Here is a 72,089-nt window from a genome sequence, read left to right on the forward strand (position 1 = left end):
ATCCCGCCCCCCATCGCCCCCGATCCCGCCCCCCATCGCCCCCGATCCCACCCCAATCTTTTTCCAATTTTTCTGGCGACATCTGTTGGTAAAGTTGCAAATTGAACCAACCGAGCTACCGACAGGGGACACTTTATGACTTTGCACCGCTGATTCCATTTCCTGTTTCCAGCAGCGTCTGAAAATTCAACATGAACGCGACGTATTCTGGACGTTTAGTTCAACAACTGTATTCAACACGACGTAGAAACATGGAGACTCACACGGAGGTCGGTCCACCTCATGGAACTATATTTAACTCTTATATGAACACATGGTTATGGACAATATATTCAACTTCTGTGAATGAGTTTCTTGTAAATATTACACACTGTAGCTTTAGACCTGGCTGCTGTTCACTGGACACGTGACTCAGTTAGTGACGTGGAAACACAATTGGGGTAAGAAAAAAAAGAAGAAAAAAGAATGACAAGGAACATGTGTTCTCCCGGAGTACGTGAGCGCACGGCAGCAGGGAAGGAAAAGCGTCCAGTCAGGAATCAAACACGAGAGTCACCGACCACACAAAAACACCTGGTTGGTGGCGAGTTGTGAACAAAAGCAATTGTGAGGAGGGGTCAGAGGTCACGTCTCTCGGCACACTCCTGCGCCGCAGGAAGCAGCTGCTCATCGGGCCGATCGTCCGCCCGCTGTCAGTGATCAGGTTCATCAGAGACGGTTCCTCTCAACAGCTGCTCGATCGGCTCGAGGGGCCGTTTGAAACCCAAATTGCAAATATGTATATTTTCTTTAAAAAATAAAGAAAACACGAGGAACGACAACACTTTCCCACGCCGACTGCTTCAAAACTTCAGAGACGACGAACGCTCTCTTCGCGTCCTCCTCAGCTGCTCCGCGGGATAATTAAAAGGCTCGTCGGCGTGGATCTGCGGCGCAGCTGGAGGGTGGAGCAGCTGAGTCGAGGGAGAGACAGAGGCGTTGGACGACATTCAGAACCGCCCGACAGCAACGAGCAGGCGGCTGCGCGAGTCGTGAGGGAACAGAAGTGATGTCACGTTTCTCTACATGTCACATAACGTTTCTGTGACGGGCCCTGTTCTACCTGACGACAGCATCCGCAGCTACAACCTTCACATCCCAGCGAGGGAGCTGGACGATCCTCCGTCACACTCACTTTTCTCCGTCCCGAGACAAAAGGACAGAAGTGTAAACCTGCAATTTGTGTCAGATCCACTCAGAGGAAGATTACTGCCGGTCGACTGTCACTCGACCAAGATCGGTCCGCAGACAAACTTTCACAATGAGAGACATTTGTAAACGCCTCATTTATCAACACCTTTTTTTTTCTTTTTTGCGTAATTGCTCTTTCATCCATGTTTTGTATTTCGCTCGGGGCCTTTTCTGAGTCTGAACACGTCCGACTCCGACTCTGGAGGATTTGCGACTGACTCAGTCAGGGCATGTGGGAGGTTTCGCCATCGTCCACGACCGGCCGACTTCCGTAACCTCGTGGTTACCGAAACCAGGAAATCCCCCTGGAGATCATTGTGACTGTGATGAGCCTTTTTATCTTAATTACAAGTCTTGTGAGTGTCAGGTAACTGAGGCCAAAGGACTTACATGTTCCTGGAACATTTTAAACGTCGCTTTGCCGACGCTTTGAATACTTTGTGAGGTGAAGTTGTGAATATTCACTCTGCTATTGACCAATGACTAATACCGTATGTGTCATCAAAGCCTGACCTGTGACTCACCTCAGACACTCTACTACAACAAAATACATATTCATATTTTCATCAGTCATGTCAACTTTGTTTGTTTGTTGATCAGCAGAACTACTGGATCGATCTCCAATAAGAAAGATCGAGGTGGAAGGACGGAACACGGACCAAGAAAGAGTCCATTAAATTTGGGGGCGGGTCCAGGAACTTTTTATTTCTAGATAGTGTTTTTTTTTATATGTTCAATAAACTTGATGAAAAAAAACTTACATCATATTCACTGATATTCACCAGCATGAGACCAAATTAAAACATGGATCATGTAGCAGATTTGAATGTGGTTTCATAAAGAGACTTTGTTCATAAGGAGTCGAAAGTGGTTGAAATCCGTCGTCCGCCGTGTGGACAGGAAGACACAACGGTGTCTCCGTCAACGAAACCTGGTATATTTATTTTACGAGAAGCTGCTGATGAGTTCACCTGACGACGGCAAACATTTGTTTGGCTGAACTTCCTGTTTGACTCATTAACTATTCAGCAGCTCTCATTGTGTCCTTCTGGTAACCGACTGTTGATTCACGCCGTACGCTGATGACACTGGTTTCATAACGAGGCCCGTGTTCGTGACTCAGATGTTTGTTCAGTATTCAGTGATGCAAGTAAACCGCAGAACAAAAGGTACGATCGAGTACTTGAGTGGCGTCAGATGAGCGTGAAATGACGAGCATAAATACGCGTGAATGCAATTTCAATGCACAGCAACGTTATATATGAGCAACCTCAACTCAACCTGACCGACTTGCAGCGACCCTACAGAACTGCCTGGACTGGGAGACTGAGCGCAAACTTATTGGATATCGTGTTATATTGTCAATGCTGCATAATCATCTTGGGTTGTTTGGTGATCATGTGGAAGCCATTAAAGCAGGGCTCCTCGCCCGATGACCTCCTCTCATCTCCTTTTAATAAGCTGAACAACCAACCAGAGAGTCGACGTGACATTCAAGACAAGAAGGGGGAGAAACGACAGCACACCAAAAACATTTGCATTAACCAAATCTGCGTCTCCCCACGAGACAAGAAGTGGTTAAGGTTTCAATGCGCCCGGTGCCAGTGCAGACACCTGCACACTGGGACCTTTTGTCACTTTTCTTTTTCATTCAGCTGAGCGAGTCTTTGTTGTCTTTGAATTGACTCGTGATTTAAACCTCGGTGCCAGCACCTGGTCGCTGGCCCGGCCACAGGCGGCGGAGACCGTGTCTTCTGGCTCTCTGCGTCACTACGGACGGCCACATGAAACAACGAGAGGAACAACAAACTCCAGCTCTGAGGTGTTCCCAACCCCCCGACCAGAACATAAACACGTCCATCCTGCGCTCGCAAGAAAGACGAACAAGTTCAAAAGAGATTTTTGAAGAAGCCCTTTGAAAACAAGCAGCTTTGAAGTGGAAATCCTAACTTGCCTTTCCTGTCCGGACCCGTGTCTTTTGTCAAACGCCTTCCTGCCTTTCACTGGCAACTTTTTTTTTTAATGCAGGCAGCGGCCATTTTGGTTCAGTCTCATTCCTGGTCTGAGGAGGTCATAAGTTCGCCGGTGTGGAGACTAAACCACACAAAGTGATGCGGGGAGAAGAAGAAAAAAGGGACCAATAAAAAGTCTTGTCAATCAAAAAAAAAGGTTGAGGTGGTTTGTGAGAAGTTATTCGTCAACTTGGCCCGTGGAGCTTTGTGAGGGTCCAGAGCAGTGTTGCTACTTTGTTCCTAGATTTGGCAACTGTTGGACTGCTATAGTTTTTCTTTCACCCCCCCCCAAAAAAAAACCCAGCAACTAGCAACAAGTGTATCAAGTGTTTTAAATTTATTTAGCAACTTGTGAAACCTAACTGAAACGGTAAAATGCTCCCACTTTCCTCTAAATGACCCAAAATGATCTTCTCTGTCCGTGATTCTTGTGCAGCACTTCAGGGTTTGTTTCTGTAATATGGGGTCAACGGGTTATTTTTACCGTATTGTTTAGCTGCTGGAACTCAGCTAACCTCACATAAGAAAACGTTACTAAAGCAGGACGGGAGACGAACTGTTCTGAGGTGGAATCTGTTTTGCAAAAGTTTATTAGCCAGACACAAAACATGCAGCAGCGGTTTGACGAGATGAAGTGAAAATATTTGATAATTAACAAACTTGAAATCCAGTCCACGTGAGTCGGGCCATGACTTCCCCTCATTCGACCCGCCAATGGCAACTTACGTAGGTTTGTCTGAGCAGCTCGCAGGTGTGATGCCGCTTTCACAACGGCCGCGACGCAAACGTCAGCGTCGCTTTACTTGCGCGAGTATCTGACTTTGTTCGCTGGATCGTTTGTGCTTATTGGCGCAAATATTTGGCCGATTGGGAAGGCCGATTGGGAGAGGCGGCTGGCGTGAATTTCATGTTGCTGACGTCAGATTACCCAAATGGCGCGGAATTCGCGCAAGTCGATTCAGCGTCATATTGGCGTGTGGCGTTGACGCGTTAGCCAGCTGGTGTTGAGATCCTCCCTCGGTCAACGTGGTCGGAAATCAGAAATGGAGGATAGAACTATCGTCTCTGTGCGTGGGCAGCCCGAGCTTTGTATTTGTACCGTGACCGGGCGATGAAGGAGAGGAGCTTGACAGGAAGCGAAGACGTTGGACGCTAGCTTTAGCCCCAGTTAGCACGACCGCTTTGTGGTTGCGTCTTTGCATTGACTCTGTATGTGATCTACTCGCGTGGACGCAGTAATTCCGCGCCCGGTGTATCAGCGGAGCGCAGCTGTCAACGGCCTGCGTGACGAGAAGTAGAAGAAAATAGAAGATCTTTTTGTTTCCTCTGAACGAGGAGGCGCTCCGAGCTCGGTGATACGCTCGCTGGGCCGCTTCCTTGTTTTTCTACTCGCAGAGTCAAACATGCAACATCCACAGAAAAAAAGGCAAAGGGGTTTTGTCTGCTATTTCTGGTTAGGCATTTTTCATTGTGTGTGTGTGGGGGGGGGGGGGGGGGGGGGGGGGGGCCTCTGTGGCCTAGAAAGAATGAGAGTGGGTTTTTTTTGTTTCGGTCATGTTTGAATGTTCTATTTCACCTTCCACTTCGTCTCAAATCAAGAACTTTTGGTTTGTTAAGGTGCATCTTTAACTGTGATTGTTTTTTAGCCCAAATCATTAAAACAGTACCAGATGGAGGGTTAAGGTTCTAACCCCCTTACCCTAACACAAACTTCACTGTCCAATCACACGGTACCCGCAGGACGCTCCCCCCACCCCCATTACTGCGTCCATCCCCATCGCAAAACTCCGAACACCACGGCATGTTCGAGTATCGTCTGCGGCTGCTCGTCGCCACACAGATTACACTTTCCACATTTCACGAGGCCAGGCCACAGGAAAACCCAGCTCTTGATTAAATAAAGCCGCGTTTGTTTTCCCGTCCAAGATCCATTAAGTCAGAGGAGGACGGATGCTGGATCTCCATTTCTTTATTAAAGGGTAAGATCGGTCGATAAGGGAGACGGAGAATCGGACTGAACACAGACCAACAGCATCACAACAGCAACGAAAAAGGGAAACTGTGCAGAAAACATGCAGTTTCTGAATTAATCAAATGTCCCGTCTGTGACTCATTAGCGACCACAACGATGCGCGAGGGGCGACTCGTCTCCGCCACCGTCTGAACGCGCAAACGAGCCAAACCAAACTCAAGTGAGGAGGAGGAGGAATTCTGACGCTCCACGTTTAAAAATTGAAAAAACAAAAACCTTTGTGGAGAATCTACAGCCCGGGGGTCGGTCGGCGACGACCCGGTGCTGAACTGAACCGAGCCGAAGACCACATGGGCCCATAAAAGGAGGGGGGGGGGGGGCCTCAAGCCCACCTGACCTACTTTCGCCTGCTCCACGTGTGAGTCACAGTGTGCACGAGAGAATGTGAGTCCAAGACGTTGTCTGTGTGTGTGTGTGTGTGTGTGTGTGTGTGTGTTTGTGTGTGTGTGTGTGTGTGTGTGTGTGTGTGTGTGTGTGTGTGTGTGTGTGTGTGTGTGTGTGTGTAGTGGGGACCTGAATCTGTAACCAGTACCTGTCTTCCTCATGAGGACAACAAGAAAGTTAGATCAAGGATACGTTTAGTGGCGCTTTAGTTTGGGTCAAGTCAATGTAATGTCCTCTGAAGTCGTGTGTGTGTTCGTGTGTGTGTGTACACTTGTACTTGTGAGGAGCTTTGTGAGTATAGAAGGACATTTTGGCCGGTTCTCACTTTTTCCAAGTACTGTTTGAGGTATAAAGTGTGTGCGTGTGCGTGTACTTGTACTTATTTACTTTTGAGAGGACCACACTTGAGTTTAGACCTCACGCAGTGGGGACATGTTCTACAAGTGCTGTAGAAAAAGTTTAAAACTTGTTTTAGGGTTCGAATGAGGTTTAGGTTTAGGTCAGGGTTAGGGTTGGGGCTGGGGTTTGGGTTATGCAGTTAGTTGTGATGGTTAAGGTGGGGGGGGGGGGTTGGGCATGTGTTATGTCAATGTGTGTGGTCACCAAGAACAAGTACAAGACTGTGGAGTTCAGATCAAAGTTAGGCAAAGGGTTAGAATCAGGAAAAGTTGTAGCTATGGTTACAACGTCAAGAGTCAATGTAGTGTGTGTGTGTGTGTGTGTGTGTGTGTGTGTGTGTGTGTGTGCTACAGGCTGGCAGCTGAGGCCCGAGCTGCCATGTGTTGCCCAGCTGTGGTCGCCTGGCGCTGGTTGTGCAGCTCCGCAGCGGAGTGAACGAGCAGAATATAAATACAGTCCTCACTTCTCTGCTTTGCCTTTTCTTCTGGGACAAACAACGAACAAACGAGACCTTGTTGTACCCTGACAAACACACTGTGTGTGTGTGTGTGTGTGTGTGTTAGTTCACTGTGACCTGAGAGTATCTGCAGTCATGTAAAGTCAGACGTTTACTGAATCAAACCAAACAACTCCTGCTGCTGCTGCTGCTCCACATTCAAACTCTTCCACTGGGGGAAACACGGGGAGACTTTTATTGTGAAGTCGTCACAGGAAAACTTGATGAAAAAACACGATGGGACACATTCAGGGATTGATTGAAACGGAGGAAACCATCGCTCTGTCAATCTAAAGAACGAGCTCTGCTCCGCCATGTTGGCAACACCAATGGAAACGTATCACTCCACCGCTCCAGTCTCCTGCAGCATAAGCCACATCCCCCCATCCCACTGTACTCTAGACCCCCCCGTCCCACTGTACTGTACGCTAGACCCCCCGTCCCACTGTACTGTACTCTAGACACCCCCGTCCCACTGTACTGTACTCTAGACCCCCCCGTCCCACTGTACTGTACGCTAGACCCCCGTCCCACTGTACTCTAGACCCCCCCGTCCCACTGTACTGTACTCTAGACCCCCCCGTCCCACTGTACTGTACGCTAGACCCCCGTCCCACTGTACGCTAGACCCCCCGTCCCACTGTACTGTACTCTAGACACCCCCGTCCCACTGTACTGTACTCTAGACCCCCCCAGTCCCACTGTACTGTACGCTAGACCCCCCCGTCCCACTGTACTCTAGACCCCCCCGTCCCACTGTACTGTACGCTAGACCCCCCGTCCCACTGTACTGTACTCTAGACCCCCCCAGTCCCACTGTACTGTACTCTAGACCCCCCCAGTCCCACTGTACTGTACTCTAGACCCCCCCAGTCCCACTGTACTGTACGCTAGACCCCCCGTCCCACTGTACTGTACTCTAGACACCCCCGTCCCACTGTACTGTACTCTAGACCCCCCCGTCCCACTGTACTGTACTCTAGACCCCCCCAGTCCCACTGTACTGTACTCTAGACCCCCCCAGTCCCACTGTACTGTACTCTAGACCCCCCCGTCCCACTGTACTGTACGCTAGACCCCCCCGTCCCACTGTAAAGTACTCTAGACCCCCCCAGTCCCACTGTACTGTACTCTAGACCCCCCCAGTCCCACTGTACTGTACTCTAGACCCCCCCAGTCCCACTGTACTGTACTCTAGACCCCCCCGTCCCACTGTACTGTACTCTAGACCCCCCCCGTCCCACTGTCCTGTACTCTAGACCCCCCCTCAACCTTGGCTCGACTAATGCCGTTCCAACTCGAGACAATCCAGCACGCCACTCTGTGAAAACAAGATTTCCCCTCGCTGACCCACACGGTCACGTTCTGCCTTTAATTTCTCTGAATCGCCTCCGACTCAGAAAAAAATCCCTTTGAAGCTGTTTGACTCGGTGAACCGCGGAGATAGATAACCGCGTTTGTTCCGTCTGAGGCTGTTTGCTCAGTGGAGTGTGAGAACGGCCTGATCCTGGATCCTGGGACACGCCTCAAACCCAAGAGCTTCGTGGGGAATGCGTCAAGTCACTGAGTGCACTGGCAGAGAACCAATCTAATAAGTCTGGTGGCTTGGCCGGTTTCAGGAACTGGGTTAAAGTGGTGAGGCGAGGGTGGAGTTGGATAAGAACTACGGAGTGTGTAAACAAAATGAAAGGGGTCTGTTTCACGCGTTGGGCCTCAAAAGTGTCTTCACTTCGCCACGTTTCACACAGTGTGAAGAGAAAGTCGCACCCTGGGACGCTCGTGGCTCGAGAGGAACGTCGATGGACTTTGCAGCTACTGCAATGACCACAGGTCGGTGTCGACGCCGTTTATGAAAACTTAAAATCCATTTTTATGCTTCGGCAGGATTCACTCGAGCTCAAAGTTAAACTTTAAACCAAAGAAGACGAGGTTTCAATTAGTGGATACTAAAATGAATACTTGATCAAATCTACTGAAGTTGAAAGAGGGGGGAAAAAAAACAGGTCATTGAATTATATTATATTTTAATTTTCAGACTGCGGCTCAGTGTTGAGAAGACGCTTCTGTGTCCATGTTCACCTCAAAGGATCATGTGAAAGAGAGTCACGCGAAAGAAATCCAGAGCTCAGTCCCGACAAACACAAATCGTTTGTCCGTCGGCCAACGTTCCTCGCACCAGAGCATCGGGCCGCTGGTCGCCGGACAAGTCGGATTTATAATGACATCGTTGACCGAGACACCGCGAAGTTTGCCGAAATTACCACGTTCCGTTTTCTTCATCGTCTGCCCGACTCCAGAGGTCTCACGAGACGTTCTCCTCCAGTCCGTCCAGTCGCAGCAAACACAGTGTTTAAAGAAAACATCTAGGTCCAACTGCCGACTTGCCAAGAAAAGAATTGGGTCGAAAACGTCTATGGCATTGTAGATCATCCATCATCGTTGATAGTTGGGTTTACCAGCGATAGTTATTTGTGATGACTTTTTCAATGAATGACCTTGTTCTTGACTGGTAATCACGAGTGGTGGAGGAAGTCAATGGAAAGGTACTGAAAATCTGCAGGTCGAAATGAGATTTCTCTACTTTCATGTCAGAGAGATGATGGAAACAATGATGGAATGAATAAAAGAAGAGAAAAAGGTGACAAAACAAGATGGCAACGTGGAAAGTTTCAACTGCTGATGAAGACTGTGCGATAGGATCAAAAGCTCGAACAGACTATTTGATCAACTGCCGTTTCAAACGTCAAGAATAAGTTTCTAATCTACCGTAGAGTAGAGTAGGTTCAAATTTAAAGTTTTATACTAATGCTGAGGTACTTCCCGCCTCCAAACCCCTTCAGCCAAAGACGCAAAACATTAATTAGCCATTCCCAAAAGATATTGATCTTCCAAACTGCAGGTAACTCTTAACGGGCTTCAGGAACCTGCAGAGAAAACTGGGACGTCTGAAGAGACGGAGGCTCGATTGCCACGAGGGGGAAAATCAATCAGCCGCATCAAAACAGATCCTTAATGACTCAACTTTTCAGCTTTCTCCCTAAGAGCCGGAGTAGGAACAGTCTGATGCACCACTAAGTGCTCTGTGGGAGCCAAGGTAAGAGGATCGCATGAGAGGGAGCTCATTAGTGGAAATGGGATGTTTGGTTTTTTTCGGGTTGTGCCCATATCCTCCACTTGTGTTGTGTGTGTTTGTGTTTGTATGGACGGGAGTTTCCAGGAAGCTGCTGTCAACACAGATCCAGGATCAGATAACCTCCCCTTCCACTTCTCTCCCAGATCTGCCCGGGAACAGAACTGAAAGAGTCCGTAAGAGATGGAACAAACACGCCTTTCGAGTTGCAACAAAAACATTCAAAAGGGTCAAAATCTCTCAAAGAGTTGTTTTGATCGTAGACAGTTTAATTATTATTATGTTTTTTGGGGGGCAGAATCTGGTTTTAAGTTCGGGTAACTAACAGGACAGAGCGGGCTCCACTGGGCCAGTCGGAGGTTGACGCACACGCTCGGATAAAGCACCAAGAGAGCGGCTGGTACTGGAGCATGATTACCAAAAGTTTCTTAGATGTAACCACGCAGAGAGTTGGGTCGTGCTAGAAAAGAACTAGGGCGCAAGGCGTAGCCGTCCGACCACATCAGATGGATGAGGTACCCTTGCGCCGTAAGTTTCAGAGCAAAATGCACAACATCGACCGCAGTCAAATGATTCCGATCGGTAAAAAAGGTCTCGAGTCATTACGGATTCTGGCATTCGTGGAAAACCCACCGTGACGTCACCCACTGGTCCGTCAACTGGACTTTTGAAGTCTAGAGTTTAGCATTTTGTTTTTGGTTCTTTAAAGCAGAAGTCATTTGGAGGAGCGTGGTCATCGACCAGGTCCAGACTGTACGGCGCATTTCACAGACGTTTTTATTGAAGCCAGAAACAAGACGCAGTCAAAGTTGCACCACGTTTGCGGACGAGACGAAACCCACAGCCGGGGAAGAGTCGAGGCAACGGACAAGCTGTGAATGATTCCAAGTCAGACTAACACGGAACACTGACACGTATGTCGACCACCCACCCGCCGCCAGACATGTGTTCGCCCGTAAAACTGTTTTATTCTGACGCTCTAGGGAACGGAGAGACGAAGAAGAAGAAGATGAAGATGGCTTCCTTCCTGCAGGTGATTCCATTAAATTATTACAGCAGTTTGTCAGCCAGGTGAATTTCTGGACAGTTATTTTGTGGACCAGGTGTGTATGTGTGTGTGTGTGTGTGTGTGTTTCACACAATGCTTTGTCCATAAAGTAAACTGCCTGTAGGGATATGCTTCTCATAAATTACAACACAAACACTGAGGGCCAAACCGCCTGGGTGTGTGAGAACACACACATCATGACCGACTCAACTTTTATTTTATCTTTCACTTCAACCAAAACAAAATCTTGTTAGACTTTTTACATCGTACCGACTCTTTAACTGATGAATCGTGGGGGAAACAAATTAGACTAAATGAATTATAAACAAACATTAAAAAACGTGTTTTTTAAATTATTCTAATCTAATTATTCGAACAAACATATTGAAATATGACAATCGTGACACAGTCGCACTCAAAGCTTCAAGCGTTAAACAAAGTTCTTCAGGTTCTCCTGAGGGTTGTTTGCCGATGACGCCTTGTTCTCCGTGGAACTGCCGCTTTAGCAATATTTGCTAATCAACAGTTGAGGGAGATTTGGTGATGATGATAGTCATGATTATTTGGCCACGTATTGGTGGCGGCTAATGAGGATCCAACAAAGAATATCATGCGGATAAGAAATTACAAATAAAGTGTCAAGAAACAAACACACACGCTCAGTATTTGAAACACTCCGGTCAAATCGCTCTTCTTCCTCCGGCCGACCGACGCAGCGGAGCCAAACCTCGTCAGCGGAGATAAATCAAACGGGATCTGATCCAGAAAACATCCGTTCCTGCTTTTTAATTGACCGTTTCAACAGCGGGGAACCACATCGCGGCGGGACACCGCGCGGATTAGTGTCAGGGGCGCACCTCGGGATTAAAACCCCACTCCACTGGAGGTTTGACATACAGTATTCTGGGAAGAGGTTTCCTAGGCTGGGAACTGTATGTACAGTACATACGGGAGGAGTGACGGTTCTTAACATTTACTTAATGCAGTTTCTGCTTTGGTGCACAACAGTGACACGGAGGTCATCGGTCAGGTCATGTGAGGGCGAAGGTCACGAGCTCACACACCTTGGACCTTCGTGAACACCTGAACATTCGAACGCCACCGAGTCGTTTTAAAAAAACTGTCCCGGTACAAGCTTGTTGGAAGTTTTAGGAAAAAAACGTGAGAGCGCAAACAATGACATTAATGTACTCGGGAGACGACACATGGCCAACATTCTTTTTAATTTTTGTCAGATAAAGGCTCATCAGCTGACCGTTCACGTGCCTCGGTCATGTGGCGTAAACAGGAAGCAGATTGTTTACGGACGCTCAGTTGCGGAAAAATACTACGAACGAGCGACGGGGAAAACGTAAGAGCAGCGATTTATTTTCTCGGCGCGACGACGAGGTGGAACCGTTACTGACGGGAAGCGTTTGAGACGCTTTGCCGATGAGAACCAATCAGGAAGTAGAACGCTGGGGCGTCGTCTGCATCGCGTTTACCAAACATCTCCGTCTCTGTCCGTCCGGACCAAAACGCAACTAACGATTATTTTCATAATTGATTAATCGATCAGTTGTTTGGTCCATAAAATGGTGAAAAATGCCGATCGCGTTTCCCCAAAACTGCAAAATGATGTTTTGTTTTGTCCACACACCAAAGATCTTCAGTTCACTGTCACGGAGGAGCAAAGAAACCAGAACATATTCACATGTAAGAAGCTGAATCTTGATTATTAATTTAATTGAGTAGTCGTGTACTTATCCATTAATTGATTAACTGTTGAAGCTCTAAACGCAAACACTCCCGAAAACGGGACCAGCGGCGTTTCCAAACTTCTCCACGTTTAACGGGACGCAACGTGTAACCATAGCAACGGCGATGCGTTTTAAAACTCCAAACTCATTCACGTGGACGTAAAGCCTCTGCGGACGCTTCAACCTTCCCAGATCCGGCAGGAAATCGTTCTGCCGGATACGCTGGATCCACTGTACATGTAAATATTTCAGAGCGCCGTGTTAACGGACAGACGGAAAAGGCAATAGCCTTGTTCTGCATGAACACACGTGTGCAGCGGAGCCGGAGAGAGCGAGAGGTCAGGAAGCGTTCGGGATCCAGAGGAATGTCGGAGGCCATCCGACAGGAAGACGGGGAGAGAACAGAGGGAGAGGAAGGTGGTGAAGAAGAAGAAGAAGAAAGAAAAGAGTTATGGACGGAGGAAGAGAAGTGAGGAAAGTGACTGGAAACAGATTTACTGTCCCAGCTGAGGCCTGGTGAGTTCACTCGTGCAGCATTAAAAATGATTCCTCCGTCTCGTAACGGACGAGAGGAAGAAGACTCTTCATGTCAAGAAGTCGTGCCGAGCGTCCAGTGGTGCATTCCACACTGGATTTGGACTTTCTGGTCTTTTCGTTATTTTAATTTCAGTCTGGATTTTTTTTTGGCAAAAGAAAATAAATATCTTATTTTTCCAGCTCGACACTTTTATGAACAGTTTCAAAATCCTTGATGTGTGATTAGTTTAGGGCTGCAACTCATGATTAGCTTCATAATCCTTTAATCCGTCGGTTAGTTTCTCGATGAATCGATCAGTTGTTCGGTCCATAAATGTCATAAAATGGTTAACATGTCGATCGTGTTTCTCAAAACCACCAACACAATGTTTTGTTTTGTTCACACACCAAAGATCTTCAGTTCACTGTCAGAGGAGCAAAGAAACCAGAGAATATTCACATATTCGTCCAGTAGAATTTTGTGCACATAGAGGAAAAACAGCAGTGAGTAAGATCCTTAAGGAGATTAAACATTTTATGAAATGAAAAAAGAAAAAAGAAAAGACAATTTTAACGCTAATCCCAGGATCCTATAATCCTTAAAAAACTCATGCGTCCGCAGTCAAATCGTGTTTGAGATGGTCTGGACCACGACAACGCACCAGGAACATGAATCACGGATTAACCCACAAACCGTGACGCCGACCTGGACGACCGCGGTCAGGAGGAACACCTCGGTATGTGACTGACGCGGCGGCGGCCATGTCGCTGCCTGCAGCGTGTCAAGACGGTTCAAGGTTCATGACTCCGTCTCAGGACGACGTCGAGAGAGAGATCTGTTGGACCCGATCGCCACAGGCGCCGGGTTTAGTTCTCGTGGCTCCGAGGTTCCTTGAACTCTTTGCTTTTCGTGAAAGAGTCGTTTAAGCAATCGATTATCAATTGATGGTTCATCTCTTCATTCGTTATTCGTCTGACCCATCGCGATGGTCTTGCTCCGCCCCTCGCGATGGTCTTGCTCCGCCCCTCGCGATGGTCTTGCTCCGCCCCTCGCGATGGTCTTGCTCCGCCCCTCGCGATGGTCTTGCTCCGCCCCGATGCGTCTCACCTGTGTCCTGTGATCTCCGCCTCCCTCGTGTATCTACTCTCTGTGCTCCCAGAAACTTCCCGCTCAGTTGAGTTTCCCTCGATCCTGCACTTGCCGCCTCATCTGCATCACGTTAGCTCGGTTTTCTTTCCTCATCAGAGTCTCTGAACTGCATCTTCCAGCCGGGAAATTAGGACACGGTCCCAACATCTCACCACCTGTTCCACCGTCTCTCTGCTGAGCTGATAGATACAGTAGATTGAATATGAGACTGTTATTGGAACGCGTCCGCTGCTGCATTCAACGGAGGAAAATATAATAAATAAACATGTTTCCTCGTCTGGAACCGACGGGCCTGAGAGACTTTGTTTGGTTGCCAACACTCACAGTTGCCCGTCTGCCCGACATGCAGCCAGGTGACAGCGGTGGAACCGGTCTGAGGCGGCGTGCAGGCGGCGCTGGCTCACATCCAGAGGGTCCGCCCCCTCGAGGGAGTGCGTTTTCTCTTTTGATGCAGCGGCGGGAGAAGGCTTGTCGCAGCCCGGCTCCACTTTTAAAACTTATAGTGACTCTGGAAAATAATATTTTAGTCCGAATTTCATTAAGATAAAAAACTGTGAAACGCATGCGGACGCTGCTGTTTTCCCTCGTTGTGTTTGGGCCTCTTCGTTCTGACAAAGAGGCATTTTTTGGAATCACGATATAATGATATCGTTCGTTCCTGTTTCGACGTCAGCACAAAGAAATGGTTCCCGTGGTTTCAGTAATTGCACGTGGCGAGAGCGTTCGAGTGTCCGCAGACCCGTCATCACATGAAGACATTCCCAGTCCGCTCGGGCCACGTGGTGACAACTGAACTAGGGATGCACCGAAAAGGCCGTTTCGTAGTTCGGCAGAATTAGTGAAAAGAAGTTTTTCTAGCGAACAATGTTTTTGATGACGCCAGCGTGGAACAACGTGTCTGCAGCACGGAAGCACTGAACGTGTCAGAATATCTTATGATCTGCCCGCCACATGAATTTTCAATATTTTTATTTAACAAAAAAAGGTTTTTATTTTAATTTTGTTCTAATTTATTTAGAATTTTTTTTTTTTATTGGTTTAATGTCTGCTGGAATATAAAAAATATATTAATAAATTGTAGTTTTATAATTGATTTTTTTCCTTGAAAAACGAGAAAAAAAAGTGAAATGCACATTGAAAATATTTTCATTCATGCAATGGTGAAAAATGTGGCTAAATAAATGAAAACCTAAAAATTTTTGTGCTTCCCCGAAAAAAACTCACTGGAGGAAGGTCACGAGATGTGACAGTCACAGGAAGTAAGTGGAGCCATTTTTTGTGTCGCTTGCTTTTCTGAGCTCAAGAAACGAACGGCGAGCTCTTTGTCCTGGCGACTCGCGGCACAGCGACCGGCGACGGGACGGTTATTTGCTTGTTTTGAATTCCTCAGTCTCTGATTGGCCGCTCGCGGGAAAAATCCTGCAGACTTCAGCTGCACGTTCGACACAGTTGTTCTGAGAGCAGGCAGGGGTGTGTGTGTGTGTGTGTGTGTGTGTGTGTGTGTGTGTGTGTGGGGGGGGGGGGGGGGGGGGGGGGTGTCTGCACGAAACGACAAATCTGCAAGCCGTTTAAATTCCTCGCAGCTCCACAGGCGTCGGGTTTCAGCCTCCAACAGGCCTGAGAGAAGCCGAGCCGAGACACTGACGCGGCCGAGTGAACCATTGTCGACGTGAAGCTCTTCACAATCTGCTTCTTCATCACTTTTCTTCAATCACAAACTGACGATTATTTTCATTATCGATTCATCCGCCGATTATTTTGTCAACGAATCCGCTCGGGTCATAAAACAACGTTTAGTTTTGTCCACAAAGATCTTCAGGTCACCGTCACAGAGGAGCAAAGAAACCAGAGAACACTCGAGTTCAAGAAGCTGAAATCTGAGAATTGTGATTAATTTGATTAGTAAAATAGTTGGCGATTCATTTAGATTCATACGATTCGTATGAGTTGTAAAACGCTCTGTTTGGTTTGTTGTTTGATTCGCCAACAGGCGGGAATCCAGACAGATACAAAACAGAAGCACATGTCTGGTCGAGAGCTGCAACAGTTAATCGATTTAGTCCAAAAAGTCTTAATTCTCTGGTAGATTTCAGCTTCTTAAATGTGAATACGTTCTGGTTTCTTTGCTCCTCTGGGACAGTAACTGAAGATCTTTGGTGCGTGGACGAAACAGAACATGTTGAGGTTTAAGAAACAGGATCGACATTTTTCACCATTTCATGGCTCAAACAACTCATCGATCAATCGAGAAAATAATCAACGGATTAATCGATGACGAAAATAATGGTTAGTTGCAGCCACAGTTTGTTCAGTCGCTTCACGAACGACTTGAAACATTCATCAGTTGCAGGATCCGGAGGACGTGTTGGAAAACGTTCTGTGTGGTTTGCTACTTCTCCATCATCACCAGTCAAATTGTTCGACCGCGTTCGCTGCGGCCTGTTGCCGTCGACGACCGGGCTCTTCATGAGAAACGCAGGTGGAAGGAAAACGGAGGAGACGCCAAGGAACAAAAAAATTAAACAGCAGTAGGACGTCAGGAACGTCAAAAAACACCCAGGTGAACGAGTGAATTTGAAATCATAATGTGACCCAGCAGAGCTCCGACCGGCACCGAGGCCCGACAGTCTCCGCGTGAAGCCACATTCACATCGCGCCAATCTGCGTCAGTCCACTAAATATGACCTTCATCAAGATCCGTGAATTATTTCACGATGACTCACAATGTTTAAAGAAAGAGATTGAAAACAATAATAGTAATAATAATAACGCCGGTCCGTCTCCAAGTTTGGTGCCGATACGTTCAGTAGTTTTTACATAAGGGACGTTCTAAAACGTTGACCGTGAAAATGCTCAACGTGACTTCATGTTGCCATGGCAGCGATAACCCAAATTTCTCTCCGATATGCTTCGTCATAAACACGTACACCTGTGAAAAAAATCGAAACCGAAATAGCTATGGACCTTATCTTCCACGTTAGGCCTTTTCCTTATGACGGGCTTCTGTTGGGGAAAACTCTTAATGTAAGACTACGTCCATGATTGTAGGATGTCGGGTAGGATTTGACAGGTGGACGTATTTATGACCAAGCATATGGGAGAGAATGATTGATTATCGCTGCCATGGCAACATTAAGTTAAGTTAAGCGTTTTGGAACATCCACAAACGGCGGCGGTTGCAGGTGCTCGGTCACAGTTGTGGGTTTTTTTTCCATTATTCAATCAATTAAATGTCTGGAGATGGTTTTTGTTCCGGAGCCGAAGGTCAGAGAGAAGAGACGCGTCGTGGACCAGGACGGTTTGGACAACATGCTACAAGAGGCGCGACGGGATGCGTCCTGGAAGTTTGGCTTTTGAAACATTTATATATAATAATATATATTTTATGAATCAGTTAATAAACCTGTCTGTGTCTTAATAAACGTAGGACCTGTCGATGATTCGCCTCTGGTTTCAAAACGCCTCCCTGATCTCGGGTCTGGTTCTTTCTAATCCAACGGTCCGACGACATTGTGAAACGTTGCGTGTTGCCGAACACACACACACACACACACACACACACACACACACACACACACACACACACACACACACACACACACACACACACACACACACACACACACACACACACAGTTTGACTGGAGGACGGGTGGAACCTGCCGCTCCACCAGATCAAATAAAAACAAACCCTGTAACCTAGAGAAGAGCTCAGGTGACTGACGACACACACACACACACACACACACACACACACACACACATTAAACAGAGCTGGATATTAGCCAATCAGAGATGCCCGCCGGCCCTGGAGGGGGGCGTGTCCATCTCTGAAACCCGAGTGAAGCCGCCTCCTCCTCCTGCAGCAGCTGCTGCTCGTGGTTTCAGCGGAGAGTCGTCGTGTTTCAGACACAAACAATATTTATATTCATGTGGAATCTACGGGAAATCACAACACAACAGGTTCAGGGTTCAGTTTTCAATATGATTATCCGGTTAGAGGCCGAGCGACTCATCAGTTAGATGAGATGATTTTAAATAAATCGTCCGTACGTCAGCGTGTCGGCACACGTTCGTGTGTTTGGAAGCTTTTCCCTGCGTCCGACTGTCGAGTCGCGATCGTTCCCTGGACAGAACCCCCCCCCCCCAAGTGATGAGAAGTCTGGACTCTCTTCGTATCCCGAGGTCCGACTCTCTGCTGCTTCAGTCATCAGAGAAGAGAAAACTCCTGCGTCATGTCGACACGTTCACGCCTCGGTGGTTTGGGACGATGTGGCCTTCGCAGCATCACGTCGGTGACCTCTGACCTCATGAGACACTGAACTCCCTCGTGAGGCTACGTTACGCTTCTGTAAAGTTCAGTCAAAGTAGCTTTGTCCTGGTTTCACCGACAGCAGGTGAGAATCACCGGTTCTGGAAGGGACCAGACATTTTGCTGACGAGGGAGGTACAGTGGCGTTCGAACCCCCGGACCTTCTGTACCACAGTCAGCGGTGTAGCCCCCCGAGCTGGGCCACGAGCCAAACATCGACTTCTATCTCTAAGAGAATAAGAAACACCTCGGTGCTAAAGCAGCTGAGAGCTGGTTTTTTTAGATTGAAAGAATAATATGAAATCCAGATGCAGGGTCTAAATTCCAGATGTTCCCATGATGCACTGCGAGCGACACTTCGCAGGGGGCGACGTGCACAAACCACGTCCGGGTTCTACTCGGTGCTGCTCAACTGTTGCCGGTTCCGGTTCAACAACGGCGGCGTTTCTCGTCAGCTGATCGGTGAAAAGGAAGCGTCTGCTGCAGAACCCTGGAGGGAGAAGGCGACGAGCAGCGTTATCACGAGGCCTCGCGGCTCTTCAGGAGGTTCGTGGGCCTGACGCCCTTTAATCACCACAGTGTCTTTGTGTCTGTCGGTTCCTCCTCTTCAGAATAAACATGAAACACAGTTTCCTCCCTGTTTTTTTTTACTTCCCTGTCAAATGCCCTTTCCCTTAAAGACTGTGGGCTCTTTGTTTCAGCTGCGATTCGCAGGCAGATATTAAAAAAAAAAAGCAGGCGTCACAATCGTCTCAAATATCGTCCCGCCTGCTTCAGGAATACTCTCTCTCTCTCTCTCTCTCTCTCTCTGTCTCTCTCTCTCTCTCTCTCTCTCTCTGTCTCTCTCTCTCTCTCTCTCTCTCTCTCTCTCTGTCTCTCTCTCTCTCTCTCTCTCTCTCTCTCTGTCTCTCTCTGTCTCTCTCTCTCTCTCTCTCTCTCTCTCTCTCTCTCTGTCTCTCTCTCTCTCTCTCTCTCTCTCTCTCTCTCTCTCTCTCTCTGTCTCTCTCTGTCTCTCTCTCTCTCTCTCTCTCTCTCTCTCTCTCCCCCCGGACTGTTTGTCTTTCTCACACCGGCACCTCGGAGCTCAGAGGCGCCGGTGACCTTTGGCCCCTTCGTCCGGCTGGAGAACGCTCACGACGGATTCTTTGAAAACAAATTTTTAAAAATGCACGAGCACCAATGAGAGAGCAGGCGGTTGGTTTTCGTCGTCACGGTGACCCAGGTGTCGCTGCCGTTACCTGGCCGACGTCATGGCACACGGAGGTGTGGACGCCGCTGAGTCACCACACACACACACACACACACACACACACACACACACACACACACACACACACACACACACACACACACACACACACACACACACACACACACACACACACACACACACACACACACACACACACGACGACACTATGAGAGAACAACAGGAAGCAGATGACCATATTTCATTTCCTATAGAAACAAGTGAGGACCTTTTGCCTGATTGATCGATCGATTGATGAATCACTTGTTTAAGCCGTGAAAAGAGAAAACGTGTCACGTGGACACAGATGAGATGGAATAATGATTGATCAGTTGCTGCTCCACTTTCTGTCCTTGACGGGATCATTGGACAGACAGATTAATAACTGGTCGTCTTCAGAAATGACAACAGCAGATAAGAAAGGAGGAGAACTGAATCGATCACAGAGATGAAGATCCTCGACTGAAGGACCTGGACGATGAACAAAGTGGAGAAACTGCCTCATCATCAATAATCCAAACAAGATGAAAATGAAGGGATGGATCGTGAAGAACCTGCTGCGCCAATCAGGTCCAGAGGTCTATTATTAGCTTCACTGGACTTTATTCTTTTTTTTCTCTTTCAGGAGGAAACGAGAGGAGCGGAAATACCACAGATCCACAGGGACACGTTCAAACCCCCCAACACACACACACACACACACACGTCACCTGCAGGCAGCATGTGCGCGTGCGCGTCTTGCTCTGTATGTTCCAAGTTTGTGTCACAACTCAGCATGTCCATCCAGTCCTGTAGTATGTGTGCGCGCGCGCGCGTCTTTCTGCGTGCGCGTGCGTGCGGTGGTGTCTAAAGTGTGCGTCTTTCTCTGTATGTTAAAGTTTGTGTCACAGCTCCGTGTCTACCAGTGAGTCCTTTAGAGTGCGTGTGTGCGCGCGTGCGCGTCATTCTCTAATGATAGTTCGGAGAACTCTATGGCACATTGACCCACGTCTCGTTCTTTGTGCCATATGGAGTTCATCTCGGTACAGTTTGCAGAATCGTACAATAACTACTGTATAATAATTCATAACTCAAGTTCCACAGGAGTCCCGAGCAGTGAGAGTTCTCCTGCTCAGACACATCAGGCCACAGTTTCTCCAACAAGGCGCACGACCGACGAGGTTCCTCTTACCTCCGTGAAGAAGTTATCCATGGTCCCGGGGGATTCTAATCCCTGAGGATGGACCGTGCGCACTGTGCGTGGAGGAGCGCGCTCATGTGTCGGTCGTGTGATTCCACCGGGGAGGAGGAGAAGTTAAACCCGCTTCAGTCCATGATGGATCCGCAGCTCCTGAGGTGAAGTCTCCTCTTTGTTTCTGCTGCAGACACCGGCAGGAGTTCTTCTGGACCACAACCAACAGAAAAACAAGAAGGAACCGTCCTCCGCGCGGAGCCCGGACTCCTCCGTGCGTCACCCCGGTGCTCCGCTCCTCCGGTGCGCGGTCCGGTCTGTTCGGTCAACAGCAGCCTCACGACGGGCCGGGGGATCCGGAGTGGATCGTTCAGTCACTCACTCTGTGGGACCGCTGGAGTCATCACGAGGCTCCTCCCCCTCCCCTCCTCCCCCCCTCTTCATCCTCCTCCCCCTCTTCATCCTCCTCCCCCTCTTCATCCTCCCCCTCCTCCCCCTCCTCTCGGACGCCTCCTGCCGACACGAGGAGCAGGACGAAAGAATGAAAGTGCAGGTAAAAGTGTTTTGCAGGAGAAAAGCAGATGGATGGAAAATCCCAATTTATGTAATAACGAAATTCCTCATAAGGAAAATAATAAGGAAATTTAATTCTTAAAAAAAAGGATTAAACAATTAAAGACGCAATTTGGAGTTAAAAAAAGATTCCAGAAAAAAATGAGAGATTGAACTTAAAAAAAATTCAGAGAAAGATTAGAACATTTGGGATTCAACACGTCAATGTTTTGTAAAAACATGGATTTTATTTCTTTTCTTAAAAGTGAAAATTATGCATCAAACCACAAAATGGAGATTTTGAGAGATTAAAAAAAAAACATCAGAAAGTGGAGCCAAATGTCTGGATCGCCCCCTGGTGGCTGGCTGCAGCAGAGGTTTATAAGCCCCGCCCCCTCCATGTTAACTTTGCTGACAAACCTCTAGTTGGCGTGTTGAGTGAAGCACAGTTAACGATTACAAGTTACATAATTAATACTTTTGGATTACTTAATAATTAGTTTGGATTACTTCAAAATCAAACATTGAAAAATGTGCACCTAATACGGAAAAAAATGGACGCAACAAAAAAATATTTGAGTTCCACAAATTTAATTTTAAACTGTTCAAACCTCAAAACCATTTCCTGACGCAAATAAAATGCATTTTGCGTATTCAGCATTTACAAGACCAGACCAAAAAAAAAGCATCATTATCATTATATCTATGAATCAGAAAAGTTAAATGAAACAAACAGAACTGGCAACGTGAGAATGTAAAGTAATGTACATCTGATATACTGTTGAGTATTGTTATTCAATTTTTATTTATTTTTTAGCCATTTTTATTTGAAACAATCCAAAGAATATCTAATCTTTGGAGTTAAGTCAGTCAAATTATTACGGAAGAGTATTATGGCCAGCCATGAGAGAAAAAAATAACAGGGTTTTCTTTCTTATTAATGAGGGGGAAGATTTTTTTTATTTATTTAACATTTCGACAATAAAGTCGAAAGTCGACGATAAAGTATGAATGTCGAGATTAAGGTTGAAATAGTCCTAAACGTCCGTGTTGTGGTTCCAGTTCAGCTGTCACACATCCACGTTAGCTAACGTTAGCAAAGCTCCGCTAGCTTCGCTAACTGCACGCTTCAGGACACACGTTGACGTTCACATGCAAACACGCGTTGTCTCCGCGTCACTTCTTCCAGATTCAGCCTGTCAATATTAATATTGCAACTTTGCAACTTGGTTAGCAGCTAGCGTTAGCTTAGCAAACTGGCTAACAGAACATCAACATCCGGTTGTTTGGTGCTGAAAAGTGCTTCCGGGTCACGATGGTCCACTTTATTCTCAAAGTAGTATTTCGACTTTGTTGTCAACATTTCGACTTTGTTCTCGAAATTTAAGAGAAAAACAAACTTCCCCCACATTTTTTCAGCATACCCCCAAATTTCACTTAATCTCACAATAATGTGTCTCCACATTCTCTGTGGATTCACCTCTGTTGACCCTTCACCTCTGTTGACCCTTCACCTCTGTTGACCCTCCACCTCTGTTGACCCTTCAGCTCTGTTGACCCTCCACCTCTGTTGACCCTTCACCTCTGTTGACCCTCCACCTCTGTTGACCCTTCACCTCTGTTGACCCTCCACCTCTGTTGACCCTCCACCTCTGTTGACCCTCCACCTCTGTTGACCCTTCACCTCTGTTGACCCTCCACCTCTGTTGACTCCCCCGGTGTCTGAAGCCCCTGAGGATTCCTCCGCCGGAGGGTCAACCTGTAGGAGCTCAGCTCACTTTCACACATTGCCGTCTTTTCTCCGGGCGTTGACACGAAGGTGTCGAGCGAAGGGACCGACCCGTCTCCTGAGCGACGAGGAGCCGTGAGGGTCACGCCGGCGAGTGACAGCCGAGCTCCACGTCACATGATGCCGGGGACGCAATTTACTTCTCTACTATTTCACACACACTCCTGAATCAACTTTTACACGTCGGAGAATATTTTGTTGTTCCTCGTTTTCAATTTTCTTCCGAACCTTCGTGGATTCATTGACGTATATTTTGTTTGAATGTCTGTCTCCATAGAAACTAGAGCTGCAACAGTTAACCGATTAATAATCGACTACAATCACCAACTATTTTGAAAATCAATTCAAGAAGTTTTTTTAGAAGAAAAAATTCCCAATTCTCTGATTTCAGCTTCCTCAATGTGAATATGTTCTGGTTTCTTTGCTCCTCTGTCACAATAAACTGAAAAAAAAAAACATTGTCTTGGAAATTTTGGGAAACACGATCCACATTTTTCACCCTTTTATGACATTTCACTGAACAAACAAATATTAGATGATTGATCGATTATTAGAATAGTCGTTAGTTGCAGCCCGAATATAAAACGCTCCGTCTCCGCACATTCAGGACAAAGGACCAACTAACCTCGCGACGAGACTAAACATTCTGAGAGTCGGGAGAGAAGTTTCCCCGACAATCATGAGGTCGACTACTGTATAAAAACAATAATCACGAGGAGACAATTACAGTGCATCTCACATCCAAACACAGGATAAGAACACAAACATTTCCTGTGGCTGTTTCAGACTCTTCGTCTAAAGATGAGCGATACCGGGAATCTTTCTCCTGATAAGTGTCGGTGGCGAAGCCACAACAAACATCCTCCCCCGACATCGTGCAGAGGGGACGACAGAGAGCGCCGGGGACGGTGAAATGTTATGACATGACATTAATCATAAACATGAACATACATCAGTGTGATAAAAACTTTTTTGGAATCATTTATTTAAAGCCAGTGTGTAATATTTAGAAGAACTTATTCACAAAAATGTAATATATTGTCCATAACTATGTGTTCATATAGGAGTTAAATATAGTAACATGAAGTTGTGTGGAATACGGTTGTTGAACTAAACGGGTCCAGAGTATGTTGCGTTCACGTTGAATTTTCAGATGCTGCTGGAGAGCGAAAATGGAATCAGTGGTGCGCCACCATAAAGTGTCCCCTGTCGGTCGCAACTTTACCACCAGATAAAAATTACAAAATTACACACTGGGGCTTTAAGAAGATGAAGTGATGGACGACATGACAGCCCCCAATAGAGAAGCAGAATCATCCTGATCGCCCCCTGGTGTCTGACTGCGGTATAGGTCATAAGCCCCGCCCCCTCCATGTTAGCAGATGGTACATGTAGACGTTAAAGCCCCAGGGTGTAATTTTTTGTAAATTTCTGGCAGCAGAAATTAGCAAGTTCTTCTAAATATTACACACTAGCTTTAACTTGAACTCCTCCAGTGAGAGGATTTAAAGATTATCTATCTACTTGTGCCACAGGCTTCTAAAGAATTCCGACTATAGGGATTATTTTTCAGCCCTATTCTTGGAAACGGGACAGATCATGCTTCATAATTAATGGTTAAACAACAGCGCTGGACGGTGGTCTGTCGTCACCACGTCAGCAGAACCAAACCCTTCAAAGCTGCTTTTGAACCTCGTCCCTCTGATCTGCAGCGTTTCCTCCTCCGGCCTCGTCCTCACGTCAGGACGTCTCTGTTCGACTCTTCGTCCCGACATGATAATGACAGATTCAACGGGATGATTCAAGGGTAAATGTTGTTTTTTTTTTAAAAACATGGGCAGGAAGCAGAACGCTGTCAAAGTGCTGTCTTCATCACACACACCCTCATCTATCACAGGCTGTTTTCTCTGTGTAAACATCTTATGAATTGTTAGATAAAAACTTATACTGACAGATTCATGAATGAAAAAATTAATAGTTTGAGCTGGAGACAAAAAACTTTTATAAAATCTCGCAGGGCAAAGAATTCTGTGTATAGTTTCACGGAAAGTGGCCCATGTGTTTATTTCTGCCGTTTTTGCTTTTTTAAATTTTTTAAATTTTTGATATAAATATTAAATAGGATCTCCACATTGCTGCCAAATTTTCAAATTAGCAAACACCAGAGGCAGGTAAACAAAAAACAAACAATCAAGATAAAACTGTAAAGATAAAGTATTACACTGCAAAATAATGTTTATATATATGATATATGTGTGTGTGTACAGAGGATGTACATTTTAGCACAATTTTTCACAAGGGCAACACTTGCACTTAAAAAGAGAAGCTTTTATCAACTATAATTTTTCTGCAAGGACATTTTGGTCTCATGATCTGCATCTGGTATGTGTTGGATTAGATTATGATTATGATGGACATTCAATGGGACTGTTGGGGCCTTGGTTGGGGGATGGACTCTCACATTATTATGAATTATCGGGAAAAAACCCTGTTTCATATGTCAAAAGGTTCCTGCAACATCAGCGATGTGGTCGAGGAACTCACAGATGCAAAGTCTTTACGAACGCTGCCATCTAGTGTCGAGGTTCAGGTATTACAGCACTAAACTAAACATCTGAAACCATGAGAGTCTCTTTATTTACGTCCAACAGGAAAAAGAACAACAGAAACTGAATTCGTGTCTTTACGAGTTTGTTTTATTCCATACTTTATATTTGTCAGTACAAATCAGTTGATCAGTCGCTGGTTGGTCTGGATTTCCGAACCCGGAAGTCGGGGTGGTGATTTTTTTTTTCTTCCCGCCCGATATTACCGGTCAGAAATTCCGCGATAAACCGAAACGATAACACCTCGAAAGTCGGACGTCGGGTTCATCGTTCCAGTTTAATCTCGGAACTCACAGAGTCGTTAATTGCAACAGGAACATCGTCACCACCCCGACTTCCGGGTACCCACTTCCGGGTTCAAAGGTACAACCGGCCGCAGGGTTACGTCACTACTTCGTCACTAGCTTGAGCACGTCGACAACGTCCAGACAAAACTTTAACAAACAAAACGACACATAGTTTATGACTATATCACCTGATGTTTACACTCACCTGGGCGCTTCCTGTCTCCGGCTGAGTGTGCGCGGTTAAAAGAGTCCCCGCGGGGAACAAGCGTCTCTTTTACAGTTCCGGGAGGGTTCCAACTGGCACGATATGTGTGGGTGTGTGTGTAAAGTATGTCGGGGTTTTTGTTGTTGTTGTTGGTTTAAATTTTGCGTTTAGAAGTTATTGAATATGAATTCTATCTAGTCTGTGAGTTTGTGAGTATTTGGTGGGTCGGATATGTTTATTGTTATTGTCACGTGAATATGTTTGTATGAAGATCACCTGGAGCACCCCCATGTGTGGTAGCACCCAATGGTGGCTACTATAAAACACCGCACTTGAGCGGGTTAGTTCAGTACTGAGGGACATGGGGGGGGGGGGCGGCCTCTTAGTTACTTAAATTGTATATATTTGTAAATAAATATCCTAGTTTGTGTTTTTATTGGATCTCCTGCTGCCGCTGACTCGTCCCGTTGTTCACTTCCTCTCACAAGGTCAGTCCAACGGTGGCATCGGGATCAATTTAATCCCCCCCAAAAATTCTGGATTATTCTAAACCTAGCAGGAGGTTGCAGATTCAGACTGGATATCAGGAACAAAATGATATGACGGTTTGAAGTTGGTCAAATAAACATTTATATAATGTAGTGTGTCTATATATATATATATATATATATATATATATATATATATATATACACGTTTATTTGTATTTTTAACCTTTTTTTTATTTGAACAATTACAACAATGATAAAGTAGATTAGGTAAAAATTAGGCTGTTCAGTGCAGTAAAGCAGCCTTTGTGTCATTTTTGTAATTGTCTGGCAAAATTCTGGTTGTAAAGTTCTTTAGTCTAGTTGCGAGGTCGCTCGGCCCTTTGTCCTAAATATACAGAGACAGAGCGTTTCTATGGAGACAGACATTCTGTCCGTTTAATGACAATGTTATTCTGGGAGAGATAAACACACCCACAGAGACACCATGCACTGACCACCTGTTGATCTTTGAAACGAACCAGATATCTCCCAAATATATTGAGCTCCTGTAATAAATACTTCTGCTCAAGACGTCCACGGTCTCAGTCTTCCTGATTCAACTGCATCAATTTTTCCTTTACAGTTAGAACCTAAAACAACCAGTGACATTATAGATCTATCGGTGGACATCAATTTGATTTTATGAAACAGATTATGAAGTCATCACACAGTTTCTTTTTCTTCTTCTGTGATTCTATCGTTGTAAAATAAAACATCTTTGCATTTTGCTGCTTTCACCTACAAATCCTTAAATGCGGGACTAATGGGGGTTCTTTCCTTTTCATCACACGATTTGAAAACCACCTCCGTGACTGAACATGAGCGTCATCATCATCAACAAGTGCCCCCGGTTGACGTGAACGTGTGAGCGGCGGTGAGCCAGCAGGGGGCGCGCAGGAGCAACGGACACGAGACTGGAGGAAGCGTCTCATCCAGAGACGAGGACAAAAAATGTCCGTTCACATCCAGAGACCCGAGTAACTGTGAGAATCATCCACACGTTCAAACACTGGCACTTCCTCTTGTTACAACTTGTTTTATAATAAATATGATGAAGGAAGTCAAAGTTACATGTGGATCACAAACGCATCACAAAGCTCGTATCCCCCCGGCCCCCTCCCTTAGAATAAGACAGGGAATAAAAACAACAGAAAGACTTAGACCTGCTGTTCTGTGTTGTTTCTCTTCAGGGGGGAACAGTTGGATCGTGTGTGTGTCTGCTCCGCGTTGCTTTCGCGTGTGTGCGCACGGACGCACGCACGGACGCGCGGCGGGTGCGTGCGTGTGCGCGCAGGCGGAGGATCGCTGAGCCGAGCCGAGTCCAACCGTCGTGGAGCAGGCACAAGCCGCGAGGCGCGCAGGAGGAGCCGCGAAGCCACGAGCACCCGTCCACACAGAGACAAGAACAAGAACAACAAGAACAAGAACAAGAAGAAGAACAGAAAAAACAAAAGACATTTTACAAGAAGCGGCGACTTGGAAGCGCGAGGAGAGAGAGAGAGAGAGAGAGAGAGAGAGAGAGAGAGAGAGAGCGAGCGAGCAGCGGAAGTTCAGTGTCCACGGTAAGAGCCGCCACGTCGGGCGATCCTCCGCGTTGCTCCCCCGCAACATGCTCCGGATCCTTTTGCTTATTATTATATATACATATATATATATATATATATATATATATATGTATATATATATGTTTGTGTATATATTTAATCCTTTTTGTCTTCATGTATCCATCGCTCCGTTTGCGACTCATCCTCTAGATCTGATTTAGGATGAAATCTGAGAATTCATGAATTCCAGAAATCAATTCTTCTTCTGTCGTCCTTTTTTATTTGTATTCTTAAATTTTTACAGGTGAGGTTAAAAAAAAGAAGAAGAGAAAAGGGGTGTGTACAGTGACACGCGCCTCACACATTCTACCGGTTATTATTTAACACTCTTTTTTCATATGGAAACAAAATGCGCGTCGACTGTCTCCTCGCGCGCTCTTTCAGATGTATCGATATGAATATGAATTGTTTTTGTTTTCCACGACGTGGAGAGGGAGCGGTCCCCCCGTGATGATGATGATTTACAGCCAATTGAACAGTTTAAACATTTTGAAATGAAATTAATGAAAACGAGCTCTGGTTCTGCTCTGCCCCACCTCTTTGTCTGTGTGGAGGTGTGACACACACACACACACACACACACTCTCAGAGCGACTGTAACCAGGTTATGTCATGATTCGGATGAATTATAGATTCCATATTCCTGTTTTATTGCGTCGAGCAGGATGCTGGAGGGAGAGGAGCCGGTGATTGGGGGGGGGGGGCGTGTGCGATGAGGAAGCAGTGATGGAGAATTGGGGGGATTTATCTGCACCCTGTAAACCCCCCCCCCCCCCACCCCCGCCACACACACACACACACACACACACACACTCATTAACTGCAACCTCTTCCCGGCGCGTCTTAGTTTTTTGTGCCGCTGCTGCGTCGTCGACGTCGGTTATTATTTGTTCTGCTGCAGCGAGTGAAGAACTTTATCAAACCTTCCTCCTCAGGCCGGTTATTTGCACGGTCCTTTGTTTGCCGCGGCGCGCATGCGCTGTGGGTGTAGGGTGTGGATGGGAGAGATGCCACCTTGTATGTCAAACAGGATGGAGGAGGAGGAGGAGGAGGAGGAGAGGATGGTGTTTTAATTCTGGGTTTGTTGGTTAATTCGGTTGGAGGAAAAAAAAGGATGGAAGAAATTAAATTAGCTGTGTGTGTGTGTGTGTGTGTGTGTGTGTGTGGCCAGTATCAGTAGATTATAGTGATGCTGCTGTGTCCAGTTTGTGATTGGTCGATTATCGACTGATGTTGAATCGATTGGTCGATGGAAAAAATGTTTTTTATAGACATAATTTTTATTTGTATATACTATATATGTATACATGTAATATATGTTTTGGTATTGAACCAGTGTTAGTTATTTCCAATTATGTTGCTATAATAATGATATTATAGTAACAGTCACTTACATGAGGTTTTTAAATGTAATATAGGATTTTTAAATATTTGTTATTACTTTTACTGAAGAAGAGAATCCCATTACTTCATCCACTTCTCACAATCTATTCCGTGATCTGATTCCACATAATTACCTCGCTGTCTGATTCCATTATCACACAGAGGTTTATTGTTCATCAGTTATCTTTAATTGACTTTGTGTCACTGTGTGAAAACCTCCCTGACGTACGGTGGCCCACAGAGCTCAACGCAAGAACGTACAATTTAAGAAATTTGAAGCCTGTATTCTGTGTACTGACCAGCAGAGGGCGACTCTATGAGAACGTGACTCGACTTCTCACTTGATTCAAAACGTCGGTAAAACATTTACTTGAGTAATGGAGCAATCTCTAGTTTCAAGTCTTCTTCAACACATGATGTTCCTTTTGTACATTATGGTTCATTTACAGTCAAATAGCACGATAAAGCAGCGTTGTATTGGACGTGTGGATACAGTGTGATTGACAGCTGGTACCGTCCAATAGGTCGCAGGTCGTAGGTGTTTATTTTATTGAAAACAAGATGGCGCCAGACAAAATGCTAAACTTGAGGCAGAGCGTCACGGTGGGTGGCCTCTTGTGTCTGAATGGTGCGTTGTGATTGGCTCCTACACTGACATGTGACTGTCATATACCTTTTACCTTCAGCTACACATGTTCACCATAAATACACAACATTTCTCGAAGTTCACACAAAAAAAACCCAATATAAAAGACAACTGAGCTCTAAACCCCCGGAGGGGCACATGATGTCCTGAGCGTCGTCACAAGATCACCGTGGTTACGCGGCGGGCGTAGTAACGCGCCTCGTCTTGTCCGGCTTCTGATTGGCTCTCGTAAATCCAGACCCTGACTGACTGCGTCCATTCATCCTTCTGGATCCAGAGGAGTTATACTCCGACGGTGGCTCATCCAGTGCCACCTTCTCGAGGTGTGTGTGTGTGTGTGTGTGTGTGTGTGTGTGTGTGTGTGTGTGTGTGTGTGTGTGTGTGTGTGTGTGTGTGTGTGTGTGTGTGTGTGTGTGTGTGTGTGTGTGTGTGTGTGTGTGTGTGTGTGTGTGATGGGTGATGGGTGCAGCTGCAGGTTGAGTCACCACTACTGCTTCTCCACTGCCTCAAAAATAAATGAATAAACTGGAATGGCGTCAGTAGAGCGAATACCTTCGCCATCGCTCCCTGAAGTCCTACGAAGGCAGAGCAGCGACGATGAGGTGTAACCGTAGCAACAGGGTTGCGACTGATCAGGCAACTCGCGCCATTCGCGACGTCAGTGACGCGAAATTGACGTCTAGTCCCGTCTGTCTCTTCGCATGTCATCTTCTGGCGTCGGGCGTGAACTGCGGCGGACGAGGAAGTTGGAGGTTTTATTTCCGTTTTTCTTGTCGACGGAAGCGTGACACCAAAGATGACAGAAAACTTTTATGAAAGTTAATTTTGGTTGTGTGTATGTTGAGGTGGAGTCGCAGCACAGTCGGGAGGTTTTACAGGGATTTCAATCACAGTTTGTTCCTCGTGCTCTTTTTTCTTTTTCAAACGAGGTCTAATGAGTCATAGTTTCAGACCTCAACAACTTGGACGGACATTTTTATCTTTGAATACGACTTTTCAATATGTTTTCTGCATGTGAGTGAAAAATAATTTATAATTGTTGTTAAATGATTTCCTCTGTGCTCCAAGCACCAAAGCGTCACAGCGTCTAGCGAATGAAAGCCAGATTTCTTTCTCTGGAAGGGTCGAGAGTGAACGTCGGACTTTAGTTCCCCGGTTGAGTCAGAGTCCAAGTGACTGATCGTGTTGCTCTGCCTCGGGCCACGTGTGTAAAACATGTTAGCTGTAAACTCTGTTAAACTGCGTTGTAGCCCTTTTTTTCTGCCCCCTAGTGGCCAGAATTTTATTTGTGCATCTTTAAAGATACAGATTTCATACCTTATCGTCACAGTTGGTGTCTCTGAGCATCAACAGTGAGCTGGGACTGGGTTTGTGGCTTTGGGGGCGGACAGACATTTCATCTGCAAAATCTCATGTCCAGGCGAAATCTGACGGCAGCAGCGCAGCCTCAGCCTTAACACTGACGCGAGTTTACAGAGTTTACAGATGCTAAACCCTCGTCTCGGACCCGCGGTTGCGACGTGTCCTAAAGTCAGTGTTTTCCTCGTATCCCCGCCGCTCTCCAGTCCCGCCGGAGGTTTGGCGACGGTGCAACGTGTCCTCGCCCCCCCTGCCAGCTCTTTGGCCCATGAGCGCCATCTGTCATGTTGCGCCTCGTCCTCCAGGATATTACAGCGCCAAAACCAGAGCGACAACGTTATCTGATGTGTTTTCTCCCCGGCAGGGGCGGGGGGAATGAACTCGGCGATCCCTGCTCGCTCTCCGCTGTATCCCAAATATGTGAAATCGTTTGACGAGGGCAGATAAAGGAGCAGTCGGGCCACATTTCTCTCACGCACATGTCCATAATTATCTTTTGAAGGAGACAGATCTCGTCCTAAAAGCAGAGCCTGATAGTTAAACCCGGCACAGACTGTTAATCCAAAGTACTGTAATTGTTATCAAAGTGGAAATGATTATGAATTCCAGTGAAGGGCCTTTCAGCTGTGTTTAATGATTTCACAATTCTCGACTCCCGTGGAGGCATTTGTGATATCGTCAATTATTAACTGCTGGAAGGTCGTGAGTCGAGTGTGTCCTGTGAATCATACCTCTCCTCAATAGAAAGTCACAGTTGAATCTGTTGGCTGCTGTTTCTTTTTCTTCTTTTTTTCCTTTAATCACTGAGGTGGTGGGCGGCAGCCATTTTGTTTTCAGCACAGTGCCCTGCTGATGATGTATCCATCACCATCAGTGTGAGGTGATGATTTGATTGGAAGAGACAAGATTCCAGCTCTACATGATTTGGGACCAGGGCCGGCCCAAGGCATAGGGGGGGGCCCCATGCCCAATGTAACGATAGGCACGATACAGCCACCGTCTGTCAGACGGTTGATGGAAAAGGCCGTAGTGTATAAAGGCAATGTCACAAAGAAGAACATGCATAACTAATTTCAATGTCTTACCATAATTTCCCAGCTATCTAGCCCCTCCATCATTCCTTCAATTCAGTCGAGGAACCGTCAGCTAATGTTAGCTAAGAAAATACTGTACTTGGCTACTTTTAAGTTTAAAATCAATAGAATCATAAAGGCTGACATTGGTATAATGTGAGCAACACAGCTACCAAAGCTAGCCCAACTCACATTCTGCTTAGGGCCCCATATCGGCTTGTGTCCAGACACTCGTGTTCCCCAGAGGATTAGTCTGCTGACTCTTTGGTGACCCCTTAACTTTTCCTCTTGCGCCACCATTACGTTAAAATTCCACTGGCAAAACCAAAGGTATTTCCCACCAGCCTCCGTCGTTGTACTTTATGTTGTAATTAGCAAATGTTTGCGTGCTACCGCGCAGCTCGCCGCCGGAGGGCTGGACATTTCTCTCTCAGGAGAAAAACATTTATACCCCGGTCGTCCCACAACATCTTTTTATAAAGGCTGAACTTGTTTTGTGAGACTTAGTTGACATAGTTGGTGCTTCTGCTGCAGATGTTCAAGCATTTAAGAAGCTAAAATTAGCATGCTAGCTAGATATTAGCATGCTAACACTTTAACCGGCACGTAGGCGGCATTTTCACCAAACTTGCCAGTGATATTACTTGGCAGTAATATCTCATCACAGTCTCCATGTGATGAACCTTTGGAGTAAAAACATGTTTTCCAAGTTCCTCTGTCAATAATGGAGACAAAACTGGAGCTTATATTGATCAGAAAATGATTCCCCATCGCGTGAGGTCAGAAAATGACATTGTTAAGTGTAGCAATGACATCATTTGTCACCATATGGTATAAATGACTGTGTGATGACGTAGTTATGAAACGATTATTACAAATTTAAAAAGGTAGCATTGCCTGACTGGGGTAAGTTACAACGTGCGCACAGGGCATGCATCGCCCTTGTTGGGATTTTAGCATGTTGATGTTAGCATTTAGCTTGTTTAAATGGAAAACGATATTTCAAAATGGATGATGAGATGCAGCTGCATGATGAGAGAAACCGCGGACAGAACCCCACTTCTCAGAATCCACACGACTTTTTGGTGGCAAATACCGAAAAGTAAGAAAATGTCGAAAGCATAAAAAATACCAGATTTCTTCAACGGTGACGATGAACATGTCTCAATCTCCTCCTCCTCTCTGCTGCCGTCGCTCTGTGAGACTCGTGAATCTTGAACAGCCCAAAGACGGAGTGTGAAAGTAATGAGATGGTACAACAGAGTTTAGACTCGAAGGTGCTCGGCCTCCTCGCGTTTGTGTTGCAGTCCCAGTTCTTTCAGCTCCCATCAACCAGAGAGAAGAGAAGGAGATTACAAAAATATCTCGCTGGGATTCTTCTTTTTTTTTCTTTCTTTCCTCAAATGTGAGACGTGATCAAGAGCCCGTCGGAAACACTCAAGATGTGTGTGTGTGTGTTTGTGTGTTTGTGTGTTTGTGTGTGTGTGTGTGTGTGTGTGTGTGTGTTAGTGTGTGTGTGTGTGTGTGTGTGTGTGTGCACGTGTGCACGTGTGCACATCAGAAGATTATAATTCTATAGAGTTATGAATTCTTTTTATTATTAGGATTAAAGTCAATGCTTTGTTTGATCAGTTTAAATTATTTTTTATTTAGAATATATTTCTAAAGTTTGTAATTTTTTGAAACCCTTTTTAAGAACAAATGTAAACCTTACAAATATAATTTTAAATGAGTATGTGTCACATATGTAGGTATGTTTTTTTAAATTTATGAATTCTTTGAATTCAAGTGTTTGTTTTTAGGATTAAAATGAGTTATTTGATTAGTTAAAATATATATATATTTTTTGTAATATTTAGAACCCCCCAAAAATGCAACTGTAAAAAATGTTTTATATACATTTTAATTGATCACGTGATATTTATTTCATTTAATTTAATAACTGGACGTCTCGTCAGTTGATTCCAGAGAGATTTTTTTATTAATTCTTGAAAACAACTTTTATCAAAAAATTCACCAGAAACATCAGGGTCGTTTTACAAATGCACCAAAAAAAAAATCAAAGAATGCATTAAATAAAAAAAAGTCATCAAAACACAGAGTGAAAGATGAGCTCAATGTCCGGAAAAAGGTCTCCCGAAATCGGGGATTCCGGTCCCATCAAAATAGTCCCGCAGCATCTCTTTCTCTTCACTGTCCAGTCGCTTGTTCCACTTAGAGAGAGAGAGAGAGAGAGAGAGAGAGATGCATGGTGTCAGATAATGTGTGTGTCTTGGCTCTCAGCCCCTCCGCCCCTCCCCGGCTCTTTTTAGGGTGAGCTGGAGTTCAGAGACGACTTTGTCCCGTCTCGCCCCCCCCCCCCCCCCCCCCCCCTCACTGTCTCAGTGTTGTGGCTGGGGACGGCGGACGCCCGCCACGTCCACTTTACATCCAGTGGCTTCTTGGGGCCCGTGAGCTGCAGACGACGCGCCGGAGACGGGTCGGACAGACGAGTGGACGAAAACATGGCTGAGTGGACGTCTGAGTCTGCAGCTCCGACGCGGCCCGGGGGCCTGGTCTCACTCTGGTGCCGTTGTGCATTTCACCACCACCACAGCTTCCTCTCTTTGGTCTGAGCTCCGATGGGAAGCGGGCAGGAGGTCCAATGACTCAGAGGAGTTTGCTCCCACGAGGCTCAAATGTTCTTCTTTAGATGTTCATGTATCTGCGAGCTTGGTGTGAGGTGGAGAATGTGTCCATCAGTAAAGAGCAAATGTAAAAGAAAAGTTACATACATTGAGAATTTTAGACCAAACATGTAACTGAAAGGAAAATAAATGCAAAAATGATTCACAATTTTTAAGCCGGAACGAAACGATATATTTCCTAAACTTGGACAAAGTAAGGCGGCTTTGATTTTGGCCTCATGCGGTTGAGGCTCACACTGTGACGAAGCGTCTCCACGGAGCTGGCTCAAACTCAAACTGTTGACAGGAAGTTGGAGGAAAGCTGTTGTCTAATTTATCATCAAGATCTCCCGTCACTGGATGGAAATATGGGGTCCAGGAAAAACATCGCCATGATTATCTGTCCACATATTTTTGGCCATATATATATATATATATATATATATATATATATATATATATATATATATACACACACACAAGTTTTGATCAGAGAGGAAAAGGGTAATTAATATAAGTAATAGTAAGTAATATTTCATTCTGAGGTTTTTCTCTTAGTCTTAGAATTTTCAATTAATTCATGTTATTCTATTACTATTATTATATTATATATATATATATATATATATATATATATATATATATATAAACATTATATTATAAATATTTTATTTAGTCAAGATTCAGAAATATTTATTAACGTTATTTATATTAATAATTAAGCATACACATAATTCTAAAATGTATTAAAAATATGTAAATAAAATAATTGTATGTAGGTATGTTAGCGTGGTGATGTTAGCGTTAAGCTTGCTTAATATATGGATAACTCCAATCACAGATCTTTTTTAAAGTCAAAAACGGTCAAACTACAGGGTCGACACGTTTGATGGACGAACCAGAGTGAACGTGTCGCGCCGGTGTTTCTCTTATCGTTTGTCTGCAGCAGCTTCGCCGCATTTCAGACGTGATAACGTGTCCGTGTTGCACCTTCGATCCTGCAGCAGGAACCAAAGTACTGATCCTCTGACAGAGGGAAGTGTGTGTGTGTGTGTGTGTGTGTGTGTGTGTGTGTGTGTGTGTGTGTGTGTGTGTGTGTGTGTGTGTGTGTGTGTGTGTGTGTGTGTGTGTGTGTGTGTGTGTGTGGGCAGCAGCAGCGCTTCATACACAACTTCTTCTTCTGTCCGCGGGAGATGTTCCCTCCCTCCACGCCTGAGATTTATGGTATGAAATTAAAAGATGATTCCGGGGAAGGTGCTTTATGTCTTTTTGCCGCGCTGCTGAAGCGGATCATAAACATCGCGGAGAAAAGTCCAGAAAGCAGAGTTATTACAGTCTGCGCCTGTAGGAGGCAGGAGGCGTCAGAAAGGACTTTGGTAACCGACAGCTTGTGTCCGCGGGTCTGACTGAGTCACTTTGTGGCTCAGTCCTGTAAAGTGAAACACTCGCACATTCAAGGTGGTTGAAGGGGCAGTAAGCGATTCTGGAGAAAGCTTGTTTCTCTCTTTGTTGTTGTCGCTGTTGTGTTTTTACTCTCCGGTCCGGACGCGAACACGCGACCTCCGGTATGTGAGTACGACACACTAACCACGGAGTAGCGACGCCGCCTGCTAGCACGTCTCTCAAGGTGTCGGCGAGTGATGTTCACAAACTGCACTCGCAGTGCTGTGTGGTGCGGCCCGCACCATTTTCGCGTTTTCGATTTACAGAGACAGGGTTGTGCCGAAAACACTGATTTGATTTTCGGCTCACACACCAAAGTGGCAGCTAATGGACGCTGAGAAAATACTCGCTGATATTTACAAAACGTGTATCGCATAGATGCAGATTAATTTTAGCACAAGGATTCGCCATTCACTATGAAGACTGTAAGGGGAGCTGCATTTATTAAACTTGTACGAAGTTTGGTCCATGTACCATCTGCTAACACGGTGGGGGCGGGGCTTATGACCTAGCATTCTGCACTACTGCACACTGATTTGGCCTCAATCTTTATATACAGCCCATCCCATGTTGTCACGACCGTTGCTGTGACAACGGCGGCTCTTTTCTTACAGAACCCGTGAGCATGCTAATGGTTAGCTGTCATGCTAAGGAGACAAGCAGGCAGTGATAACATCTGACTCTTAGATCTCACACTGTCAAAAAGCTCCTCCAGCTTCACTGTGCACTGATAAAGATAATCTAATAAATTAAGTAGAAAAGATGTTGTTTTGCATTCTGGATTATCAAGTACGCAATGAACACAAAGCCCAAATGGGTCCGTCGTTTGCAATTAATGAGGTACGACATGATGAAGTCTTTAAAAAGCTAATTTCTATTCCCCCGAAGCTTCTCCGAAATGTCACTCACGCTCGGAAAAAATCCTCCCTGCTCACCAGCGCAGCCCTGCGGAGATATCGATTGATGTCGGACGGTGTCTGGCTCCGGGGGTGGAACCCGGAGGCCGCGGGGATCTTTGCAGACAGACGGAGGAGGAGGAGGAGGAGGCTGGTGTGGGACTCTGGGGCGGCAGAGCTGCTTCGTGGTCGTGTGGTGGGTTTTAAACGCTGCAGTGCTATTGATTGACAGCAGAGATATGGAGCTGAGAGCAACACAAAGACTTTTCAAACAAATCTCCGGGTGGATTTTGGTAGAAGAAAATGGAGCCTCCGTCTCTCTGTACGATGTGGGCAGATTAAATATGTTCCTCCTTAGTAGAGGAACTGATGAGGAACATATTGGAGAGAAGAAGAACTTACTAAGTTTTTATAATGATTTAAGAAGAAAAAAATACAAACATTACAATGACGTCCAATAAAACCTGTGTTCGCACAAGCACACGAGAAGTAGGCGTGACAGTCATGTGACAAAAGAATTGAAATGCAGAACAGAAGTAACAACACGGGAAGGAAATATTATAATTTACATTCCCTGCGTAACAGTGTCGGATGAATTTAAGATCATTTTTGTGATTACCCCATTCTGGGTGAGCACAAACACAGATCTCAAAGCGATCAGGAGCAATGCATCAGTCAATCAATCAATCGGTCTGTAACGTACAGAGCTCGGCGTCGTCTCAATCATCCAGGCAGTCCTATCCAAACCACTGTATTTATTCACTCAAGCTCTGTCAGGCCACACCCCCTGTTTCTCCATATACGGTTACTTCTGGTTTTAGATAAACCGAGATGGACGCCGGTCAAATTACAAATGGAGGCTTCAAAACAGAAGCAAATAGAAGGTGTCCGCTCTCTGATTGCTTTTCTATTTTTAAATAAGTTCTTTAATATAGTTTGACCTGATGCGAAAACCTGCCTATTTCTTAGATGTGATGTTTTCCAATCGATTTAAATTTGAGAGTTATTTTGCGTAATAACCACATCACATGTACGACAGGTTGCTTCTGTCGGGGAAAATCGGTCCTGACTCTTGGAATGTCTCGTTGCAATGTCGGTTAGTCCTTTGTCCCAAATGTACTGAGACAGAGACAGTGTTTCTATGGAGACAGACATTCTGTCTGTTTGATGAAGACATTATTGTCTGAGAGATAAATACACCCACAGAGACGCCATGCACTGACCACTTGTTGATCTGTATAAATAACCAGAAATCTCCTCAATATATTGGGCTCCTGCTTAAGACGTCCACGGTCTCCGTCAACTGCATACATTCTGTCCATTGCAGTTTCCACAGGTTGCCAGTTCAAAACTGAGCAATTGATCCAAGTATTCGGTTGGTGATGACGTCATACAACCCCCCTGCTGACCGGCGGGTCGACCTACCCCTTTGAATTCAGCAGTGGCGGCGAGGAAAGATGCAGAAGAGACGAGACCACGATTCATTTGAAAGAACGCAAACCGACTAGCATGGTCCCCTATCTTCAGTCAGTGTGTGTGTGTGTGTGTGTGTGTGTGTGCGTGCGTGTGTGTGTGTGTGTGTGTGAGAGAGTGTGCGTGTGTGAGAGGCTGGATTATTGGCAGCAGCCTGTGATGGAGTGGAAGATGGAGCCCGGCTGTCACAACAGTTTTGAGGCGAGTCCCTTTGAAATGACAGAGGGGACTAATGCGTCCACCCTGCTTCGTCTCCGACTGTGCTCAGGAGTCCATTTTGTATTTTTTTGTTTATGATGTGCACTTTGTTGCGATCTTATCTTACATGTAGAGCGTGCAAGCTCCTGCTCAAAATGGCTGCCGTCTGGACTGATCAGAGAGGGGGCGAAACGCTACAAGGCAGGATCAGTGCAGGACCGGAAATCTGTTGCATGTTCCTCAAAGTATGAGAGATTAAATTAAAATGAACCGAGTCATTCTTCCATTTGATGATTAGAAAGCTTGTGTGGTTCGGACAAACTGAGGAGAAAACGGACTTCACATTAAACTGAGTGATGGAGATGGAAGAGTTTAGAGCCTGACTTTGTGCCACTAAATTTCCGTCCTCGTGCCCTTGTAGCCGATCCTTCACACTGAGGCACAATGTAAGATTAGTTCAGTGTGTTCTCCTCTTTCACACCTGCTTGTAGAGGTGTAGGTCTTGTTTCGTAAGTGGTGTATTTGTATTCTCTTTGTACGTTGCCCTCGTTTTTCACGACCTTAACGTGCATTTGCACACTTGCCAAGAAATCTAATGTAATTTGCATCAAATTAAGCTTGGGCTTGGGCGTGGCAAAATGATTTCGATAGAGCCCCCTAGCTTTAAATTTGATGTTGATTAACGACATTTGGTAGGTACATGTATCATGTCAAGATCTACAAACAAGCCTCTGGCAGCCATTACCTCTGACCAACAGGAAGTCGGCCATTCTGGTGTGCAAATTTGCTGAATTTTTACATTTTCGCACATCATTCTTTAACCAGCTTCTCCGAGAGATTTCACACAAACAACTTCATATTCAGTGTTTGTCATCTCAAGACCTATGGGATCGAAAGTTGCTAAAAGTTTGTGTTTTGGTCAGAAGCCCTTGCCTTGACGACGACGTGGCGAAGTCAGGCTTATGTGACAAAGATCATCCCATTTACATGAAATTGACATGGTGTACTCGACGCATGATGTACACAGGAAGTGATATTCGCGACACGCCCCGACGTGCGAGTGCCATTATTATTAATTTGGTCCAAATGCAACTGACCCAACAAGCTTTCCTGACGGTGTCTTTAAATAAGCCTGTGACCTACTATACATGTGTGTTATTACACGTCATGCTCATCACGTGTTTGGATTAATGACGATGCAGCCAGATCAGCTCCAAATGTGTAAGAGACTGAACCTCAGACATAAGTACAGTAACTAACTTACACCTGGCAACAACTGGCCAGGAGTCTTCTTCATGAATTCTACAGATTATACATGATTGGAGGCATTTTCATGACTTCATGAAGTGTAGTCCTTGACTCGGCTGAAAAGGACGTCCCGCCTAAATTATTATTTTATGGGAAATTATTCAAATTCATTGATATTCCTCAGCCGCACTTACCTCTAATTTGCATCACCCTGCACTGACTGCTTTTCATTATTCCGTGCCAACTCCTATTTTTCGTACACATCACAGAGGCGATGGAAAGGACGGCTTTTCGTGTCGCTTCAGTCCAACACGACTAATTGATTTGCGGCGTAAATCGTGGCAAATTAAATCCATTGCAAAGTGGTGTCCATGGAATAAACAAACTCTTCGGCTCGTCCGTTAATGGCCCTTGGGGGTTTAGCACTTCAGCTTGTGTTCACTTCCCCCTTTAGACAACAGGAGACAATATTAATAAATTGGCATTATGAATAAATTGCTTTGGCAGACTCGCTGGTATGAAAGCGCCGGCGCTGTGCTGGCTACACTTTGCAGCAACTCCCATAATTGAGAGGATTTCGAGTGTCTTTGACAGACTGAGTTGGACCGCAGAGCGTCGCAGCATCCAGGAGACGCCGGGGCAGGCTGCCAGACCGAGAAGCATTCGCAGGGTTGGCAGCGTCCAGAGCTGCACTCGAAAGCTCAGGGCTTCAATTATCGCCGTCTACATGGTCGGTTCAATAGCTGCTGATATGTGATTGAGTTACACTGTGGCTGCTGAGCGGCTGATTCCCTCGTCTGGTTCATGTTGAGGTCGGTTGGGAATGGTTCACTGTAAAGACTTTTTCTTGGTTTCTCATGATGAAATATATTTCTGCACTAAGAAATATTTTGTATTAACAAAGGTTCAGATGACTGTCTGATCCTTACTGCGTCGTTTCGCTTTAAAACAAAAATGATCTCTGTCTAGACAAGCTGTTTAGCTCAGTGTCAGTTTTAAGGCCCGTCCAAATGAACACACCCGAAAACATAAATCAGGTTGCTCACTCACAGAAAACACTATGGATGAGAAACAACTGTAATGAAAAATATGATTTATTTTCGTGACTGATGAGAACCAATCAAGAAGCAAATGCGGGCGACTGCGTCATCGTTTCCAAATGTCTGTTTTATGGCGGGTCAGACTGCAACGCAGCCCCAGAGTTTTTAAACAAAAATGAGCAGTTTCCAAACTTCTCCGTTTCAAGGCCTCCAAAACTCCGGAGAAGTGTGGTGGGCGGGTGTCACTACATTTTCATTTTGAAAAAGGTATCCCTGTTGCTGGATACGTTTTTCAAAATGAAAATGTAGTGATGTGGATGCAGCCTCGGTCTCACCGCTCCCATCACCCTCGTCATCAGCGGCGAGCCCCAGTAAAAACCCCTCACTGTGGACTGCGATGGCTCGGGCGAACCCAAATCAATTATTGCTACTTTGAAACGGGACATGCAGTGAATCACTTCGCAGCGGCGCCTCACGACTGACGTGATCATCATTTCCAAAGTGATACAGGACAGAGCTGGTGTTCAAACAGTTTCCCGTCACTAAACATTACAAAGCTGAAACAATTTATTTGGACGTAAAATGTTGTTCACTCCGTCTTCTGTTTATCTGTTTTCCCCCGTACATGAGTCAGAGGTTGTACAGGCAGCTGTTACCTGCACACACACACACACACACACACACACACACACACACACACTCCTCTCGTGTCGATTCATCTCCTGACTCCTTGAAACCAAAGAATCTCATCAGACTCTCTGACGCGCTGAGCATCCAACCAGAACAAATGTCGTCCCTCTGTCAGGCTGTTTGTGCTCAGCCGACAGTGTCACATCTATTTGTCTGCTCTCTCGTGTGTGTGTGTGTGTGTGTGTGTGTGTGTGTGTGTGTGTGTGTGTGTGTGTGTGTGTGTGTGTGTGTGTGTGTGTGTGTGTGTGTGTGTGTGTGTGTGTGTGTGTGTGTGTGTGTGTGTGTGTGTGTGTGTGTGTGTGTGTGTGTGTGCGTGCATGTGCGTGCGACAGGACGTTTGTGGTGTGATTCATTCAGTGATTTTTATATTCCAGGATTAACCTGATGGATTCGTAATTTGCATGATTTGTGTGAATCAGTAGGAAGAACTAGTCGCCACATGAACCTGACTAAAGTTCCATGTCCTCCCGTTGACGAGTCTGGATATTTGTTTCCCTCGGGGAAATGTCTGAAAATGTCAAACAAATGTTCTGTCTCACTAAGTCATGACAAATTAGCCCCTTTGTCCGGATCCTCACCAAAATGGAATGGATTCTTTTCTCTGTCCGTGTTCCGTCCTTCCACCGAGTTTACTGGAAATCTGTTCTGCAGTGGAGCTAGAAGTTGATGCAACGATTCCTAGATTCATAAAAAAATAAATAAAACTACTGTAATGAAATCAATCTCAAACCAGTTTCCCCTCATGGAGAAATTAATAATCACAGCTCCTGATGCTGATTTCCGTATTGTAAGATGTTCGCGCTCCACTTCCTTTTCCCAGAGCGACGCGGCGGCGTCAGAGAATGCGAGTCCTCTGACGCCGCCGCTGCTATTTCTTGAGAAATTATTTGGGAACGTGCACAAGAGATTCATTTTCACGAGGAAGTTAATAAACGCGTAAGTGCCTTTTTACGGGCTGTCGTCATCGCTCCGACAGTTTGGATCTTTACTAATTCAAATATTTATTTTCCCTGTGTGTGTGTGTGTGTGTGTGTGTGTGTGTGTGTGTGTGTGTGTGTGTGTGTGTGTGTGTGTGTGTGTGTGTGTGTGTGTGTGTGTGTGTGTGTGTGTGTGTGTGTGTGTGTGTGTGTGTATCTGAGTTCATTTCTACCACTTCTCAAATGAAAACTCATCCAGACAGGATGTGAATATACATTTCCAGACTTAGCAATATAGCTCATTGGAATCAGAGTTCACCAAGTTCACGACGACCCGGGCGGGAAAGAAATCCAGGAGTCGTGGAAAACCGTTGGCTCGCGTCCAGGATAAACCAAACTGAGACCGCGGCTCAGCAGGCTCTTCGTCTTCGTCTTCGTCTTCGTCAAATGAACTCCTGTTTGTTTAAAGGTTCCAGTTTGTATGTGATGAAAGAAGGAGGCAGACATCCACGAACACAGAACTACAAATGTTCCACCTAATTTTCCCCTTATGTTGTCCTTGACTCATATTTGTGTGACGGAGCATTTCATATACAACTGAAGGACTCTTGGTTCATGACTTAAGGGAAACTTTTATCCCTGTTTACTCTCATCTCTTTATCAGCCCATCAGCTAAAAGCATCGCATGTAAAACAATTGGTCGATGACGTTTACTAGTTGACGTGGAAGCGGTCGAGCTGCTGCCGCCTAGAAAACCCCACTGGAGACGAGCAGAGACGAGGAGACAAGGTTCCAAAGTGAAAATCGACACAAACAGAGCGTGGAGACGGCTCCGCCCCGTTCACAGCACAAGGTGGAAGTTGAGTGTGTGACAGAGAACTGCATTTCTGCATTTCATGTTTTCTCACAAGTGCTGAGTCATGGGACAGACCGACGCTTCAGGACCCAGATCCCCTGTTTGCATGAACCCAGTGAATCCGATCAGGATTAAGTTCTTCATTACATTATGATCGTTTTTTCGTTTGTTGGTTTCACCGTCTGCATCTCTTCACGCTCAGATGTTTTGATTCGCGACTCAAAGTCGGAGACGGAGGATCAGAGTTGAATTACACTCTGATTTAATAATTAATAACCCGTAGAATGTGCTGTGCAAAGTTTTGTGAAAACAAGAGGAAGTAAAACCAATAACTCAAATAAACAGCGGGTCCAGAGTCCAGGGAAATTCTACAGAACACCACGAATGAGAAAAAATCTTTGAACAGCAACTCATTTTACGCGATATATATTTTTCCCATAACTTGCTGTCTCTGCAGCTTCACACAGTGACGTCAGAACCGGAGTGTCGTTCTGAACGCGTGAACGTCCAACACGGTCCAGGTCGTCCGTCCGTCCGTTGTAAACGTCCACATTTTACAATTCATCAGAAAGTCAGAACCCGGTTCTGCTCCGGACCCAGATCAGATTCTCCACAGACGCTGTCTCTTTAAGATACCAGGGTCTGAGTCCAGTTGACGTTTTGCGACGACGCAGGGCCTTGAGTCTGATGGATGGATGTGTGTGTGTGTGTGTGTGTGTGTGTGTGTGTGTGTGTGTGTGTGTGTGTGTGTGTGTGTGTGTGTGTGTGTGTGTGTGTGTGTGTGTGTGTGTGTGTGTGTGTGTGTGTGTGTGTGTGTGTGTGTGTGTGTGTGTGCGTGCGTGCGTGCGTGCGCACGAGTGTGAGGCCGGTCAGAGGTCACATGTTTCTCAGGAACACTGTCCTCTCATTAATAAACAGTGTGTGTGTGTTTATCTCTGCACGCATGAGCTCAAAGCACGAAGTGTGTGTGTGTGTGTGTGCGTGCGTGTGTGTGCGTGTGTGTGCGTGTGTGTGCGTGTGTGTGCGTGTGTGTGTGTGTGTGTGTGTGTGTGTGTGTGTGTGTGTGTGTGTGTGTGTGTGTGTGTGTGTGTGTGTGTGTGTGTGTGTGTGTGTGTGTGTGTGTTGCCTCTGTGGCCTCCCATTAAACACACGCACACTGAACTTCTACACTTGCGAGGACTCTCACTGGTTTATAATCCATCTGTCGCCGAGTGATTCCCAACGGTGGGATCGGGAACCAGCACAACACCGGAGGGGGGTCACCGGTGGATTTCTAGAAACAGTTAGAAACGGCATATTTATTCCTACGCATCGCGTATCCTGCATCCGTTTCATGCGTCGGTTCGTGCACGTCCTCAGTCATGAATGCGACATAATGCACGTTATTTGCAGAAAAGCAAATCAGGATGTTCGGTCGAATACGAAAAGATCAACAAATAGTTGAGTTTAGAAATAAAACCATGACAAGACCGGACGACATGAGACACAACCGGCGTCTCGTCCATTCTGGATTCTCAGTCTCTCGCTCGTTACGTCTCGGGACACGAGGATATAATCTAATCTGCTGATCTGACGCTCCGTGGTGAAGGTGTGGGCGTGGTCAGGGTTAGTGATTGATCATTATGCGGTTTGAAATTAACGGAGTTAATGGTTTGGTGAAGGTCAAACCAGTGTGTCAGTAGCGGCGGCACCGCGTCCGTCTGCAGCTCTTATGGACCATCCTCATTGACTCAGCTCCTCAGTAGTTGTCTTCCAACCAAGAAGAAGTCATATTTTTATTGACTGGAAAAAGAAATTCTGGTCATTTTTTGTCCACAAGGCTGCTAAGTTCTCCGGGAGGACCGTTTCAGGTTTTTAGTGGAGGTTCATAAGAACGTAGATGAGAACTTCCCCTGATGGAAATGTAGAAGAACGAAACAGCATTAGCCCCAGAAACCTCCGACGTCCAACGTCCAAATCATGGAACGGCTGCTTCCTGGGAGAAGCGTTAACCTATAGTGGTCCTTCACTGGACGTCCGTCGGCTCCAGTTTTAACACGTCACCGCTGCTGTTGCTGAACAAACGTCCCCCCGTTGCCAAAACCCCCCCTGGTGAAACGTTCACCGCTGGCGGGAAGCGAGTGGTCAAAACCAGACAGCGCAAAAGATTCTCTCTGCTCGACACCGAAGGAGCTCGGGCAGAGGTTGTGTGTGGGAATTCCTGTAGGTAAAGAGAATCCCAGTGTCACAGTATCTCCGTCCACTTCCTCTTCGTGTGAAAACAAGTTACACATTCACCTGTGAAGTTCATGTTTGTCCAAATCCAAACGTCACCTCGTCTTTATCTCCTCTTTCTGATGCACACACACACACACACACACACACACACACACACACACACATTCACACACACACACACACACACACACACACACACACACACACACACACACACACACACATTCACACACACACACACACACACACACACACACACACATGCTGGAGGTTTAAAGCTACAGTGAGTCATATTTAGAAGAACTTATTCACAGAAGTTGAATATATTGTCCATAACTCTGTTCATATATGAGATAAATATAGTCACATGAGTTGAACTAAATGTTTCCAGAATACGTCGCGTTCACGTTGAATTTTCAGACGCTGCCGGAAACAGGAAATAGAATCAGCGGTGCGACACCATAAAGTGTCCCCTGTCGGTCGCTCAGCTGGTTGCGGTTTGACACTTTACAACCAGATGGCGCCAGAAAATTACAATTATTACACACTGGGGCTTTGAATGATAGTTTGTTTAAAAGAGTTCGCATGGAGGGGAAAAATAGCTGTAATCAGTTTCTCTTTTCTGCCCTGGATTTGAAAAGATCTTAATGGAATTTGATCAGACTAGAAGTTTGGCTACTTTTGAAGCTGATACGTACGGTGGCCCTGAAGTGCAAAACACAACCACAAATAGGAAAACACAAACTGAGACCGCGTGGATTTCTGTGTCGCCGTTGTGTTTTCAGAATCAGGATCAATTGACCTTGGCATCGTTCAACAAAGTTTAACTTGCTATTCTACGGTGCAAACATAGAAACACACACACATTGACTACAACCATAGAGCAGAGAACGTGAAGATGGTGGAAACCAGAATGAATAGAACAATCATTTATCTGAATTACAACGGAATTATCTGTTTTGCACTTCAGGGCCACCGCAGGATATCGTTCAGTCCAGTGTCGGTCGCTTCCTCGTTTACTCCTCAACGAACGTCACTGTTTCCCAACAGTGACGTTTTAGTTCTGTTCTGCTCAGGCAGTGAATTCAGAGCAGTTTCTGTTCAGCACATTTATATATAAATATCTGTTCATATATATATACATATACAGTATATACATTCATTTTCTACCAGAGTGTTTTCAGTTGCAGTCACGACGTCACGTTCAAGTCCACTCGATTGTTAACCAACACCAGTACGAACGCACAGGGATAGAAAATATAATACATATATATGAATTTATTAGTGGGGGGTTTAACCGTAACACTGAAAACACGTTTGTATTTGAAGACTCTGTTGCTCGACCTGGAAAATCCTGAATGATTGTAAATGTTTCCATCTGCTCGCGTCATCAGTCGTCGGTGAACCCAAGATATTTGGACGGGTTCTTGACCCGCAGAGGAGGTTTTAGGACAAATGATCGTAATGATTTTAGTTGTGACGCGTTATTCGGACAAAAGGAGCATCTGAGACGCGACAGCCACCGGGGGAGCGAGGGAGCGCGAACACTTCACTTCACAGAGAACTGGAAGCGTCATCGTGCATGTTTGTGAAGACGTTAGTCAGACAGAGGACAGAGGACGAATGGACGTTTCTGTTAGTCCCTGATGCTTTATTCACTTTCTTTTTTTTTTCAGGCAATTCCAGACGTAAAATTGAAAACCTTTTTTATTTCTTTTCCTCGAACAGACATGGAACGTCACGCTGCGTCCGCCGGCCACGATGAGCTCACGTGAGCAGATCAATAACCAATTTACGTCCCGCCAGTTCCCTCGGCCCCTGTCAATTTGGGGATTGATTCTCTAAACGCCCGTGTGTGTGTGTGTGTGTGTGTGTGTGTGTGTGTGTGTGTGTGTGTGTGTGTGTGTGTGTGTGTGTGTGTGTGCGTAAAAACCCCAAACTGTTAAAAAAAAAAAAAAAATAGATAAAAGTTTGTGGTAAAACAGCTAAAAAAATTAAATAAATGAAAAATCTGATTACGATCTAAACTTTGTTTAAATGTAACGTCTTGTTTTATATTTATTTTTAAACTCTTAGTTTGACACGTTTCAGTCAGACGAGCGGCGTCAGTCGATCAGTTTAAACAGGAAACAGGTTTTATCTGTTTGAAAATTTAAAAATATAAGAACTCGAATTCTCAGAGAACGGTCGCGTTGTTTGGATAATGTTGTTTTTCACGACGCCAACCGCTCTCTTCCCGCTCGCCGCCGTGTCACGGATCCTCTCCCGGCTTCGGAAAATAATCTTGTTGTTGCCCCCCCCCCCCCCCCCCCCCCCCCCCCCCCCGACCCCGACCCGAAGCATCCTTTGCTCCGCCCCCCTTTTTCTTTAGACTTAAGAGAGCTGGAATGGATAGTGTGTGTGTGTGTGTGTGTGTGTGTGTGTGTGTGTGTGTGTGTGTGTGTGTGTGTGTGTGTGTGTGTGTGTGAGAGATTTTGGGCCAGATTTTCTGCTCCAGTTTCTTCCCGCCTGTCCACTCGCCTGCCGCAGGAACAGACTCGTCTTAAATCATCCAGCTGGAAGCGGCGGGAGGAAGCGACCGGGACCTGTGTTATGAATTATGGCCGTAGTGTTTTTTTACGTCCGCGTCGGGAGCACGTGGGCCCGATACCTCGGCTGAACTCCACACGCGCGGAAATTCGAAGGTTCTACGAGGAGTTCCGGTTTCGGTGCTTCACGTCTCGTCGTCACGTGTGACAGGTTTGGCTCCGACTGCGGCTGCGTCCCTCGGCCCAGGTCACGCGACCTCCGCGTCCCCGTGCCAGCAGACATTTGTCTGGACGGACGGAGAGTCCAGTGGCCCCACGCCTGGCTGCGTGGTCTGGCCCCACCACCAAGGGCCAATCCAGCATTTCCCAGATGGCGTCCGCAGCTCGTCCCGCGCTTCCCACGGCGTCGCTTCTTGCACCTAGCTGGCCCGTGCCATCACTGGCACACGGTGAGTCCTGGGATAGGTCCGGCCCGAGGAGGATGATCCGAGTACGGAAGGACCACGTGTGAGGTGGCCTTCAAAATGACCCGGGTCCGTCTTCAAACGGCGCCTCCGATGGACGCAGCTTATATCTACATGTCTTGACCTCGTTAAGTCCGTAACCTCCTGTCGAGCCTCCTCACCGTCACATTTACACCTTTACAGATGGACGCAGATCGGTAGAATGACGCCGTCACCTGACTTTAGTTAAAGACAACGTGAATTCTCTGAATTGCCGTTGTGTTTTGTCTGATTTGTTGCTGTGATTTGCTCTTCAGGGCCTCCGTACGTCACAACTCGTCTTTACAACGAGTTCAGCGGTTGAACCCGTTGTTGTTGTTGTGTCTCACGTCTCTTGTCAGTGACGCGCTGAAGAACCTTTTATATCTCGTGAACAACTTCGTCACGTTTGTCAATTTATTTCATGCAAACGCAGGAATAAGAGATATTTTTCTTCCTCGCCCGTGTTTTGTCAAGTCGACTTTCCCAGCGGAGCGACTGTGTCCGAGCCGCGCGGGGAGTCGGGGGGGCGGTGACAGCTTTAACCTTTAACGTGTCATCTCGGACGGCAGGAACACGGAATCATGTCAGGCCGGGCTGGCCGCCGCTCCGAGGCCCGGGGATCTGCCGCGACCTCCTGGAGACGTCCATCTGCCCCCACCAGAGGGGCGGAGGCGAGAGAGGGGGATGAAATGTCTACTGAGGGAATAAGGAATCTGTGCAGAGGACACAGACCGAGCAGAACGAGATCGTGATGGCTGCCGGCCGCGTGGCGTCGGTCGAATCTTCTCTCGCGGCGTCGTACGTTCCATTGCTCTGGTCGGTCGTAGATCAATCCAACTGGGTCCGGAGGCATTTTGGTTTTTGCGACCGTTGCAAATACAAATAACTGAACTCCAACGTTGCAAATGCAAATTGCCGCCGTAGCGATGCAGAGGCCAAGAAGCTGCAGGAGCCAGGTGATGAGTCTCTGTGGGTCCGTCACTTTGGAAACGTTCACAGACACGAGGGGCTTCGAGTGTCGGGTCGTTGTTACAGGTATAGACAAGAGGGAAGAAAAGTGAAGGTGCACAAAGAGGAAAAACACTCCCGGGAGGGGAAGTGTTCATTTAGACGGGAAGTGATTCGGAGGATTGGGATCACGCACTGAACACACTGCAGGTTGAAGCAGACGAGACTCGGAGAGTCGCTGCGCCGCGGAGACGAGATGGACCAGAACTCGGCCTCGCTGAGACTCGACACCAGCTGGATCGCAGAGTGATAATGAAACTGTGTCCACGTGGATCGAGGCGCTCGATTCCCAATCGCCATGGGTTCGTCTGCAAAGTCGAGAAAAACCTTTTATCCACTTCATGAATGGCAAATGAAGAGTGAAGCAGAACGCGTGTAACAGACAGTCGGACCCTTTGTTTCCCGGTGGTTCTTCTTGTGCTTGCGTTTTTAGTGACAACCAGGAGTTGGAACATCGCGCCGCTCCTCTGCTCCTCTCGCCTCTTCACGAGCCTCTTGTTCCGCGAGGACTCCGTGTTGAAGTGATGCTGGGAGTCCATCGCCGGCCCCGGCAGACTTTTCCTTTGTGCTCCCCTGAGACCCGGAGCGTTTCCTCCAGGTTGTCTCGGCCCGTCACACACTGTAGCGCCCGGCGGCGAGGCCTCTGGCTGAACAGAAGCCATTGTCTGGCCCAGATGATTGTGAGTCATTGTCCCGGCAGTCCAACGACGTGATGCGGCGGGGAGGGGGGCGTCCATTGTGGCTCGTACAAAGCTGCGGCAGGAGCGGCGGCCCTGGACAGATACCGACTGTCGGGACCCCCGGGGGAAGGGGGGGGGGTTATTCACTCGGTGATTAGCATTTTGAGTGGATTCGCCGGCGGCTCCGTCCCGTTCACGAGATGAGAATCTGTGAGCGTCCAGCAGAGCGTCTCCGTGGCCTGGTGCGTTCAGGAGGGAACCTAGAGTGAAGCAGAATATCAGTCCAGCGTTCAGCTTTTATTTTAAAGATGTGTATTTTTTTACATATCCGTAAGCTCTGGTTGTTGTCCCCCCCGGATGATTTGTACTTTGTAGATTTTGAAACATGCCTCCGCGCTTTTTTACCTTGAGACAAAGATTCATTCAGGATTCATTTGTTCCTTCACAAGTTCATTTTGGCCCATTTTCTTTGATTTCTTACCAAAAAAAAATTGAAATATTCCGGTTTCTGTTTCCTATATTTGTCAGGATAACTCAAAGATGTGTTATTTAAGAATTGTGGGAAATATCAGAATTTTAGCTTTTTTCAGAGACAGTTAATATTTGATATAAAGTGTTTTCCATCAAAATCTATAAAATCTAAATCTAAAAAAACAGGCTGCATCTTTGTTTTGTCTTTTTCCCCCCTGGTTTTTATTCTTCATGAGAAAAATAAACTGCCAAAAAGTCGTTGGCAGTTTGTAGCTTCAGATTTCAAAACAACAAATTGCGCCGTTCCTGACTCTTTGCTCCTAATAAGCCTGATTTGTTGAGGTATTGAAGTTTCCCCCCCGGTGAGGAGACAGATGGCGAATCTGAAGGAGAGAGCCGTGTGTGTGTGTGTGTGTGTGTGTGTGTGTGTGTGTGTGTGTGTGTGTGTGTGTGTGTGTGTGTGTGTGTGTGTGTGTGTGTGTGTGTGTGCGCGCGCACAGCGCTATCTACCTACTCGATGACTGACTCAATATTGTTATCCCCATAAATACAGAGATCTGATTCAAAGAAAATGATTCTTTGCTGATGATTCGCTATTTTACATAATCAAATTTTGGTCCATTGTTCGCTGAAGGTCTTCAACTTCTACTTCCTGTTGCACGTTCTACTTAATGAATGAATGAATTGCTAGTTTCCTTCATGATACTAAGCTTTGTTTATTTTTCCTCTTTTGGTTTCAGAAGCCAGAGATCGAAAATGGGAGGCAAGCTCAGCAAAAAGAAGAAGGGGTACAACGTGAACGATGACAAGGCCAAAGACAAGGACGCCATAGTGGAGGGGGCCTCTACCGAGGAGAGCGAAGCTCCGAAGGACAACAAAGACGAGGCCCAGGCTGCCGATGCCAAGGAAGTAGCAAACGACACGGCGGCCAAGGAGGCGCCGGCAGCGGACGCCGCGGCGGCCAAAGACGAGGAAAAGAACGCAGCTCCCGCCGCAAAGGAGCCCGAGAAGCCCGCCGCCAACGCCGAGCCGAAAACGGAGGCGGCGAAGAGCGCGGAGCCCGCCAAGGCCGAGGAGAAACCTGCCGCCCCCGCCCCGGCCAAAGAGTCGGCCCCCGCCGCCAAGGAGCCCGAGGCCAAGGCCGCGGCGCCCGCCCCGGCAGCCGACAGCAAAGACGAGGCCGACGCCAAAAAGACTGAGGCCCCCGCGGCACCAGCAGCCAAAGCCGAGGCAGCCCCCGCTGCCTCCCCTGACCCCAAGCCTACAGAGGCGGCGGCGCCGGCAAAGGAGGCCGCCGCTGCCGCCACCGCACCTAGTTCAACACCAGCCGCCGAACCTCCGGCCAAGGAGGCGAACGCCACAGAGGCGCCGAGCAAGGATCAAACCGTAGCAGTTCAAGATTAATGGACAGCTCCTTTTCGGAAATGAAAAAAAAATGAAAAAATGAAGTACCTAACTCAACGACGATGAAGAAAAAAAGAAAAAAATGGAAAAGAAATTAACTAGCCCCGCCCACATTATGATAATAATAACAATAATAATAATAATAATTGTAATGATGATGATTTGTTGAATGACGACGGACTGGAGCAACCACCGGGGGGAAGTGTTTCCACCGCTGCGGACGATTATTGCTTGTTATTATTATTGTTATGTTTTACTCTATTTTTTTTCTGCTGTAGTATTTGAACTTTGATACGAGTCTGTGTCGGCTTCACCATCTCACATCCATCATCCTCCATCATCATCATCCGCTCATACCCGGTCCAGAGGTTTCACCCGGCGCTCAGGGGGACGACCGGGAACAAATCTAAATTTGGGGAAATGGATCTGGGGGAAGAGGAGGGGGCGGGGTTTAAAGAAATCTCTTTCCCAGCTGGACTTCCATCGATCCGTCCACACTTCATCTCTCCTCCCTCGCTCGTCCTCAGCGTCGTGTTCTGGCCTCGGGCCTGGTACCTGCTCGTTCTCTGGTGCCGTGCAGCTCTGGTTGTGTCCATCCGCCCCGTCGCTCTTTGGTATCGTCGAGTTGTGTCGTTGCACCTTTCCCCCCCCTCTTGCGACCCTTCTTCTTTTCCGACGACTAAACTTCTCCGGGGAGTTTACGTTCACGTCGCGAGGACCGAGAACCTTCGGGCTTTCTAAGACGTGTTCGGAGGCTTTGCAGAGAAAAACACATTCTCAGACACAAAACAGTCGTAGGAGTTTTTCAGATGAGATTCTAGATTTTGTACTGAAACCCTTAGGTATATTGCTAGAGGACTAAGTGGTTTTTTAAACATTTGTAATACGCTTATTTAAAAAACCTGCAAAGCCTCGCGGAAGAGACGACGTCGCCGGCGTTCTTAGAAAGGTTCGAAATCTCTGATCCCTGCGTCCAAATCTGAAGACAAACTCTTTGCAGATTTTTTCAGATTTGGTTTGACACATCGACTCTCTGACCACGAGTTCACACGAGACGGTGTGAACTCGCCGAGAAAACCAAGAAGGTGACGTTTGCTGCACCGACGGCAGGAAGGAGCTCGACTGGCTCTTCAGCTCTTTCCTGCGACTGAATATGACCAAATCCTTCACTTGTAAAAAGTGAAAATATGACAAAGGAAGAGAGACATTTGTACATTGGACTTCAGTCGAGAGAACATTTTTGAATTCATCCCTAAATTCAAATTTTGTTGGATTTGGGAATTTAAATTTGAGAATTTCCATCTACCGTGAAACCACGTCGGACGGGACGGGAGCGACTGCGTGGCGCCGCTGCTTGGCCCGGGGAAAACCATCAGAACCCTCAGCACCATCAGAACCATCAGCACCATCAGAACCATCAGCACCATCAGAACCCTCAGCAACATCAGAACCCTCAGCACCATCAGAACCATCAGCACCATCAGCACCATCAGAACCCTCAGCACCATCAGAACCATCAGCACCATCAGAACCATCAGAACCATCAGCACCATCAGAACCATCAGAACCCTCAGCACCATCAGAACCATCAGCAACATCAGAACCATCAGAACCATCAGCACCATCAGAACCATCAGAACCATCAGCACCATCAGAACCATCAGAACCCTCAGCACCATCAGAACCCTCAGCAACATCAGCACCATCAGCACCCTCAGAACCATCAGCACCATCAGAACCATCAGCACCATCAGCACCATCAGAACCATCAGAACCATCAGAACCATCAGATAGCACTGGGTCTGTGCTGTGGTCCCACGTTTCTGTGGCAACCGTGCTGTCGTTATGGGATGGCAAAAGCTACATGAAAGGGAGACTCTGATTTTCATGCCTCATGCATTCTTCTTTTTCCTTTTCTGGAATATATATATATATCACAAATACTCTCTGAACATAGAGCAGTGGAGGGGAAAGTACTGAAGTCAAGAAAAGGTAAATGAAAAGGAATGAAGAGCACGGGAGGAACGGCAGATTGAAAGAAAGGAGATATGTAGAAACAAGGATGTAAGGAAAGAAGTAAAACAAGAGAAGGAAAATAAATTTGGGGAAAATGACAAGAAACATCTGTGATATCTCATAATCTCTAAGACAATCTGAATTTACCATTGAAGCCGATTTCAAGTGACAAAATTGAGGAACACAAAATTGTGTTCAACTACGTCACTTTAGCAAAATGTACTTTCCTACATTCCACGTTTGCATATACGTATAGAGGTGTATATGTGTTTATATATATATTCGCTCATCTCAGCCATTTCAACGTTTTTTTGTTTCATCCGCCCGACGCGCAGCGTTTTCCTCGCCGCACTCAAAACCGTAGCAGAGACAAAGACTCGGGAGCGTTGTCGCGCGGGTTCATTCGGTTTCCTCGTCCTCTCTTGACTCGGTGAATTGCATGTCCGTGGTTGGGTGAACCTGTAGTCCTGTCTTTTTTGGTCAAGTGGAAAAAAAAATGAATAAAAAAAAATTTAAAAAATATAATTCTCAAGTCTGCATCCATGGCAACTGCGGTCAATATTTTCATCCCATGTGTCACCGCCGCTCTCTCTCTCCACACCACACGTTCATTCAAACTAACTTAAAAAAAAAGATAATATGGAAATTGATGCATTCAAAATTATATGTACTTGTATAAATGGTGCAACAGTAATAAAATGTACGAAATTGACTGAAACCACGGGAGTTTGTGCAAGTTTTTTTTGTCGTGTGCTTGAGACAAACAAGGGAAATATAAATATAGTTTTTACTGCCGCAGAAGGAGTTTGAGCTTCAGATGAAGTGTCGTCTGATTGATCTAAACACAACAATCAAGTTTCTGATCCAGTTTAAAGTGAATGGAAGGTCGAACATTTTGTTTTAATAGTCTGCATTAGTGAGGTATGGAAGAGTATCAGGGCACAAGAACAAACAATGAGGGGGAAGATTTAGTTATATTTATTCAACATTTTGAAATGTGGAGATTAAAGTTGAAATAGTCCTAAACGTCCGTGTTGTGGTTCCAGTTCAGCTGTCACACGTCCACGTTAGCCAACGTTAGCAAAGCTACGCTAACAGCGAGCCTCTCAAAATTCACTAACGGTTGTTTGCAGGTGAACGTGGTCGTGTCAGGACGCACGTCGACGTTCATGTTGCCAACACCCGTCGTCACCACATCGTCTCTTCCAGATTCAGCCTGTCAATAATAATATCGCAACTTTGCAACTTGGTTGTAGCTAGCGTTAGCTTAGCAAACTGGCTAACGAAACATCAACATCCGGTTGTTTGGTGCTGAAAAGTGCTTCAGGGTCACAATGTTCGACTTTGTTATCGAAATGCAAGATATAAAAAATCTTGATTAAGACTAACCCTTGATTCGTCTCTTCCTGAATCGCTCTCTCGGCTCCTTCCCCCTCTTCTCTCTCTGCTTTTGGTGCGACTGCTCTTTGAAGCCTGCGTGAGGAACCGGTTTCAAAGCGTCCGTGTCATTTAGCTTCCTGACTGTGCTCAGGTTCTTCACCGGCCTCCATCGCGCTCCGTCTTCAAAGCTCCCGTTGTTGTGGGGGAGGATCAGAAACCCTGAGACAAAGAGAGGGAACAAGACGGAGGCGACGCTTTTGTGGGACGATCAGTCAGATCCTGCATCCCGCGGAGAGGAGGGGGCCCCCGGGGGCCGAACGTGGGGAATCCGCCCGGCGTCGGTTGCTCGGGCGACTGACGGCGACGATCTGCACCAGGCGTCCGCGTGACGGCGATCGGACGCGTTTCAGGTCGCAGGAGACGAGACTGTCACGCTGAGCTGGAGATGTTTCAGCGCCGCTGACACGGAGGCCTCGGGTGAATCACGGGTCCTGAAACGCAGAGCGTGAGATGACGAAATGTGAAGTGAAATGAAGACGAGCCCTGGGGACGAACCGCCTCCGCTTCATCGCAGTGAAGTTGGGGAAGAAAATACAGTATGTTGAGTTTAAAGAGGAATCATCAGGTGTATACAGGGCGTTGAATGAACGGTGTTGATCAGTAACTTGGCTAGTGGATTTTTAAACTTTCCAGCCAATCAGATTTTCCACTAGCCAAATTTTAGCCAAAAATCAGTGCCACTGAAGATATTTCAGCACTTTTTTAGTTTTTTTCCGAACTATCGTTAACTTTACTACTTAATTCTTCGGCTCCTTTGTTTTGTTTCGTGTCGTTCCGTTCGTCTTCTTCGTTTCAGCGTAGCTCGCTCGCAATCGATACCACGCACGCTATAGTCACGTAGCTAAACCACACTTCCCTTATCTGAATTTCCACACCAGGCTCAGCTATTTATTACTTCTCATACAGGATTGTATGAGAAATTGACACCACAGTAACCAATGGTCTTATGACACGTCACGACATAGTGTTCACGAGAAATGTAGCAGTAGTTCTACGAGCCGCGTTGCCAGATAAAGATTATACGTTTTTCAAGACAAACACAGAAAACCGCCCGGATGTCTCGGCGGAAAAACAGACCGATCTGGCAAAAACACAAGTTGCATCGTTTCTGCAGCCGATATTGGCTTGTAACTCTACAATGTTACCCGCCAAAGTTAATCTTTACCCGCATTTGGCGGGTGTCAATTGAAAGCCCTGTATATATACAGTGTATATAAATATATGTGTATATGGGAGGGACTAAATTATGTCGAGATCGCAAAATGGTGGCGCCTGTATCCCAGATATTTTGGTTTTATTCTTGAACGGTGGGAAGAAGTGGAGACATGTCTTTATTTACAGTCTCTGATGTCAACACATGCACTAATCCATCCATCCATCCATCCATCGTCCACCGCTTTATCCATTTAAGAGTCGCGGGGGGCTGGTGCCAATCCCAGCTGACATTGGGCGAGAGGCGGGGTTCACCCTGGACAGGTCTCAGCCTATCACAGGGCCACATACAGAGACAAACAACCATTCACTCTCACATTCACACCTATGGTCAATTTAGAGTCTCCAATGAACCTGACCCCATTCTGCATGTCTCTGGACTGTGGGAGGAAGCCGGAGAACCTGGAGAGAACCCACGCATACACGGGGAGAACATGTAAACTCCACACAGAAAGGCCTTGGTTGGTTTGAACCGGGACTGGAGCCCAGAACCTTCTTGCTGTGAGGCCAAGGTGCTAACCACTACACCAACGTGCCGCCCCTGCACTAAACCAAAGAACCCAATAACAGAAATAAATCATATTGTGTTAACAAACAGATACAGATACAAACCTACAACCCAGACACTGACGTGACAATAAGATCTCACATTTAAGAACACACTGAACCACACAGCAGATCCTATTCTACGCTAGAAATGTATCAGTCTTTCCACAAGAAGCATAAAAACTGTGAGCCATGTGCAGTGAATCCTCTCAGCTGCTTCTCAGAGCAAGTGGAGCATGAGGGCACTGCTGAAATATTCAGCGTTTTCCCATGATCTCGCTCATGTTTCCTTGTTCTTGCGTAATCTTACATAATGTGTTGAATATTTCAAGCCCGGGCGCTCGTTCGCCGCCGAGTGAACAGGGACGGTGGTTGGATTCACTCGAGAGGAAACAAACAAAGTGATGGAATACGCAGAGAAGACAGCTGTTGGGAAATGATTGTGTTCCTCCCGTCGCCGGCGACGCACGAACACCAGAAACACAAATACGTTGAAATGTAATTAAACTGTTCATCCTCCCGAACGAGACCCTGAGGACTCAGAGGGATTTTCCCTCACACGGGGCTATCTGATCTATCTGAGCTATCTGATCTCTACTGTGTGACCTTTTTGTTGTCTCCCACATTTCCCAGAATCCCTTCTGACAGCTCCTTACAACGCAACAACAAGTAGTGGAGGATTTTTGAACAAAACTATTCTGGGAATAAATCAGTTCCGGCTCTTTAGATGTGATTATTTGTCTTCTGGGACCATATTCAAAATGTTCGGGGATCTGATTTAGTCCAGTGGAAGGAAGCGAGGAGGCGTCGTCCATTTTCAAACAGTCTGGTGTAATAATAATTCTCTGTCGTGAGTGATTTTGTCCACAACCACAGATCTCCTCCAGAAGGGATCTCCTCCAGAAAGGATCTCCTCCAGAAGAGATCTCCTCCAGAAAGGATCTCCTCCAGAAAGGATCTCCTCCAGAAGGGATCTCCTCCAGTAAGGATCTCCTCCAGAAAGGATCTCCTCCAGAAGAGATCTCCTCCAGTAAGGATCTCTTCCAGAAGAGATCTCCTCCAGTAAGGGATCTCCTCCAGTAAGGATCTCCTCCAGAAGGGATCTCCTCCAGAAGGGATCTCCTCCAGAAAGGATCTCTTCCAGAAGAGATCTCCTCCAGTAAGGGATCTCCTCCAGAAAGGATCTCCTCCAGAAGAGATCTCCTCCAGAAAGGATCTCCTCCAGAAAGGATCTCCTCCAGTAAGGATCTCCTCCAGAAAGGATCTCCTCCAGAAGAGATCTCCTCCAGTAAGGATCTCTTCCAGAAGAGATCTCCTCCAGAAGGGATCTCCTCCAGAAAGGATCTCCTCCAGAAGGGATCTCCTCCAGAAGGGATCTCCAGATACCTGCTCGGATGTCCAACAGCCCTATTGAGCAAAAACACTCGCTGAGCCGCCTCATTGGCCCAGGGGGACGCTTCCTGCTTCGGCGCGATTGGCTGCGGAGGCGGCCACGGTGCAGACTCTCGCCTAGCAACAGGCACAAGTGCAGCCACTGCAGAGCCAACTAACCCCCCCCCCCCACACACACACACACTCCTGCCTCCATGTGGGGGAGCAGCATGTGAAGGAGGAGGAGGAACATAGGATGGCATATGTACATGAACACACAAACACATAATCACAGGGCCGAGGATGAATGTAGCCACAATGTACGTGCACACACACACACACACACACACACACACACACACACATACAGTAAGTACATCTTGTGCCGTCTCATTTAACCCTTACATAACGGGGCTCATTCGGCAGCTGTAGCCACGACGAGCAGCTGGAGGGAAATCAAACGCACGACCCTGATCACTGTTCTCTCTTTCTTTACCTCACACACACTCCTGCACCTCGTCTGTGGCAGCGGTCACGCTCCCGCTCGCAGTGAGCTCAGGCTGCGGGCGCGAGCAGATTCATCAACGTTGAAGGATGTTTGTTTGTTGTTCGTCAAATTTGGTACGATACAATGACCACACCAGCTTTCCATTCCGTTCTATTCATACAAAAACGAATTTGACAAAAAGTGTATTGGATTAAAATCACTTTCTGCCCCTTCAGAGTTCACGTTTAAACTTTTGTCAACTAGCAAAATAATAAAAATCTGCCAACAGAAGTGTAGATTATTACTATGTCTTGACCAACAACCACTGGCTACAGTTACTTAGCCTAGCTTAGCATTAATACTGGGATTGGGGAAGCAGGGGGAAACTGTGCGACCACGACAGGGGTCACGTGTCCGCTCAGCAGAATCCAGGGGCCAATTTTACGCAAACACTCGTCGTCTGCAATTCTCTGACTTTATCCGCTGAATAATTCAAATCACTTTGTTTTTCGCCGAGTGCAACAGATTGTGGAGGAGTCGATAAAACAAAATGCTAACACAGCATTGATGAATGAGACCCAACAGGAAGGAAGTCAATGCAGTGATTTATACGCGTCATATGATTTCACTGCATATATACATATATATATATATATATATATATATATATATATATATATATATATATACTGCCTCTGCAGTGATTATGTGCATTTCAAGCGATGCTGCCCAGATTCCTCGGCCTCGTGGTAAATGATGGAGGTAATATTATTTCTGCGGCTGGTATTAAACCTCATTCATCATCGCCAATTTGCACTCGCACTGCTCTTCCTCCAGGGAAGTTCAGCCCCAACTCGGCGCCGAGACGCCCGGCGCACAGTTTTTCGGCTCAGCCGAATGAATATCTCAAAATTATAATCACGTCCGTTTCAGTTCACGTTCGACGTCTGTGATCCTCCGACAAAGTTTTGCAGGGAAGTTCCTGGTGCTTTGATCGTGACATTAATTTTCCAAACGCATGAAGAAGTACAGACCAGTTCCTCGTTCTTTGTTTGCAGAGAGCAGAGTTTCATTGGTGTCTGTTAGGTTAACGTTACTGAAACACTGAATATCTTAAACGTGCTCTATGCGTCAGTTCAGCCACTTTAAGTTGCCTAAACATTACTTTGAAGAAGTTCATTTAAGTTTCCAGGAGTCGTCAGCCTGGTGTAACTAGACTAATACTCAAATGCGTATTAGTCTGAGACTTCTCGGTTCAATTTTTTGATTTCCAAGAGACGTTTCCAACGGACGCAGAGCAAAACGCCGCCGGACGCAACTGGATAAACCTACAACCAGGAGACGTCTGTGACGTCTGTGATGATGATTCCACAACGTCTGTGTACCAGTGTTGTCGGGGGTTTTTGTGGGAGAAATGTGAAGATATCAGAGAACTTTCAGTCAAAGGCTCGTTCATCAGCGGCAGCCATCTTGGTTGTTTACAAAAGTGGCGTCTCGTTGTGATTGGACCGGCAAGATTGAACTGCCGGTGGGAAAATCACTTCCCAATGGAGGAGATCCAGACCGTGAGTTGAGCTCCCAGAATTCATCTGGGTCCCAGGCTACAGATTTTAAAGGGGAGACTATTGAAATATGATGTTGATGTATGTCAATTTTTGCAAATGTGCTCAAAATGAATCTTCTGAACTTCATGAAAGACGTGTCCCTTCAGGCGATCTGGACAAATGGACACATCCAGAAATGTTTTTAACTTTTGTTGCACATTTGTTCACATCGTCACGACAACAGCAGCAGCAGGAGGAGGAGGAAGAGGAGGAGGAGGAGGAGGAGCGGTGACACGTTAACTCTGTCAGAGATGCTCGTCAGCTGAGCTTCCTCCAGCTCCTACGTCCTTTTTTATCCACTTCTCCATCCTGCTGCAGGGGAGGGGAGGGAGGGGGGGACAGTCGGACCGGAGCTTTGTGATTGTTATAATTTTCATCCCCCTCCCACTTCCCTTTTCCTCACTCGTCTTTTTGACCACCTGCCTTCTTCTTCTTTTTTTTTGCAGCTGCCGATGGCGCTCACCTCGCAGGGGGAGTCAGGCGGTTTGATATGGGCATGCGAGGTCGTCATGGCAACCGCACACTTGGCAGTTGGCTGCTCTCCGAGAGGAGGAGGCGGCGGCAGCAACGTCTCCGAGTTATATTTGTGTGTTTACGTGTCGACATGAAGAACGATGCAAAACAGTTGCTGCTTTGGGTCCTCGTACAGTACCAGTATGTGTTCATATGTATACCGTCAGATATACATACATATATATATTTATATCGGACAGTATGTATTCATATATATACTGTGTGTTTATATATATATATATATATATTTATATAAAATGCCATTAAAATGAAGAGGAAAAAAGAATCAACTGTTCAACCAATCACGTTGTGGCCCTGCAACATGGCCGTTTCTCTTCCTGTGGGCGGCGCTACACTTCTTCATCCGCTCATGTTGGAGGCTCCAGTGACTCATTATCTCCTCTTCAGGTACAAAGTGGTATTACAAGATGGGACTGGCCAGGGCTAACTTCAGTGGATGTCTCAGCAACACAGTACGTCTTAACATTCTGTAATATTTTGCCGCAACCAGCTGAGCGACCGACAGGGGACACCTTATGGCGTCGCACCGCTGATTCAACGTCTGAAACTTCAACGTGAACACGACGTATTCTGGACCGTTTAGTTCAACAACCGTATTCAACACGACGTAGAAACATGGAGACTCACACGGAGGTTGGTCCACCTCATGGAACTATATTTAACTCTTATATGAACAGAGTTATGGACAATATGTTCAACTTCTGTGGATAAGTTCTTCAAAATATTATACAATGTGGCTTTAACGTATAAAAGTCGTTAAATTGTGTTGCGTGTGTGTAAATTGTGTCTTCTTCTCCTTCATGGCCACAGCTCAGCGACGAACTCTCCCGCCTGCAGTTTACGCTGCTTCTCTCTCGCCGGGCGGCCATCGACGAGAGAGAGAGAGAGAGAGAGAGAGAGAGAGAGAGAGAGAGAGAGAGAGAGAGAGAGAGAGGAAAAGCAATTCAGGTTTTGGCTCCTTCACCTCAACAAGCTTCAATTTGTCTCCCACTTAGGAACCGATTGACTCGCTCAGCGCCCGTCGTCCCTGAGAGATGCGGGCGGGTTGTTAGAGAACGGAGCTGCAGCCACGCGAGGCAGCGACGAGGCCCCGGCAGCTTTCTGCTGAACATTGTGGATCATTTATGTCGATTCATGGAGCTGGATACTGAAGTTGCATGATGTAGAAATGTGGGTTTGTGCATCGACTGAATATTATAAGTCCCTGAGCCTGTATTCTGTGTCCTGACCAGCAGAGGGCGACTCCATGAGAACGTGACTCTACTTCTCACTTGATTCATAACGTCAGATAAACATTTTCCTGAGGAATTTAATGTTCAATCTCCAGTTTCAAGTCTTCTTCAACGCATGATGTTCATTTTTGTACATTACGCAAAATTGGGGAACATTCACAGGATATTGTTTTGCTGCGTATATTACAATAAAAAAAGAGATTAACTCGGTGTTGGAGATTTATCCCCATATAATTCTGAGTTACGGCCTATTGATGACTGATCAAGGGACAGATTGAATATTTATTTTGTTGATATTAGTATGTTAAAATATTGTAAAGATAGAAGAAATGGGAAGTTCACATTGTTACTGTTTAAGTATTATTCATTTTTGGGATATTTTCCTAGTGAAAGTGTGAAATTGTAAAAAAAGTTTTTTTATTTTTTATTTCGCACTGACCCGCAGAGCATAAAAATATTAAAATAGAAAGTAATTTATTAACTGTCTTTTTTGTTAAATTTGCGTCTGATGCTGTTTTCTCATCGAGTCAACAAAGACAAAGGGAAACATTTGTACATTTACTTTAAAGGACTTCGGCCGAGAACAGTTCATCTTCAGACAAAGTGCTGCTGGTGACGAGCGTGTGGATTTAAAACTGAAATCCCCGATCGGGTTTTTACCCGTTATAATCTGGAGGGAAAGAAAAAAAATGTTTCAGGAGCAAACGAGACTCGAGGAGCAGCTGGAAAAGAGTTGGAGGGGCATCAGAGGCAGACGTGTCACTTTGTGTTTGTGCGTATGAGACCGCGACGAGTGTGTGTGTGTGTGTGTGTGTGTGTGTGTGTGTGTGTGTGTGTGTGTGTGTGTGTGTGTGTGTGTGTGTGTGTGATGTTCCTTGGATGCGGGTTTAGGCCCCGACAAGCCAAACACCATCACAACCCACAACCATCCAACCCCAGCCAGTCTCACAGCTTGTCCTTCCCCAAGGCCCCAGTGTCTGCCATGTCAATCACACACACACACACACACACACACACACACACACACAGACACACAAATAACTCGAATTTTACATAGAATCACAATCAGATTAAATGAGACTTTGTGATAAGAGAGATGTTGTTCAGGATTTCCATCTAGTCTTGATAAATTATTAAAATCAACACCTGTTTTAATTCTGTTTCAACCTTTGTTAGGTCAAGATGTATTACATATTTCGGAGACAGATTTACAGTAAACTCGGGGGAAGGATCATTTTCATTTCATCACTTTTGATATTTTGACCAATTTCCCAGGGAACGATTCATGGATCTATGGATCCATATTTATTTATATAAACTATGTATAAAAATCCAGATGTAGCAGTATTAAATGTGTTTTCTGGACGCGACCGTTGGGACACGATCTCCTGAGCGCCTGTGTCCTGCACACCGAGCGCCGGACATTATTGACTTCATTTCAAATCTGCAACAATAAGAACAGTTTTTCATAATCATCGCACTAGAGGAAACGAACATGAATGTACAAACTTAAATCTCGTATGATCTCGTAGGACAAGAGAACCAGATTCTCAACTTCACCCGATTCAAACAACAAAGACGATGTGTGACGTTAAAGCCGCCGCCCTCCGGGCGTTGAACGTATGAATTATGATTCACATGTAAAGTTTCTTCTGCACAACAAGTTCACCGACGCGTCGAGTCGCTCTGAGTTAGACGAGGCTCAGGAGGCTCAGACTTTACAGCATCTTCTCACTTTTGTCTTCAGTGCATTTCCATTGGGTGCAATGGTTGCTTAGCAACAGCGGCGGTGCATATGAGGAGCACGGAGGGGAAACTGCAGAATCAATCTCTCATCTTCTCCCCAGCTGCTCTTTGACTTTCAGTTCGCTTGTAGCGTCTTGTTCCGTTGGCGGACGGAACCAGGTTGCCGTGGTGAAGGTGACGTACTGACGACAGCGTCGCGATGATCCTCCAGCTCCGTATCCATCCTCACTGCTGTGGGCCGTCGTCGTCGTGTGATTGGTTCCTCTCGTTCACATTCAGGTTTTCCAAACTGACCCACTTTCTCCCTGGGGATCGATAAAGTTTCATTTGATTCTATCGTCTCTTCGATCGGAGCAGACGGCGCCGCTGAGGGAATCGACAGGCGGCTGAGTGGCGTCTGACTTGTGATGTGAAGACGCGTTGGACGGGTCAGACCAACCTCAACCTGTTTCCTCCAACTAGTGGACGGTTTTACTTCTGGAGAGGAGTTCATCTTGAATCTCAGCTACTGTCACGTTTCAGGATCACAAGTTAATGATTTCATCAACCAATTTTCATCCACATTTTGAAGTATCGCATTAGAAAAAGTTGAAAACGTTTATTTGCTCGCTTGAGGGTTATTGACACGTTTTGCAATGTTCTGTCGGAGTCTTTCCTCCGAGCTGTGGTTGGCTGAGACCCGTCGTCTTATCGCTGCTGCGTCAGAACGACGTTTCTCTGTCGCACATCGCTAAAACCAACGGAAGCGAAAGTTCTCTGAGAAGTTGCTCAGTTGAAAGCAACTCCTGCGGACCTCGCTCCACGTTTCCTCCCCCCGTTGCCGAGCGTACAGGAAACTGTTGATTTCTTCTTCGGTTCGCGACCTCCTCTTCTTCTATTACAGCCACGTCACGCTCGGCCTACGTCGGCTACGGCGCCATCTGCTGCCCACACTGCTCTGGTTTATTCCAAACCAGCTGATGGAAACACAGGAACTTTCAAAATGTGGATGAAAACTCACTTGACATTTAGATGGAAGAACATAAACTAGAGACTGTGAATGAAAAGTGCCTGCAGCCTGTATTCTGTGTCCTGACCAGCAGAGGGCGACTCTATGAGAACTCGACTTCTCACTTGATTCATAACGTCAGTAAAACATTTTCCTGAGGAGTTTATGGTTCAATCTCTAGTTTCAAGTCGTCTTCAACACCTGATGTTCATTTTGTACATTATGGTTCATTTACAGTCACATAGACCATAAAGCACCGGATGTGTTGGTGGGCGTGGCTACAGTGTGATTGACATCTGGTGCGGTCCAATCGGTGCGTGGTTACAGGTGTAGGTGTACGAGCTCTGAGTCAGGCCACACCCCCAATACACGTCCGGTTGTAGTTTTTGTTTTTTTTGGCTGCTGCTCTACGATGTGTTCAGATGCTGCTGACTGGATGAATCATGTCCTGAATGTCCCCGCTCCTGAATTAAAGATGGTCACGCCCAGTGATTGCAGCAGATTGCCGAACAATTTGCCGCGTCAGTCAACCGCAGCTGCACATCGGCCCGTCCCAGATCCACGATCCTCTCGCCTCCATTCATCTCTTCAATCCTCCAAACAAAGGTTTGTCGGTGACAAACCGTGAAAACTGTCGAGAAGATAAATGGGATAAAGATTTTTAAGTCATTTGAGGGCAACGGAGAAACAGAAACTGGTCGTTGTATGTTTTGATTTGTTGTCGTGTTTTCCCACTTTGCACTCCAGGGCCTCCGTACGTGACTCCCCTAACCCCGGACAGAAAGACACAGACGTGTCGAATACGATTCTTGATAAATAAATAAATAGACACACTTACAGAGTGACAAGGTACTTTCCAATTAACCGTCATAATTAATGTCTAAATATTAATACCCCAAAGGAACAAAGTCAATAACAGGACGTTCCTGTACCTGCCCGGTTCCTTTACACTTCACCCTCGGTGCGTCGGGGCAGTAGTTTACTTGAGAGGGAGCGAATCCCGAGCGATAGTGAATCGTAAAATTGTCGAAATCAAACATTGATGAGGGAACCGTTAATAATTCAGAGGCAGCGTGGAGATCTGTCGGTGAGCAGGAGTTAAAAGAGCGACCAGAGACAGGAAGTGGGTTTGTGTGTGTGTGTGTGTGTGTGTGTGTGTGTGTGTGCGTGTGTGTGTGTGTGTGTGTGTGTGTGTGTGTGTGTGTGTGTGTGTGCGTGTGTGTGTGTGTGTGTGCGCGCGCTTAGTTCCTTTATGGAACATTTACTTTACCAAATACTGACGACAGGATTTCCTTTCTTTTTTTTTTGGACACCGATTCAATAAGAGGTTTTTAATAAGGAACGATCAACGATGAGAAACTTTTTTCTAGATTCCAAAAGATGGTTTCAATTGATGTGTCAGTGCATTCACGCGTGTTTGGTTCCCTGTTTTAATCTTTTGACAAATCAAATCAATCTTTTTTATTTTGCAATTAAAGGGACAGTACGCGATTTTTAATCCGACTGAGTTTAGCAAAAACACCTACAGAACGCCACCTGCCTTCATTTCTTCATTTGCCTTCCTCTCGTTTCATACAGCAGCTTCTTCTAACATCGGTTCTCACGTCGTTCTGAACCTTGACGCTACAGAGTCTTCACTCTTTCACGATTCACAGAGCGGTTATGAACAAAAGCGACGGGGGAAGCAGGAACAGACGTGAGTAAATGCGTCAGGAGCAGATGCTTCACATTTGACAACTCAAATGTTTTTCAAGTATGAAAATGAGGAGACGTGACGTCGTGGCATCACAACACCAGATGACAGAATATCTTTTGGAAGATCCGTGTGTTCGGACAGATTAGCTGCCATCAAACATCCCGATCCACTCTGCTTCCTGCTTCTGTGTTTTTCTCTCACTTCTCTTTATATAAATATAAATATAAATATATGCATGTAATTATTTTTTTCTGTTGGTCTCTTTTCCTTTGTCCTCACTGACCCGTTTGAACACTTACAGGTACGACCGCCGCCCAGCGAGACTCAGCGACGACGACGGGGCTCCAGGGCTTGTTGCCTAGCAACAGGCAGCAAGCCCGCCGCCTGTGTGGCAGGAGTGTTTTTTTATTTTTTACGTAACAGTGGGTCTGATGGTTGAATGTAGGGCGTCCGGTCTCCAGGGGGGGAGAGCGGGGACGTGTGTGTGTGTGTGTGTGTGTGCCAGTGACCATGCCTACCCCCCTCAGCCCAACCCCAACATTTCTATGTATGGAGTAAACAGAAATATGAATAACTGACAGACAGTCAGAGTGTGATCATGTGTCTGATCCAGGTTTTCGTTGTTTATGTAATATTTTGCTTAAAAATGACACAAAAAAACGTATATATGTTAAAAAAAACTAGAGCCACACGAGTGGATGGATGAAATAGTTGTTTTTCCAAAATGGTGCTAGAGTTTTGTGTAAAGAAACTTCGAGAATTCGTGATGTGATTTACAGAATAAAACAGGAAAACCTCTTATTGGAAGAAGCACTGAGCCCAGTGACTCTTATGTACGGTGGCCCTGAAGTGCGAATCACAAAAACAAATCAAAAACTCAACGGCCTGTTTTGTTGTTGTGTTTTTTGATTTGTTGTGTTTTTCATTTGTTGTTGTGTTTTTTGATTTGTTGTTGTTTTTTGATTTGTTGTGTTTTTCATTTGTTGTTGTGTTTTTTTATTTGTTGTGTTTTTCATTTGTTGTTGTGTTTTTCATTTGTTGTTGTGTTTTTTTATTTGTTGTGTTTTTCATTTGTTGTTTTTTTTATTTGTTGTGTTTTTCATTTGTTGTGTTTTTCATTTGTTGTGTTTTTCATTTGTTGTGTTTTTCATTTGTTGTTTTTTTTATTTGTTGTGTTTTTCATTTGTTGTGTTTTTCATTTGTTGTGTTTTTCATTTGTTGTGTTTTTCATTTCTTTGTCTCCCTTCTAGTTCCTCATTTGTGTCCATTAATTCCGGTTTGCTACTGAAATCCTGTCTCACAGGTTCGATGCAGTAGAGAAATAACGGAGCTAATCAATAAATCCATTCAGCTTTCATCGTTTCCGTCAGAGTTGGTTTGTATGATTGAGACGTATTAAAATGTTTTTAAGTCTGTGTGTTTTTTCTGTCGCAGCATGTTTGTGTTGTTTCCTCTCCATGTGTCTTTGCCTCTGCCGCCTCTCTCTCGCCTGTTGGCACCAGATGGCACTCGACGACTCCCAGTGGTCGACCGAGGAGCAGCGTCGCCGCCGAGGGAGGGAGGGAGGGAGGCGGTTGCCATGGTGAGAAGCGACTTTTTCGTTTTCCTCCAGCTCAGTTCGTGGTGATGTGCTCGGGATCAGCCCAACTCGTCAGGGAGACGGATTTTCCGGGTTTGTGTTTGTGCTCTTGTCGGCTCGGAGACGTCCGGGAGCGGAAATGAACGAACGCGCCAGGAGCTCGACCTCTGACCTCTGACCTCTGACGATGATTAAATTCGCCGGACGCTGTCCTGACGTGTTGTAGCTGTTCATCAGAGCTGCTGTTTCAGTACGAACCAACATCTGTATGACAATCAGTCTCACAACGTGACTTAGAGGATTATTGTTCACTGTTGTCGGGGCTGATTCCTGATATTACCAGTGGTAATGTTGACATATGGCTTCTTGTTACCTCGTCTTTACTTGTGTCCAGAGCTCACACATGTCGTCATTAGAAATTTCTCATCACTTACATCTTCGGCTCAGTACTTATGTATTTTCTTATGTATTTAAATCTATATTCTAGATTAAATCTTGACAGATGCTAATTTTCCCAGAATGATCCTGTCGTGTTGATTGTGCACAACGATTCACGGAGTCCAGTTGGTTTTAACTCACCGGTGAACAACAGCAGTTTGCATGAAATTGATGTCGATCTTCTTTTCACCGGACGTTTCCGATCTTGTCGCAGTGAAGAAATCCTCACATTTGAGCTACGTTCCATTTCACCGCGGAGCTCGGAAGTCGGTGACGCTTTAAATGTCGGCGTCTGTGCAAACTGTGCTGTCCAACCGTCTGTTGACCCGGGAGATTCAGGTTCACAGCAACTCCACGAACACTTCCCGCCCTGGACGCCGCCGCTGTTCCTGTTTCCACTTTGGTTTTCAATTCATTCATATCAGTACTTCATTTGACTTTCTCTAAATATCAGTACTTCATTTGACTTTATCTAAATATCAGTACTTCATTTGACTTTATCTAAATATCAGTACTTCATTTGACTTTATCTAAATATCAGTACTTCATTTTAATTTTATCTAAATATCAGTACTTTGTTTGACTTTATCTAAATATCAGTACTTCATTTGACTTTATCTAAATATCAGTACTTCATTTGACTTTATCTAAATATCAGTACTTCATTTGACTTTATCTAAATATCAGTACTTCATTTGACTTTATCTAAATATCAGTACTTCATTTGACTTTATCTAAATATCAGTACTTCATTTTAACTTTATCTAAATATCAGTACTTCATTTGACTTTATCTAAATATCAGTACTTCATTTTAACTTCATCTAAATGAAGGACTGATATTTATTTAAATATCAGTACTTCATTTTAATTTTATTTAAATATCAGTACTTCATTTTAATTTTATTTAAATATCAGTATTTCATTTTAATTTGATTAAAATATCAGTACTTCATTTAACTTCTCCTCAGACCCATGTGAGACATGTGAAACCTCGGACTCACGTCGCGTATTAAATGTGTATTAAGTGTGTTTGCGAGGCCTTGAGGGAAAAAATGGCATCGGTTGCACAGCTGCTGCTGTTTATTATATCATTCTCAAGATGTGACACTGGAGCTCTTCTTCCTCTTCAGTCTATTACCGCTGCAGAATAAATCTCTCAGGTCCGGTATCAGACATCACACACACACACACACACACGCACACACACACGCACACACAGCGCCCTCAACATGCTGATGGTCGCCATGGCAACTCCATCCTCCACATCTCTCCACATCTCTTCCCTCTCCCTCACGTCTTAACAGAAAATCCATACAAGGGAGGGAGACGAGAGAAAACCTTGTCAATTTCTCCCGCGCGCACGCGGCGTTTGTGTTTGTCGTGGTCGCCGTGGTGACGGGACGTTGGGTTAGATTCACTGATTTATTCCATCAGTGGCGTCTCTATTCAGGATCACCCGCTTGAGGCAGAACGGAGAGAAGGAGGAGCTTTAACAGCTGAGATATGAAACTTTTTCTGAATGTATGACGGTGAAGATTGGAGTCGATTGGTTCGTGTGGAAGATGAGCGACTGTTAGCAGAACAACAAGATGGTGGAAATTGCCAAGAGAGAAGAAAGTGACATTGTTGAGGAAACCAACACACTTGTAATGAGAGCAAGGCTGACACCTAGTGGTCAGAAACCAGTCACTGCAGCTTTAAAGGTTCAATTCCCTGGAGCAGCCACAAAAGCTTCAAACTGCAATTAGACAGTGAGAAGCCGAACTACAGGACCAGGTTGAGTGTCGCTCTCGTTCTACCGTTCATTTGTGACGTAGGTTGTGGAAATGACTCCTGTGGTCTGATGAGGTCATCATGACCCCAAAGCCTAAAAGACAGAATCCAGATCTGTACAAAGAGTTCAGACGTAGTGAGCTTCACTTGTTGACTTTACATTAACGTCTAGAACTTCAACAGTTAATCCATTAATCTGCAACTATTTTGATCTTCGAAATATCGGTTCAAGTAGTTTTTATGAAAGAAAAAAAGTCAAAAATTCTCTGATTTCAGCTTCTTCCATGTGAATATGTTCTGGTT

The 72,089-nt window shown here is 45.9% G+C and overlaps 2 protein-coding genes across 2 annotated transcripts in view; one reads left to right on the forward strand and one right to left on the reverse strand.

Annotated features, from left to right (window-relative positions):
- Positions 1-21,259, reverse strand: part of myo10 (myosin X) — a 91,254-nt gene extending 69,995 nt beyond the window's left edge. Inside the window, exon 1 of the mRNA XM_035634115.2 lies at positions 20,869-21,259. Coding sequence (XP_035490008.2) covers positions 20,869-20,889 — 21 coding nt within the window. The 5' untranslated portion in view covers positions 20,890-21,259. The remainder of the gene's footprint in view (positions 1-20,868) is intronic.
- Positions 21,260-28,027: 6,768 nt separating this feature from the next.
- Positions 28,028-55,856, forward strand: basp1 (brain abundant, membrane attached signal protein 1). The gene is made up of 2 exons (XM_035634179.2): positions 28,028-28,399; positions 52,459-55,856. The coding sequence occupies exon 2, from the start codon at positions 52,475-52,477 to the stop codon at positions 53,120-53,122; it is 648 nt and encodes a 215-aa protein (XP_035490072.1). The 5' UTR covers positions 28,028-28,399; positions 52,459-52,474; the 3' UTR covers positions 53,123-55,856.
- Positions 55,857-72,089: the final 16,233 nt, after the last annotated feature.

Source organism: Scophthalmus maximus, chromosome 5, assembly GCF_022379125.1.
Source record: "Scophthalmus maximus strain ysfricsl-2021 chromosome 5, ASM2237912v1, whole genome shotgun sequence".
In the NCBI taxonomy this organism is placed as follows: domain Eukaryota; kingdom Metazoa; phylum Chordata; class Actinopteri; order Pleuronectiformes; family Scophthalmidae; genus Scophthalmus; species Scophthalmus maximus.

Excerpts from the sequence above, each read along its gene's own strand:
- basp1 (XM_035634179.2), top strand. The coding sequence starts at position 52,475 with ATGGGAGGCAAGCTCAGCAAAAAGAAGAAGGGGTACAACGTGAACGAT.